The sequence below is a fragment of the Thermobia domestica genome, chromosome 12 (assembly GCF_964235325.1).
Source record: "Thermobia domestica chromosome 12, izTheDome1.hap1.1, whole genome shotgun sequence".
Taxonomy (NCBI): domain Eukaryota; kingdom Metazoa; phylum Arthropoda; class Insecta; order Zygentoma; family Lepismatidae; genus Thermobia; species Thermobia domestica.
Window position 1 is genome coordinate 202,791,644 of NC_137465.1, and position 60,948 is coordinate 202,852,591.

General features: G+C 37.3%; 2 protein-coding genes across 2 annotated transcripts in view; both read right to left on the reverse strand.

Moving 5' to 3' along the window:
* The window catches only part of LOC145666242 (retinol dehydrogenase 13-like), a 22,432-nt gene extending 18,188 nt beyond the window's left edge, over window positions 1-4,244 (reverse strand). The window contains exon 1 of the mRNA XM_081733307.1: window positions 4,145-4,244. Coding sequence (XP_081589433.1) covers window positions 4,145-4,217 — 73 coding nt within the window. The 5' untranslated portion in view covers window positions 4,218-4,244. The remainder of the gene's footprint in view (window positions 1-4,144) is intronic.
* A 29,934-nt stretch (window positions 4,245-34,178) lies between these two features.
* Window positions 34,179-56,929, reverse strand: LOC145665858 (uncharacterized). Its single transcript, XM_081732972.1, has 6 exons — window positions 56,784-56,929; window positions 47,270-47,431; window positions 44,082-44,187; window positions 42,727-42,822; window positions 38,031-38,154; window positions 34,179-34,597 (listed from the first exon to the last, which is right to left on the reverse strand). Exons 1-6 carry the CDS (start codon window positions 56,801-56,803, stop codon window positions 34,320-34,322), a joined length of 786 nt encoding a protein of 261 aa, XP_081589098.1. The 5' UTR covers window positions 56,804-56,929; the 3' UTR covers window positions 34,179-34,319.
* Window positions 56,930-60,948: the final 4,019 nt, after the last annotated feature.

Consider the following 60,948-nt stretch of genomic DNA (forward strand, 5'->3'; position numbering starts at 1 on the left):
ATGGGTATGTTGTCAGTAAAATATTTAGAATGATCAAGCCTCTGGTGTGTAACCACAGTATTTCATATCATGCCCCCATTAGAAATCTTGGCTAAACGAACCAATATATGTTGCCAATAAAATAGTTTAGAATGATTGAGCCCCTGGTAAATAACCACAGTATTTCGTGACAGACCCCCCCCCCCCTTCCTATTACCATATTCTAGCTACGTGCCTGACTCAGCTAATTCTCTACATTCTTTACCAAGCACACATTTTCTAAAGCGGAAAATGCTCTCTAAATACCTAAGCTCATTATTTTCAGCAGATGCACAAACTGGGTAACATTCTATCTACATGAATGTTATATATGTCGATTACTGGAAACCGCTTCTCGCTATCTATTACCATATTTACTATATAATGATTAACGTTAAAACCGGAAATGGTTGATTTGTACCGCTTCCGGTTTGAATATTACATTCATCAGGGAACTCGATTCTTAACTATTGACTCTGTACATCATGGCCAAAATTGATTGGTAATCCATCAGATAGTTCTTGAGACTGTTTGTTTCACTGACGGACAGAATGAATATATGGCTATAGAGTTTTGATAAACTAAATTCGTTAATGAGTGATGATGGAACAAATATAAGAAAGGGAACCAAGAGTACCACCGGGAAAATTTTCGAACACAAAATTAGCCATCGAAAACCCACATGTCCTGGGTTAGAATACCATAGATGAAAACTCTACCACTGAGTCATCAATCACCCGCTTATTAGTTTTGTTAATTATTACATTAATATAAATTAATGAAAGCCTGCTTATGTTAATTATTGAACAATTACATTGTATACTTCGTAAAGTCAAAAATTATAAATTTGTATTTACTGTACATACAGTGAGTGCAGAAAGTGTTCGTACACCTATCCTATTGAAACGAGAATGCCTGCGAAAAAGAAACAGAAAATTTAAGAAGTGTAATAACACACACAATATGAATAATGAAAACTAAGCTTTATGCATATATCAATAAAGAACCACAAAGACAAGTTTAATGGTCAGAAAGTAAATAAATTCCGTAGAAAATGTATAGAGTAGACGCAAAAAGTGATCGTACACCTGACGTACGAATACGAAACAAAGATACCACAACTGGGGTTCACTAGTATTCACCTGAGTATACACCTCTGTATAGCATGACGAGTAACAGAATGAGATTAATTGTGAATAGGAGTGAAAAAACTGCACGGTGGGCTGTCGAAATGGGAAGCAACCGAACAGAAACAAATGAGGAGACAAGAAAAGTAATTATTAAAGTGCATAAGAAGGATAAGTCTTTGAGAAAGATAGCAAACCTCAGGGGCAGATCCAGAGGGGGGCGATCGGGGCCATCGTCCCCCCCCCCACAAGAGGAAACTTTCTTATTTTATATATAAATAAACCCATCCATAAAAGTTTGGAGCTCTTAAAAGTAGCAGTATTACTGCCGACCGCCCCTTCCCCAGAAGTCCGTCCTGGATCCGCCCCTGTATAGAGTAGCTACAATCGAGTATTTTCCGCTGTATGTTTGGAGTCGTTGTCTTGCTGAACAATAAATTGTTTTCAAGAACCATCTTCTGCGCACTAGTATGGAGATATTCCTTTAATATGTTAATATACACTTTGTGGATCATCACTCCATCGATAAGGTGGAGACGACCCACTCCTGAGGCACTCATACATCCCCAGACGAGCACGGACCCTCCTCCGTGTCTTACTTTAGGGACGAGATTTTGAGGATTCATCTCTGTATTCACCTTGCGCTATACCATACGCCTCCCATTGGACTCGATAAAATTAAATTTACTTTCGTCCGAAAATATGACCCTATTCCAGAAAGAAGCCTGATCCCTTATCTTTATACTCTTTTTCAAACTTTAGTCTCTTTATACGATTTGTCTTGTTCACCCAGAACATTTTCCTGGCTATCCGACCATGATACCCTGCAAATATTCCGCACTGTACTGGCTGATACTTTAACACCGCGTGTTTCCAGATCCGTTGCCAATTGCACAGCACTACTTTTTGGAACCTTTTTTCTTTCCCTAATAATGTAACGTTTAACTTGTTCACTCAACACTCTTGGTCTTCCAGTTCTTTTTTATTATTATTATTTTTTTATTGTTTTTTTTATGGTTTCGCACAGTGATAGAAACATTATACATCGCAATTATTGTGTGTACTGTTGAACGAGGCCTGTCTGCAAGGTTTGCCAGGGGCGGATCCAGGACGGACTTCTGGGGGGCGCGGTCGGCGGTAATACTGCTACTTTTAAGAGCTCCAAACTTGTTATGGATGGGTTTATTTATATATAAAATAAGAGTTTCCTCTGGATCCGCCCCTGACTCTATAATACCTTGAAACAGCTTCGCACACCTCCCCAATCCCCAGACATGAACCCTATAGAACATCTATGATCTGTTCTGGAGACAAGAATCAGAAGGCACAGCTTGTCTACTAAAGAAGGCCTAAGAAAAGCTATTCAAGAAGAATGGGACATAATCAGTCCCGAAGCTACAGAACTACGAACTACTACAGGTGAAATCAATGCCACGAAGACTACAGACAATAATTAACGCACAGGGTAAACCCACAAAATATTAAATAACGTAATATACTTTATAAGCATTAATTCAAGCATAAGTGTACGGTGACTTTTTGCGTTTACAAGAAAGGAATTCTCTCTTTTCTTCTGAACAAAACAGTGATTGTGTTTGTTTGGCCTTTCTCTTGTATATAGAAATAAAATGTATGAATGTGTAGTCTTAATTCTGGTTATATATATATTTTCCACCTCCCGTTCTCATGCTAGCTGTTTTCAATATAAAGTATGCACGGTGTACGAACACTTTCTGCGCTCACTGTAGGTATGTTGACAATAAGCGAATGTTATTAGAATATTTGTTGAGATTTATTTTCCTTCACTGCCTTTCGCCTGGTTAAAAAGTAGTTTACAGTGCTTTGGAGCAGGTGCAGGTGGGAACGCGATAATGTTTGAGACATACCGGCGACTTTTTTGTGTGTGAAAATAAGACCTTTCTCATAAAGTAGTAAATAACTGCAGTAGCAATTGTCTACGTAAATGATAAAGACATATCCAACTACAAGAAATTAATACAGTATATATAGCCTATTCATTATTGTGTTTCTCTTTTAACAGCTACTAGCTAAGGATGGCCAATTCCAGAATTTTTACTTTCCGGAATCCGGAAAGTAAAATCGGAAAAATTCCGATTTTTTCTAAATTCCGGATTTTTTCCGAATGTCGGATTTTTTCCCAATTCCGGATTTTTTCTGAATTCCGGAATTTTTCCGAAATCCGGATTTTTTCTGAATTCCGGAATTTTTCCGAAATCCGGAATTTTTCTGAATTCCGGAATTTTTCCGAATTCCGGAATTTTTCCGAAATCCGGAATTTTTCTGAATTCCGGAATTTTTCCGAAATCCGGAATTTTTCTGAATTCCGGAATTTTTCCGAATTCCGGAATTTTTCTGAATTCCGGAATTTTTCCGAAATCCGGAATTTTTCTGAATTCCGGAATTTTTCCGAATTCCGGAATTTTTCTGAATTCCGGAATTTTTCCGAAATCCGGAATTTTTCCGAATTCCGGAAAGTAAATTTTCCGATTCCGGAAAACAAAATTTCCGGAATCCGGATTCCGGAAAATTTTGGCCATCCCTAATATATATATATATATATATATATATATATATATATATATATATATATGAACTTGAATATATTTATGTAACATTAAACAACATGGTGACACATATTTTAATCAAGTATATGAAACTGACATCCTGAAGAATTTCTACTGAATTTAATAAAATCAATAGGCCTATTAAAATCTAGAGATGTCATAAAATAGATGATCTGCCTATATGTATCTTAATCCTATTAAATAGTGGCAAGTCTGATTGGCTACTCTCGTTTTCGCCATCTGATTGGCTACTTTCGTCTCCGCCATGATTGTTGGCTCAAAACATTGAGATCTTATTGGTCGGAGTGGGCAGAGTAGGGGTGGAGAAACTGTGACGTATGGCTTCAAGATTTTGTTGTAAGGGCAGATCTTCTATTTTATAAGATCCTTGATTAAACTAGTAAGATTTCTTACCGGTATTAGAACCTGTGATAATGACAGTTTTTCCATTCATTCTTCTCTTACTCCTGCAAACACCACAGTCCATTTTTATGTAAACTTTTATTCCAAGAAGTAATAGGAAGATGATAATTAAAAGGTAGAATAACACATTACAGATTACACCAACCATGGCTGCAGATCATCTATTGAAGAGAGAAAAAAATCTGCCATTAGAGCCATTGCAGAAGCGTTTAAGATGGTCCTTTTTAATAACATCTAGTCTCAAACTGATAAAAGAAAATGACATAGAACAAATATTGTAGAGGAAACAACCTGATGAGCTGTAGTATACAATGATTTACTGATTGCAATGTTTGAAATAAAGCTCAGAATGACCAAATTTTGTACAGGACGAATGGCTCAGGGGCTGAGCCAACAGTTCAAACCTCTATCGCTCCGCTTCTTATTAACCTAGAGAGATCATTTAGGTGTCTGTCTCAAAGGGTGCCCATGTTGTGGTTTCCAGGGGGGGCAAGTATAGGCGACGTTTCAAATATAGGTTCAAATTTTGCTGTAAGTAATGTAAAAACTCTGTTGGGTTTTCGATATTCTGAAGTATAATTTCCTCTCGGGGGCGACCGCCCCACCTTGCTCCCCCTGATGGGCGCCCTTGTCTGTCTCTCCAGGAAGAATGAAACTTTCCAACGGTGTGCATTTCGTCCACATTGGGGTTTCATCAGCGGAAGTGTAGGGAGAAAAATTTGGATGTTTTTAGTTCCCCTTCCCCCTCAGTATTTGGGGAAGGGAAACTCTCCCCCCAAAGGACCAACAAGCTTAAAAAGTGGTATCAATAAAGATAAATAAACATCGTAACTAATGATACCCTGTGTATGCACATTCTTGCGCACGATAACTAACAGTGTTAACAACTTCGAGAAAATATATTGTTTCTTCAATTTTTTGAATTTCTTCTTCTTCTTCTTTTGCGGGGTGGACACGGGTGCCACAAAAGTCACCTCTTTGGAATCTGTCCCATAAGTTTTCCAAAGAGGTATGGCTTATATCACTGTGACGATTAGGGGCATCAGGGTAGACCAAAAAATTTCGAAAAATATGTACACGGTGATTCTCTTACGAAACACGTTTGGAATTTTTCTCACTTAGTATTAAACTTTCGCCCTTCATTTTCTTACATGATTGTATCCAATGTCTGGCGTACATGTGAATATATTTTTACAAATAACAGTTTTCCTATAGTCCCACAAACTGAAAAATGTATCTTTTTCATTATTTGAATTTCTTCTTCTTTTACGGGTTTGGCACGGGGGAGCTACAACGTTACCTCGTTTTAATCTGTACCTAATAAGCTTTCCATCGAATTATGGCTTATATTTCTGTCCCAATTAGGGGCGCCAGGGTAGACCAAAATATTTCGATTCTCGTAGGAAACACGTTCGGAATTTTTTTCTTACTTTGTATTGAATTTTAGAGCTTTACTTTATTACATGATTGTATCCAATGTTTGGCGTACACCGTACACGTGAAAATATTTTCTCCTGTGTATGATAAGTAACAATGTTGCCAGCTCCTCACAACTTTCCAAACACAAAAAAAATCTCATTTTTTACAAATAATGGATGGGATATAAAAGTTAGCTCGTTGGAATCTGTGTTCCATAACATTTACAACGATGTATCGTGCATGTCCCTGTAACAATTAGAAGGAATACTAGGGGCCCGTCCTGTAAAGGTTATAAATGTTGCGAGAAGAATGAAAATTCTACAGCGGGAATGATATGAAATATTATCCAATAAAGGCGAAAAGCAAATATAGAGCTCAAATAGAGTAAAGCATGATATTTTTTTCAGGATGGCATTTAGTATCTTCCCCAACTCGATTCATGGTTCCAGAACCGAGTATCTTGTTTTTGTCTAAATTGTGATAAAGGTAGAAGTACAAGGGCCCTGGGGGCTTCTAACTCCCTTCGCTAGCTGTTCCTAGCTCAGTTATATTTTGTAAAGTAAGTAACACACTGTAAATCTTATATGTGCAAAATTGGGTGAGATACCTGTCCTAAATATCAGCCTTTTTTTCTTATACACAGTCGCTTTACCCCTGTTCCTTTGCAATGCTTTTAGCTTATACTACATGGTGATTTTTGGATCTAGAATTTCATTTGGATCTAGAATTTCTAACTGAAGTCCGATTTTCATGCGGTTTGTTTCAAATGATCAAGGAAGGGTGGGAGATTTATGAAACAATGTTTACTGGTTTAAAGTCGCCCGGAGTAATATCGGCCACGCCTCAAGAAAAACAGCAAATATTCGCCAGTGTACCTTACAATTGGAACGCGGTGCGGTGCGGTGAGAAGATTTGAGGTTTCTTCGTAAGATGGCAACCTCGCCAAAGTCAATAAGAAATAGGAAATTGGATCGTTGTATTGGGAATTATGCCGTACAGTTCTGTACGACTGTGTGAGTATGATCAGTGTACTCACAGTGAGAATAGTGTACTCTTTGAAACAACATGAGTTTGTCGTTGAAAGTTTTTGGAATCTGTTGTTGCTACGCAAAGGGGACTTAGAAACAAATTTGCCTCACGTTCTTCCCCAGACAGGAACATATGGTCTCTAGTGAATAAATTGGAAGTAACACGATCGCTTGTGAGTGAGACAGGGAAGCATCGAATCCCGTAGGAGGGTGTTGTGGAAGATGTTACTTGTCGACTCCTTTGGTCGCCCAAGAAATCTCTTCGTCGTTTGTCACAAGAAACCTTCTATAGCTATTCAACATGTGATTTATGGGTGTTACCACTAACACGTAATTTGTATTCTCACTAATACTTAATTTATATTCTGCAATTTCGCTTCAAAAATCGAAAACCTCATTCCAGTTGTAAGGTACACTGGCGAATATTTGCTGTTTGTCTTGAGGCGTGGTCATTAGCCCGGATGAATTTAAACCAATAAACAGAGTCCCATAAATCTCCCATCCTTCTTTTATCATTTGTCACAAACTGCATCAAAATCATTCTTCACTTCGAAATTCTAGTCCCAAATGAAATCCTGAGTTTAAAAAAGAATCCTGTAGTTCTTGCATTCAAACGCGTCCCGTTGTACACTAAAATCGTGCTTAATTTAGGGTGACCAGTATTACAGTTTTTGAGTTTTACGTCCCACGGTTATGCCGATTAGGCTAAAAGAGACGGTGATGATGATTAATGAATGAAATGGTGGAGTGAAGAAAGTGGGAGGAAACGTGACAACTCCGAGGAAACCCTCGCACACGGTGTTTGTATTACAGTTTTGTTCTTTAGCAGTTTTCAGATATTTTCCCCTTTTGTTAGAAGAAACAATGGTGTAGTCGCTGCGTACGATGTCAGCATATGTAGAACAGTGTCTAATATAAAATTCGTAGCTTTTATTATATTATTTGTTATATAAATTAATGTTTACGTTCTTACTTTCATTTATATTTCCATGTGTTATAATATGCTCCATCCACTGTTGCAACTTGAACCATAGTTTAACAAGTGTTTGGAAATTTTAAATTTCACGAAAGGTATATCACTGTAAAAGTTCTCAAATTTTCTGTCCAAGTGGAATAGCCTATATCCCGCCCTGTACCTACAAAGTTTGTGAACGTATGTTGAAAACAGAATTTTTTGAAGTTGAAAATTTTAAGTTGGAACTAGCTCGCGCCTCCGCCCTATATATACAACTATATGAAATAAAATGGTACTTGCCACACGAAGCCTCAAATAAATGAACCTACAGCATTTCCATTCACATCACTTCGAAATATGCGAACGCATTCGTGTCTGCAGGAAACCTATTAGCTTCAACAATGAATAAGGTTCGACATAAAAAGTACTACCTTTTTTTTTTAAAAAAAAACGTATTTTTAAAAATGATCAGAAACTACTGAGTGGTGTATCTGTTAAAATCTAGAGGAAATTATGGAATAGTAAAAAATACCTCACTACTTACCTCTTTTCACATTGAGGTGGAGAACATCCTGTTCGTTGGTCCATTTTCCCCCGCATTATCGTTTGATCAACGCCTCTATCACCTACTTCCTCTAGCACAATAACTTTCAGTCCTTAAGAGTGTTCAGTACATACGCCATTTTTGTTTATAGCCCATTGAGTTATATGCAATTTTTTTTCTGTTTCCTATGAAATAAGCTGAAACTTTAACTGATGATGCTATGCATTGTTCAAGCGACTGATATTCTGTCTTTCTTTTCAATAATTTCAACCTCAAGTTATAAGGGTAAGTTGATAATCTCCAACAAATACAAGTTATGTTCTATAAAAATCTGAGTTTTTCATAAATATTCACTGAAGATAATTAATTTTAAAAATTCCCCTTTATTATTGAACCATTTCAACTTTAAAGCAGCTGAGATGGTTAGAAATGCTCAGAAAATATTACACCGTGTTCGACCAAAACAGGAGCGTCAGTTTAAACTTCGCTTGAGGAGGCAAGAACATCAGCGACGTAAGACTATCACGTTTTAACTAGTATATTAGTAGACAATCGATTAAAGCATATGTATTCCTCAAACTCTTGGGGGGTAATTGCCCCCTCCTAACGCTTCTACATGACGCCCCTGCACCAAAATAGATTTACTTTCTAAAGTTACTACAAAATATATATTTTTAAAAAATCATGTCTGGGACGACTAGGTAAATCTTAATATTTGGTTGACTTCAATTCCATGCAGTTTGGATTATATGAAACATTTAACAAACATATAACGGTATATATATATTCTCTTCTCAAATTTATTCTCTTCTTAATGATAAATAGGTTTATTGGCCTAAGATGAAAATCATATCATACCCAGAAAGACTTTGTGTATATACCTCTTTTCCTGTCTATACCGGGCCCACCACTTCTCCTTCTGTAGAACGTCTTTCACCAAAGATCACTAAAACGTCGGACAGAGGTTCTAACTAGGGCTGTTCTGATAATCGAGTAATCGATAACAATTCGATAAAATTTCAAAACCGTTTCATCGATAAAGAATTTTAATTTTATCGAATTATCAAACTTTCGAGACTCCCGAAATGTTTGAGACTCTCGAAGTGTTCGAGAGTCTTGAAATGATCGAGACTTCCGAAATGTTCGAGACTCTCGAAATGATCAAGACTCCCGAAATGTTCGAGACTCCCGAAATGTTCGGGACTCTCGAAGTGTTCGAGACACTCGAAATGTAAGAAACATTAGACAACTTCGAGACACTTGAACTGTTCGAGAGTCTCGAATTGTTTGAAAGCAGCAAATACAGAAATATATCAATATGATCGCATTTGTTGAGTCGCTTGAATATTTTGAAAAGTTTGGGATTATCGGAGTGTTTGGAAGAAACAATGTATTCGAGGCTATCATAGTTGTATATAATATCTATTACATATATGCAGAGTGTTCATTTTAAAACTTCTTTCCTTAGCAATGAAGTGAAGGAAAAGTTTTTTTTCCCACAGATCTGTACAAGGTTTAAGCAGTCTGTCAGAAGAGAGAAAGAGGAAGAGAAAACATGCATCACCCGAATGGAATTGGAACCCAAGACACCATTATGCTACTAATAGTCATTTTGCCGATTACGCCAATAACGAGGCAGGCAGAAAAATAATTTTACATATGATTTCAACAAATACAACTTTCCAATATCTTATCAGATGAAAAAAGTTGTTTGACTAGTTTGGCTGCAAGAAGGAATCATTGGAGAGGTGAATGAACCGAACCGTCCATCACTACTTTTGATAATACCCGAAACTTCGATAATACTCGAAATGTCGATAATACCCGAAACTTCGATAATACTTGAAATGTCGATAATACCCGAAACTTCGATAATACTCGAACTTTCGATAATACTCGAAATGTCGATAATACCCGAAACTTTGATAATACTCGAAATTTCGATAATACCCGAAATTTCGATAATTTCAAATACTCGAACGATTTCGAGTAACCGATGACAACTCGATATATTTTCACTCTCGAAGTTTGATAGGTCCTCAGCCTTATCGAGCACCCCTAGTTCTAACAAGAAAAATCTTCAGCCTTACTGTAATCTGGATTTTATTCAGAAGTCACTTTCTAGGTTCAATTCAGCAGTTTTCTATCATTGAACCCGGCAGTACATTAAAAAGAATGCGGAATCCAGACAGGGTGGTATGATCAGGACAGAGCAATGTATTCATAGAAAATACAGTAAAACTTCAATAGATCGTTCTCTCCAAGTATGATACAAACATTCTCCCGGTGGCCATCGAATACCAACCGTATTCGAATTTCATATATAACAAGAAAAAAATTAAATTAATACAGAATAAGAAATATCACTACAAAGTTCAATGTTGAAGAAAAGTAAATGAATTACGTCCATGGTCTGAACTCACAGTTTGCAGACATACAGTAAATGCTATATAGTCTATGCAGATGTAGTAAATATTAAGTCGAAATGTTAATATACACTGTCTTGCTGAAGCATGGCATCACAGAATTAATTAATAATAATAATAATAATAATCACAAAGTAGTAATAATAATCATCACCATCACCAAATATCACATAACACTGTCTTATGAATGTAGCAGTCACAGAAAGCATGTGTAACGTTGTCTCTTTCCAGTGTTGAAAACCACAAGGAAGAGTTTAATTCTAAAAACTTCATTAGGTTGTTGGTACTCAAATTTCACAAATAAGTATGTGTACCATAATTGATGGATACCAGTCTGTGCTTTTACAAAATGTCTTATTCATGAGCACTCCGCTCGTTATTAGCGCAGTCTATGGTGAGTGAGCACAATATGTTACGTATGCAGTGATAATAATTCTTAAACATGAGAATCACATATAAAGCCAACAAAGATGTCTACTCATGTCCAAAATGATTGTCGCATATCTATAATTATCTTCTTGTCAGAATATAATTTGATAATGATTTTGTAGGATACTTTTAATACTGATACTATGTGTATAATCGGGAAAGGTATATTTGTGGCCAATTTCATAGGAAAAGAATTATAAACACGAAAATTAGAATGAATAACACAAAATGTTGCTAAATGGACAATAAAGTTTTATTTTCGTTTTATTCTTCTTATTTACTGCTCTTTTGACATGAAATTTGCCACGTACATGTCTTTGTCGATTATACACATACTAACATTATAAGAAATACCGGGCGAATTCGTTATCAAATTATATTCCTACAAAAACATAATTATAGACATGCGACAATAATTTTGGACATGAGTGTACATAGTTTCAGAACTATCTTTTGGACCAAAAGGGCATTAGAATATGTACCACAAATAGCTCTCAAAATCGAAAAGTAGAGAGAAGCAGAAATGCGAAAGAAAGAATTGTAGTACTGACCAAGAAATTGTAGAGGCCAAATGAGCTGGTTTGTCTAAAAGAAATGCATTAGCCTTTGATATTACACAAAACCGCAGAAAACATGTTGGAGTGAACTGTCAACCCGTCTAATTTCCGGAATCTTTACCGTAATATTGTAGAATAGTGGTACACTGTAGGAATATGAAATAATGCCTAGCAGTGGTTTCATATAGATGCCAGAAATAACTTGCATGTGCTGAGTAGCGGTTAGAGATGATAAGCTTACGATCATCAAAATAAGACGGAAAGATCGCAAGATCAATCCGGTTTCCTGTGCACGCGTAAGCAAACAAAAAGAAAGCGAAAATCAACTCCCATGCATTCAGTTAAATATATATATATATATATATATATATATATATATACAGTGGCGGATCTAAGGGGGGGCTATAGGGGCTATAGCCCCCCTTGACGGTGAGGTATACACTGGATAAAACGGCAAAATATGGTTTAGCCCCTCCCTTGATCATATCCTGGATCCGCCCCTGTATATATATATACAGTATATATATATATATATATATATATATATATATATATATATATATATATATATATATGTATACAATAGAATTACAAAACATGCACGAATAGATGCCATCAATGAAGACGAATAATAGATACGAATTATACGTAAACGTACTACTGGAAGTACTCCCAATATATCCTTTATCTAAATAAAACTAGCAATGCAATTGAAACAAAACAATAGTAAACAACGTCAATGGTATCAAAACAAAAGGACAAACTAATGTTTCGATTATACTGCATTAAAATAATATCATTACTGCCCTACATACATACACTCCTTTTTCCTGTCTTACATCTTATATTACAGCTAACCTGTAATGGAACAATAAAATCAAAATAAGTAAGACTTCAACGATTATACAAAACAAAAAAAAAAAAAACTCCGATTATCATCACACTCTAATTTAGTTTAATCAAGCTACAAAAAAGAAAAAGGAAAAAGATCGGAAGCAAATGAGAATGTTGTACTTTGATTAAAGCATAAATATACAAATGTTCAATGATAAAGCGACAAACAAGAACAAAACAATAAAAGAAAACTCAGCAAACGTAAAGATATCAGGAGTATGACCTATTGGCCAAGTTCTGCTAAGAAAACGCTGAAACAACATATTTAAATGATATATAATCTCTAATTGTAAAAAATAATAGTCTCTAAATCGCGAAAAATATTAGGTTTAAACGTAGATTCTCCCCTCCTATTTCTAATCAAAGAATAGAAAAGATGATTCTAAATAGTTCAAAAGAAGGAATAACACTCTCCATTAGAGTATAGAAGAATGAAAGGACGATTTGTGGAAACACAAATCTTAACTTGGCCATCGGGGTAAGATATTGACAAACTGGAACACACAGGCGCTCACCACTCGCTCATGCTGCTGTAATGAACAGCGTTATTGGAGACCACAACCTATGTTATATATATATATATATATATATATATATATATATATATATATATATATATATATATATATATATATAACACAAGTGTCTTCATTACCATACGTTTCTGCCGGAGTCTCTCTGATCTTCGAAGTTTAGGAGGGCCATCATTGGCTTGATGTTTCTCATGGTTTATAATTTCATCATGTTTCGTAACTTGAGATGTCTCCTCATCCTCTGATTGTATTTCTTGTTGCCCCAAATCCTCTTTGTTTGTTTATCTTCCTGTTTTCAGATTCTTGTCCTTCCTTTTCTTGCACTTCTGCTTTGTTGTTATCTCTCTCCTCCTCTTCTTCTTCCTTTTCTTCTGGAAAGAATTTCTTCAATCTGGACACAGTAATGGAATCTTCCACAAGTTTTCCACGCGGGGAGTAATACTGCACGACATAACTATTCTCATCATTCTTTTTAGTTATTATAGCAGTGCCTCTGTATATTTGACTGAAAAATTTCGATTTTCCTGGTTTTGGGTTTATATCCAGAATTAAGACTGTCTCCCTAACTGAAAATTGTGGGTGCGACGTTCTCGCGTCGGATACTTTCTTCTGACATTCAAATTTCTTGCAAAGATTCATATACGCTTCACCTCTTTAATCTTCTTCAGTCGATCTTCATTAGATTGAAACTGAGCAAGTACAGACATGGTTTTATCCACTGGCAATGATGGATTAAAGCCCATTAAAAGATAAGCGGGGGGAACTTCATTCCAAAATGGACGGCAGTATTATAAGAAAATGTGATGAATTGAACATAGTCAGACCACTTTTCTTGCTTATCATACACACACGCTTTGAGAAGCATAGAAATTGTTTGTATAGCCTTCTCAACAACACCAATTCTAAAGTGGGCTATAGTATCTGCAAATTTCAAAGTAACCCCCAGCCGTTGAGTCAGCTCCTTAAACAATGCCGACTTGAAACTTGAAGTTCTGTCCAATCTGAGAAATTTAGGTGTGCCGTACCTTAGAAAACCATGATTTACTAAAGCATCCGCGGGGCGCCACTGATTCTACATCTACTTTCTCCAATGTTGTGGTCGCCAAAAATCTAGTTGTATCATCAATTATAAAATAATAATAATAATAATAATAATAATAATAATAATAATAATAATAATAATAATAATAATAATAATAATAATAATAATAACGATGTTTATTTTGATCGAAGTAAATGGTACAGGACTGTTCTCACACATTTGTAATGTGTGGGGCTTTTTCCCGATATACTGGACGCACAAGTTGTGTAAGTACATACATTGCAAAATTAACTTAAAATTAATAATGAACTCAGTAATATTTTTATAATTTTATTTAAAAATATTGATATGAAAATAGGTGATATGTCACCTCCGTGCGCTGTAACCACTTACAGTTTTACTTGAATGATTCGAAATTACTAAAGTACTATCTTTTATTCGCCAAGTATTAAACGACTTTTTTAACGTATGAATATCAATGAATAGATGGAAACAAATTTATAAACTAAAGCTTTTTTTATGCTATTAAAAATAGCATTCTTTCCTGTATCCAGTTTTTTTTTTCACTTCCGTGCTAATGCATTTTAAAAAACGCATATGTCCGCCATACTTCTCAACTTCATTTTTGTCGTAGTCTCAGGACTTGTTACACAAGAAATCTTGTTTTTATCTCCAAAAACAAAAGAGCTATTTATAATCAAAGCTTAAGTGTTCGTGAATACCCCGGTCTCCCCTAAAATAATAGAGGTCCTAAATTCGATCCCGATGTACACCAGTCTACGACATATTCCTCACTTAAAATATTCTTATATGTTTGCGTTGGCAAAGATAGGACCCATGCCATGAGTTGTTGAAGATTTTGTGAAAAATTGAATGTCACAAGTTTGCTGAGAAGTATCTCATGATTAATTATGTCGAAAGCCTTGGAGAAATCTGTATAAATTACATTTACTTGTTCCTTTTTATCAATTTGATTAGCTATAAAATGTGTGAGTTCTGAGAGGTTAGTTACAGTTGATCTCTGGCATGAAACTATGTTGAAAAGGAAATATTATTGACCGTACATGTGAGTAAATTTTTTGGTATATAATAATTTCAAACGCCTTAGAAGGGTCAGATAGTAGGGTTAGCGGTCGATAATTTTTTATTTGGTCAGTAGGATAGCCCGTTTTGGGAATGGGATAGACGTCACGAATTTTCCATTTTGTAGGAAATGTAGAAGAAGCTATTGACTTGTTAAAAAATAACTTGTACGGGATGTTTCAGTTTTTCTGAGCAGTCTTTATGATATATGTTGGTAATTTGACCGATCCACAAGATACCTGTGGTTTAAGATTTTAAATAGCATTCTCAACATCTTCGATTTCTATAAAGTTAATGTTTAATTTATCCATGATTTCCGAATTATTGTGTTTCTCCATAGGAATGAGATTGTAGCTCGATTTATTATGTGTCACTTGAAAATTTCCCAATAACACATTTGCAATAGCAGTATCGTCAATCAAAGTTTGACCATCATAATGAAAGATATTACTTCCCGAATTACTCTTTTTATTCTTAACGTACGCCCAGAAAGTGTTAGGATTATATTGGCCTCATAGTTGTTTAAATATATAGGGTGTCTCAAAACAACACCGGCAACGTTTGGGAGGTGATTCCTGACACCAAGATAAGACAAAAAGTATAGACCAACCCGGGTCCACAAATGCTTCATTTCGGAGTTATAGGCTGCCAAAAACATGAAAAAATGAACTTTGAAGGTCCATAGCTCCAAAACTAGGGACCTACCGTAGTCGGGTCAAGCCTTCAGTTAGGAACTAATATGTGCATTATCCAAAAATACATATTTCAGAATTCTAAGATACTCACGAAGCAATTGTTATAGAGGAAGTTTCGCTATGGGCATATAATTTGAAGTACTCACCAACTACCTCTATAAAAATTGTTACGGAAGCACCGTAGGATTCTGAAACTTGGATATTTGTGTAGGGCACATATTAGTTCTTAAAGTCTTGACCCGACTACGGTAGATCCCATACTATTGGAGCTATGGACCTTTAAAGTTCATTTCTTCCATGTTTTCGGCAGTCTATAACTCCGAAAGAAAGCGTTTGTGCACCCAGGTTGGTCTATACTTTTGGTCTTATCTTGGTGTCAGGAATCACCTCCCAAACGTTGTCGGTGTTGTTTAGAAACACCCTGTATATTGTAAATTTCAGTTTTAGAAAGAGCTCTAAATTCTTTAAATTGATTGTAGTGATAAAGTGCGTCCCGAGAACCCTGCTTCCACATCTTATGGTGATATGATTTGCTCTTAATTAATCTATGTCACTTGAAAACCAAATAGAATAATTAACTCTATCCATCACGACTCTGAACACTTCTGACCAGAGTATATATACTTATTTATTAAAAACTAAATTACAGTGTAACTGTTTCAACAACCTAATGTTGTCTTCATCAGACACTAGCTCTATCCTTGTAAATTCCACGCTCAACAACTATCACGGTTCACCGCACTTAGTTGCAAGAGAAAAACACGTCCACTCACCACCACTTTGAAGCTTGATATTAAAAGGATAATATGGCATGTAAAGCCAGCAATTTCATTTAATTTTTGCTTCCCCTCGCTCACTGCGGTCCCCACACTTCTCGATCAGGGATGAATTCAGGGGGTAGCCCGGGGGGAATCTCCCCCCCCCCCCGAAGAAAATTCATTCCCCTCCGGAGAAACTCCCAAAATTTCAGTCACAAAATGTAGAAATTACTTCACCCAATTATTTGTTTTTATTTCCGTGCACGTGCAAACGAAATCCGATCTCTCAATATACATATAAATGACGCAGACCCATTCTACAGTGAGAAAAAAAAAGTATTCGTCTCAAAGCGCGCACAATATAAATCGTCTCATATATTAAAGCAAAGAAGACTCTATCGCACAATAATATGCTTATAGGTTTGTCTATATTTCCCAGCATAAAATAAAGGAAGAAACAAATGAAACTTTGTCTTTCGTTTTTTACAGGTTACAATAAAGAAGAGAGACGTCACATTTATTGCCAAAAAGGTATTCGTCTTGTATCTATAGAAGAAGCAACACACTTTTCGTAATGCGTGTCTTTGGGTACTATAGCTGCAGACGCTTGTATCAATTGGTGAACTGTAGTCAAAGAGTGTGTGTGTGCTGCAGTGGCGTAGCACACTTTTGCGCCCCCCCCCCCGCAAAGTATAGAGAAGGGGCCCCACTTGTAAAGCCGACACAAGTAAGGTGGAAGTTCTACTTCTTTAAAACTTTATTCATCGCAAGACTTCGGGGCCCCTATACATCGGGGCCCCCCCGCACTGCGGGGGTTGCGGGGGCAGCTGCTACGCCACTGGTGTGCTGCTATTGAAGTCAACAACGAACAGAAAGCAACCAGGGGAAGATAAAATGGGCCGAAAATCAAAAGAAACAAGTGAAGAAGAAAGACGAATGATAATACAATTGTTTATTAAGAGTAAATCCTTTAATGAGATAAGTGATATACCCCTATGATTGGTTGACCTATTACCACCCTTAAAAGCTTCATATATAAGTTTAAAAAGACAAAAACATACAAGTTTCTATCGAGATCTGGGTGTCCACCACAACTTACGTAGCAAGATAGACGTCTCATCGTACGTAAAGTTAAGAGGAATTCAAAGTGAGTGCACCACTCATAGCTACGGAGCTCGAACAAGAGTCTCTAAAGAAAGTGTCAGTCCAAACCGTGAGAAACGTCCTCCATGAAGCTGGATATGGAGCCCAAATAGCCCACAGAAATCCATATACCAGAAAAATCAACAGAAAGAAGAGCCAGGAGTATGCAACATCACACAGAAACGAGATATTCGACTTCTGGAAAAGGTTTTTTTCACTGATGAAGGCACATTTCATTTGTTTCAATCAGATGGACGAGTTCTGGTACAAAGGAAGAAGAATTATGAACTTGAGAAAAATAATCCTACAGCTACAGTAAGGTATAGGGGCGGCTCAGTATTTGTGTGGGGGTGCATGAGTGCGTACAGGGTTGAAAAATTGTATCCTTGTGGGAATAATGGATCACACAGCATATATGAACATCCTGAAGACATCTCACGGGTGTTGAGCAAGTGGGCCTAGCAGGGGATTACATATTCATCCCAGATAACGACCCGAAACACACTGCTCTGAATACGAAGCTGTGGCTCTTTACTTCGAAGTGGATGGAAACCCTTCCACAATCACCGGACATAAATCTAATTGAGCATCTATGGAACTATCTGGAAACAAACATACGGAAACACCATATTTCAAATAAGACTGATCTTTAAAACGCATTGCTGACGAAATGGAGGAAAATTATCAGGGTAACAACAGAAAATCTAGTTAGATGGATGCCAAGGAGGTTACAGGACGTCATACGACGAAAAAGAGAACCCACAAAGTATTAAAAGTTGGGGCACAACAACTCAAGCTATTGCAGATGAATAGTATTTCTTAATAGATGAATACTTGTTGGGCGTGAAATATGATTAGTTCATTTTGTTTGTACGTTTTCGTATGCTTTGAATATGAAATAACTTCATTTCTATGTTTGGTATATATAAATGTAGCGTAATGAAATATCTGTGTTTCGTTCTTCCTTTTACTATTGAGTTGAATGCAAATTACATGCGTAAAAACATTTCAGTTCTGGCCGGATGAATACTTATTTTGCTCACTGTATATAAATATTAAACATGTAACATCTAAGACAGAATACCAAAATAGTCAATAAAACCTGTATTTCTTAACGCTATGACCGAGTTTGGCAGAACATGAAATTGTCAACTGTTGAAGAAAGGTTTGTATTTTAGTAGGTACTATACTAAAGATAGGAAAGATAGGAAAGATCTTTCGATCATTCCACATGATCTCTGATGTCAGCAGACTTCAGTTCTTGAAAATGTACAGTTCTTGCGTTATTTGAAATAGAGCGCCTACATCCCATTTCTCGCATCGGAAGTAACAGACGTAAATGTGTTTTCCGATTGTTAAAATAAACACACATTTCTTTAACTAAAAATAAGTCAGTCAAAGGGTGAGATTCAGAGGGCGTCATTTAGAGGTTTCAAGGAGGAACAGTATTCCCTCCTGGGTTAGAGATTTACATAGAATTTATCAATATAATAATAGTATATAAGTGAAAGACTGCTATTGAAGGTGACGAAGGAGGGGCAAGAGGGGTGACGGCCCGGGGCACCGAAGTAAGGGGCACACGATTCGGGAGGGAAAAATAAAAGAGAATAAAGAAAGAAAAAAAGAGAGGAATGAAACACATGTGCACAGGAAACACATGCGAAAAGTGCTCAAAATCAAGGAAAAGCAGGGTTTACTTTTTAAAATTTTCTCACCTTTCGCAGCTGGTCTGTCGACCTCACTCATACGTACGTCGTCGTCGTGTACTCTCGCCCCAAGCGCTGATTTTCCACGACACGGCACTAATCCTACTGAAGATTTCGTAAACTAAACTATTGATGTGTATGCAGTGAAGAAACCAATGCTTGATTTAGAATCACAGGTGTGAGAATGATTACTTTTTGTTAAGATATTCCTATGTATGTTTTAGGACAAAAAATATTTGAGTTAATTTAAATCTTTTTAAAAACTTCTACGTTAGTAACAAACAGTATCTACTGAATATAGGAAAAAAACTAAAATAGCTACTGTAAATAGCAGTTAAAGTTTAGTCTAAAATACATTTGCCAGTCTTTATTTAATGTTTTAGTAAACGATTTTTTTATTATTATGATCTCATATTGAATATTTATCAGCAATTAGTCTCAATATTAGCTAAGATGTGCATGTGAATGGAATTGTTAAATATGCTGCTTTCTTGCAAAAATACACAAAAACAACCCTCCCCCTCGAGGAGTTTACATTCTCCCCCCCCCGGGTGAAAATGTCTGAATTCAACACTGTTCTCGATGGTGACAACATTAGTTTCTGTCATCGCTGTGAAAAGACAATTGGAGAAAAATTGTTTCCTTGTAAAAATTCGTCACCTTTACTTGTTTACTCAGTAGTAGAAAGTTCTCCTCTAATATGAAGGGTCCTGAGATCGATGCTTAGTCATGTGAGTTTTTGTGGTGGTGGTGGACAATATCGTATCCGTGAGTTTCCCCGGGGTTTTCTCATTTTGTTACATTCTTGGCTCAAAGGAAAAGTTTGCTAAAACAGAACAAAAAAATCGCATTTTTGTTTGTTGCGCTAAATCTATTTGTTAAAGCTGAAGCTATAAACGATGTTAAGGAAAATAAGAATAGAATTAATTGATGAACTAAGAAAGGTAGTTTTTAAATGCAAATGGAACAGGAAGCGACCACAAATCCACTAGACTAATCGATTATGCCTAAGTATAAACAGATTACTCCCAGCTACAAAATGCACATTTCGTTGAGAAAGTACGTATTGTCCAGTGATCGATCTACACACCTCGAATTTTCCGTAAACACTGCTTCCCAAACGCTGGCGGATAAGCCCACCCGTAGGCACACCGCCAATAATAAATTAATGAGGTCAAGTGCTGGAATCATAATGTACTTAATTTCCATGCTCTATTTGGTACGACAACTTTCCGACAGAATTAATAATCATTTACCATTATATTTCTTTCTGAAAGCCAAGGGCCCTTGAAATGTATTTTAGTACTCAGCAAACTTGAAGTGGTTTATGAATGTTGTAATTTCAGGATGTACGAAAAGAAAAAAGTAATTGAGGAAAATGTGCTTCAGTAGGTAACGTTTATGTGCCACACAAAAATATCTCAAACCTAAATAATCACATCTAAAACTGATCGATACTGCGCTTTGCATCAAAGGCGTAATCACAGGAGGTAGGTGGGATATGTCCCTCCCTCCCTCCGAAATTCCTTTAATGATAAAAAGGAAGGATAGAGAGAAAAGGGGAAGAACATAGGAAGGAGAAAAGAAACGAGAACGTAGGAAATTAGGGAATAATGATTATGTCAAATGTTAATATTCTTCAATACTTTAGAATCCTACTATTGAACTCAGAAGGCAATTTCAAACGACTGTCGGTGCTCATCTTGTCTAAGGACTGCAAGATCGAAAACCAGTCCTCTGCCTGAAGAGTCATCATCATCATCATCGCTTAAAAATCAACTGAATAAATCAAACATTTATAGGACATTAAATAACCATTTTCGTAGTAGTTCAGGTGCAACTTTAAAACTACAATTTTTACCCGGGCAGGACATTTTGGCTTTCATGAGAAAAATACTAGGCCTCCGACTGTTGCTTTCACAGCATTTGCATACTAGAGAATTTTCCACTACAGTTATCTGAAACATTGGAGCCGTATTGGAACTTTGTTCAATCCAAAAACTGTATGGCAGAATGCTGAGGAAAAATTTGATGCAAAAAAACACTTGCAGCAAATATTTTAGTACTGCCTTCCCTGCCCTCATAACAATTGAAATGTTTACATTCATAGTGCAGTTTTGTAAAACAATGCAAACGTTGCAAAAACTGATAAAAAGTAGATTAAACAGTACTTTGTCCCAAGAACACTTAAAAACATTTATGCTTAGGGCAATCACTGTTGCCACACTTGGTACAATGGTACCAAAGTCAGCCCTTTTTGTCATTCGTCGGCCCGTTGGTACCACGCTGGCATTTTCAGCCCCTTTTGTGAAAAAGTTGGTACAATTCTATCCAATTCAGCACTATTTAACAAATACATGACACATTTTCAAAAGTTTCAGTAAGACTTTCTCTACATTTCCTTCTTTTGATGTCTTCCATGGAAGGTTCTAGGACCCTGGATCAGTTTTACATTTTTTTTTTTTTTTTTTTTTTTTTACAATTTACAGTTTACTTACCTTATATTCTTCTTACAGTCTATTATCCTTCTTTGGTCATGAAATAAGCGTAAATAAAGTGCAATAATTTATATTTTAATATTTTATTATAACATACTGTTTACACACGTACTCGGAGATGATTGATTTGTCCTAGTTTTATATTTTTTTCATATATGGCCATAATACGTTTTTGGTTTATTGGCCACTTTGAAATAGAGGAGCGTTTGGTTTCATTACAATACGTAGCGAAGATGATAACTCTCCCTTTTAATTTGCGGCCTCTGTTATACTTCCTACGTGCGAGAAAAGTTCCATCTACTTCCAAGGTTGTTCGGGTTCCTCCTATTTGGATGTTTTTAGAAAGTAATTTTTAAAAAGAGCACTTTCTTGATTTGCTCTCTTGGAAGAGGGGGGTGGGAGTGTTCTAGAACTTCGCCTCTTTTAGTTTCGTGTTATAGGACCATGTATTACACTGGTATAAAATAATGAATTCAGCCCTTTTTGTTTCAATTTGGTACTATTTTTCAGCCCACTCCAAAGATAGGACTGTGGCAACAGTGAGGGCAATTGAAAGGGACATTTTAGTAAACCTTGAAAATGATAACGTTATAGATCATTTTGCAACAAAAAGCAAAATTTTCCAAAAGTTGTTACTTTTGTACGAAAATCTCAGTTATAATGTTACGTTTGTATTCTACATTGTTTCCAGTCAAATAATTAATATTTTTTTCTGACCAGAGTATGTACTTCTTTATTAAATTAAAATAAGTCTTAACAGTTTCAATAACCTACCGTCATATAAATAAAAACAGTTATAAAATTTTAAAAAATAACCAGTAAATTATTACACCTTATTGTTACATATGAAAAACAATAATTAAAATTGTATGTCAATATCTTTATATTATCATGTTTGTATTACCTATGAACATATATATGGCAGTTAACGTCTGATGAAGATACTGTTACGTTATTGAAACTGTTAGGACTTATTTTAATTTAATAAATAATAAAGAAAATACATACTCTGGTCAGAAATATATTAATTATTTAAGTAATAATTTCAGTCAAGATGGATGGAGTTACACGTTTTCAGTCATTTACTTTGTCTTCGAAGTTATGCATTGTTTTCAAATTGAAAAATTGTAATAAGGAAACATTGGAAGCTGAAATGTGTGTTTCTCAAACATGAACCCTAGTTTCAGCTTGGAAGCCTTTCATACCTAATAAAGTATTAATATTCTTATGAATGAGTTGTGGGGAATCGGAGGCCTCCTGTACTACAGTGCTCTCAGACCCCGGTTGTAATAGCTATCCACCCTTGTTCCAAACATTAAAATAACCATTCGTGATGTGGGGATCATTTCATCCTTGCAAATTTCCATTCCGTTAGGCAATCCCTATTACGTAATCATTGATGGAACTTCTGTGATATGCTTTTGAACTATTGGATGTGTACAAAGAAAACAATTTAATATACTATTGTAAAAATAAGTTTAAGTAATGCTTCCTGGAGAACAGGCAATTTTCACTACTTTCCACGAAGCAAAGACTAGAAAGATTATTGAAAGTCAACAAAAACAAATTCAAGAATAAATACAACAGGGAAAAGGCCAAACAATATATATCCCTTTCCGCACGGGAGTAGAAATTCTTAGATTATTTTCATGAAACTGGTTTTTCCATACTACATGAAACGTGTATAGAATATTTTTATTAAAACAATGCATGGGTTCAAGGGCACCGATTTCTCTGTAAATTTGGGAGGGGGGCATTCAGATGCAGAAGGTATATATATATATGAGGATTTTTAAGACAAATTGCATTCAAATTATGCCAAATATTGTATACGGTATTCATAAATAGAATAGGGGGCCCACATGAGCTTTGGGGGGCCCGGGCTCCCCCGGCCCCCTCAGGATCGGCGCCAATGCATGGATCCATTGTACGTTCTGAGAAAGTGGACCCGCACAATTATGCGTGTTTTGAAGCTGTAGTGAGCGTAAAAAAGGAAAAATACTCGCATGTATAATACAGGAAAGCTACTGTAGAGTGCGGGTATGTGAGAATGAATATGAAGAGCAAGGGTGGAGATAATAATGACTAATTAATATTAATGAGATGGCTGAAGGCCCAAATGTATATATTTCTCACATTCAAATGATTCGGTAGAGCAAAAATTAAAAGTAAACAAAAAGGATAAAGTGATTAGTCAAACAAAAATAAGTTAAATTTTGGTGAACATGAGATTCTAGCTTTCAGGGCTTCCTGCAGTTTTAACTCCAGGTGAATTTCCAAACAGATTACCCACACAACATGAAAGTTGCTGGTTTTCATGCCTTATGGGCTTCGCATACTCCCAGCAGCTGAAAGAGAAACAGGATACATTTAGCACTCTTTTGCACATACCTTACGTTCTCCTGATGAAGAAGTCCAAGAAAGACGACAGGGTTCCTTAGCGAAATCATTTAATTTCAGCACCACACGAAAATAGACACTGTACAATTGATGCACTGACACTAACAGAATTATGACGATAAGATATATCAATTTTGAACCTTTTTGAATTTAACCTTTTTTTTAAGGCCTTTTTACGTTTTTTTTATAAAAGATTGTTCAAGTTTGTGCACATATTTTTTTTATAGCTCCGTGCAGTCCGCCATCACCATCCTTGGGCGTTCCTGACGAGTAGCATCCCACGTAGACATACCTCTTCCCTTACGGTATGCTGGGTTGATTGAAGAAGTCCTCTAATTGATACTCCAATCCCTCACTGGATCTGCAGCTTCGTGTTTGAGATGGTGTCTGCGAGTCTCGAAGACTTAGAAGCCTTCGTTGTTGCCGAGTCTGGATGTCTCTAGGTTACAGTCATAAACGGCCTGGCTGTTGACCGGCTCTTGCACTGCTTTACAACACTAATACTAATTGCACCATGATTTTGTGCGTTGATGAGTCCGCTGTTGCGCTTGGTTGGACGAAAGGTTTATGCACTGCGTCTCTCACACATATTACAAATCACTTAAAAGATATAACACTTCAAATTAAACGTAGATATGAATATATACAAGTATTTATACGATGGAGCGAACGACTGTGCCCATGGTCGATCTAACGAAGACAATTTGGTTGTCTGATCGAACGCAGAAAATACTACTTCTCAGACACATCTAAGATTTCAAAAATTTAATTTTTTTTTTCTCGTAGGCAAGTACTCGCAGACAGAGCCTAATAATTTTGAATGTTTCAAATAATAAAAAAAAAAACTATGTGAGAGTCATAACGTTGCCTTGAATCTTAACAGTCACAACTAAGACACTTCATGGTTATCAAAGTAACCAACACTCGAAGTTAGCACAGTAAAACAAACTGATCCGAGCAAGAGCACTACCTTCTTGCTTCGCGTCCCAATGTCAACTTTTCTTTCACTCCTCCTTGGAATTGTTTTTATCCTTTGCCATTTCTAGCCCAAACTATAGGCTCGCGCTACATATAGCATGTTTTCTTATGGCGGGGAAGAGTGCAGTGTGGGGGGATCGGTCCGGTGTGTTACCTACCCCTGTGACCTATTTACTATAGCAAAATTACATTTTTGCTCCTTTTTACTTTAATTATAGTTCACTGCAATGTCTGACTAATGACCTGCTGCCATCACTAAACAGTATGAAAATGCAGCTTTCCAATGCTATGTTACACTTTGTATTTGCTGTAAGATTTTAATATAAAACATTGTGTAAACATTAAACATTTTTAAAAAAATTCTCTCACCCTGTCTTGTGTCCATCCCAGGGAGACACCTGGTGAGTGAATTCGAAAAGTTTCCACCTGTATGAGAGGGGTGAGGGAGGTTCTCCTAGCTATGTTTTTTTTTCTTGTTGAAGAAGTTTTGCAGCATAATACTTCTTAAAATCCAATACAAAATACATCTATATGTTACAATATACCTATGTTTTAAACACCTTGTGCTGTCATGTGATATTTAATATATTATATATGAAAGTTCCCCCTATCAGTCATCCTGGTCCCCAACAGGAAAGCTTCTGCTATTAAAATGGCGGCATGGCTCTTCCTTGTATCCAATTTCCCATTCAAGTACTGTGAGAGTTGCCACCCTTTTCGATATAAGCCTTGATTTCATTGCTACTAATGCTAAACCTAGCTACGACCTAGATTAGTAAACAAAAATCATATCGAATACATCAAGAGAACTTTAAACATATTAATAAAGAATTATGTGTGGAACATCTCTACTCAAAAGGGGGTGAAGGCTGTTCACAGGAATAGCACCGAATCATAGTTTCTCAAGTATAGTTTGAAATTGGCGGATCACTGCGCCAGCCAGAGACGTCCGTTGGTATACAGACGCTTGCATACTAATATGTGTGACTTGTAGGCGTGGTTTGCAAAAGTCACACGTCTTTGTATTCGCCGTTTCGACATGTACATGCTAGGTTCCAGCTCCTTCATGTAACAATAGATTTTTCGGGCACTCCGGCACCGAGCGGAAATGTTACTTCCTCACGTATAAACGACTAAATATAAGAATCCATATCTTGACATATACTCCATGTGTCTAGGTACGTCTATAAAAAGGAAAGTTAGATGGATACTATTCTTCACTGTTCTCTTACAGACAACCTAGCTTCTGCGTCTACACAAAGACTCTGCTTTGAAGCTATTGTTTTTTTTTTTTTTTAACTCTACGTTCTTCCAGAATGAGATACTGAAGCTTGGATTCTCTTCAAAATACATGATACCTACGATTAATATCTAAAGAACACTGAATATACATAATTATATGCTTCACCTCCCGATAAATAACATAATAATATATATAAACAAATTTAAATCTGATTAATGATTCCACACCTAATCCTTTATTTTAAAAATTAAATGTAAATATAACACAAAAATTTAAATATCCCATATGCAAATATAGCAAAAAGTTGATATGTAAAATAGGTATATGTATGCACTGTACATACTATCCCCCTTCAGAGAAGATGCAAGGTTATTTATATAAACGTTGTAGATTCTTAAAGGAGTGACTAATTCAACATGATATTAAGGAAATAGAAACATAGACACTAGATATAAACAAACACTGAAAATCTAAATATACGAAAAGAAAAGCAAAAATATAGCACTACCTAACAATATAGATATATATGTACACAAAGATAATGATCTTGCTCTCGGTCACCTTTTCTGAGGTGCTCGCTCGAGAGGAAGAAGGAAGTTCCTTCAGGTAAACAGCTGACTGCTTCCTTTTTTTTTCTTTCTTACTCAGGCTGGCCTGTAGCACCCTGCTGTGCTGTACTTCCACGTACTACATACTTTTTAAGGTGGAAGGCGTTTCTCTTCATGATATACTCTTTAGTGGCCGGATCTCCCAGCGAGTATACATTCTTATCTGTCTTCGATAAGACAGAATAGGGTCCCGAGTATAAAAATAAGAGTTTCTTGGTTACACCAGAGAAAGCATCTGACTTTGGAAAGCAGCGCACCAACACTAAATCGTCAACTTCGAAATGCACAGTTTGGTGACGTTTATCAAAGTGTTTCTTTCTCTCTTGTGCAGATTTCTTTAAGTTCCGGGCCGCTATCTCTGAATAGTATTGTAGGCTCTTGTGTTTCTCTAACTCCGGAACTTCAAATAGTTTAGCGATTTCTTTTGATGGTGACTGTCCGAAATGCTCTTCATATGGACTTAGGCCAGTCGACAGATGTACAGAAGCGTTTAAGCATTTCTCTATTTTCTCTAGATGTTTTGGCCATTCACGCTGCTTGTCATGGCACAGTTTACGTAACATTCTCACTGTCGATCGTACCCCTACTTCCGCCATATTCCCTTGCGGATAATATGGTGTACTATAGATGGGTTTTAGGCCTAACTCCATGAGTTCTTTCTTCCACCTGGCACTGGTGAACTGCGTCCCATTATCCGTCAGAACTACCTCCACTGACGGGCACAGTTTAAGGAATTCCTTCAATTTTCTGATTGCAGAATTTGTGGTGGCTTTTCTGCAAGGAAACAGACCAATCAGCTTCGAGAAAGCATCCACACAGACGAGAACGTAGCTGACATTACCTACCCCGACCGGAAGTGGCCCTAGCCAATCCAGACAGGTCATGTAGCTGTGTCTGTTGACTAACACAGGATTCAGTGGTCCCGGCTGATAAACATGTGGGGGGGATGCTTTCTGACATGTGCCACATGAAGCTGTAAACTTCCTGATTGCATTTCGCATCTTTGGCCATACAAAATACTCAGATAGCATTGGCACCAGTTTGCTGGCGGACAGATGTCCACGTTCGTCGTGATAATATTCCAATAATGGCTGCACAAGCACTTCCGGTATGCAAATACGTAAGCCATCACGGTCACGCTTGCACAACCGTCCATTGGAGATCAAATACTGATGGTTGCTGCTTTCTATTTTCCCTGACTTGTCTTGTTCTAGTAATTTCTTCTTTATTTCCCCAAACACTGGGTCCGATGATTGCATTTCCGGTAAGATGGCTACCAGTTCCCTAAGTTTTCCGGGGATCTGAGTTAGTATGGTCAGTAAGGACTCGTTTATTACTAACTTCTTGTTTTCATCAAATTTCTTCCCAGTGTTGGGCGGGTATCTCGACATGTAATCACTCAGATTTTCTTTCGATGGGACGTACTCAAATTCGAAAGAAAGTACGCTGAGTGCGAGTACCCATCTTACAAGCCTCTGTGAGGTGAGTCTGCACAGCGACAAGAAACGAAGTGATTGATGATCTGAACGGATTTTAAAGAAATTACCCACCAAATAATGCTTGAATTTGTTCACCCCATCAATCACCGCTGCGCACTCACGCTCAGTGATTCCGTAATGACGTTCCGCGGAGTTGAAGACTCGTGACGTCATACCAATCACTCGAATGTCTCCATCTTCATCGAGTTGATATAAATGCGACGATTAGCTCACATCAGATGCATCGCATTCCAATATTAGCTGTTTATTTGGGAGTGGTTTCTTCAAAACTACTTTCTGCTGAAAAACTTCCCTGATACGGATGAATGATTCCTCATGGCACGGAAGCCATTGAAACTTCACTCCCTTCTTTAGTAGTTGGAAAAGCGGAAAGAGTATTTCTGAGTATTGCGTGCTAAATATCCTATAAAATTGGCAATAGCCAATGAAACTACGTAATTCACGTACGTTACGTGGTCTTCTGAATGACATTACTTTTTCCATTTTCTCAGGCGACTTTTCTATGCCCTCAGGCGAAATTTCATAACCTAACACACTAATTCTCTGTCTAGCGAATTGACACTTTTTCAGCCGCAGAGTTACCCCACCTGTGCGTAAATTTCCTAGCACCTTATCTAGGTGGCGCATGTGTTCCTCGTACGAAAAGCTGGCAACTATTACGTCATCGACGTAGTGGCCGCTGAACTCCTTACATTCATCTCCGAGGATCGAATCGATCGCACGAACACATGAAGCTAGACTTTGCTTCGTTCCGAAAGGAAGTTTAACAAACACATATGTAATGCCTTCATGAAGAAAACCTAAGTACTTTTGGCTATCTTTATGTACTGGTACTTGCGTAAAACTTTCGACTGCGACTATCGATGAGATATAATGTCTATCACAAAGGTCTTGAAGCGTACAAAGTGCTGGTATAGGCTGGTCGTATTGACTACGCGTGATCTCTCCCAATTTTCTTCCATCAATACATATGCGTAATTTGCCGTCCTTCTTTGGCACTACTACCAACGGGTTAGTATATGAAGTAGGAAATTTCTTCACTATATTCCACGCCACCCACCGATTTATGGTGTTGGTCACCTGGGTCTTATGCTTCAGTGCATATGGATACATCCTAGCTTTTAGGGGCCTGTCATCTGTGACCTCGATGGTGTGTTCGTAGTTCTTAATGCATCCGGGCTTTTCGTCAAATATCTCCCTATGCTTGTAGAGCACTTCGTATAATTGTCTTTTCTCATCCCCAGTCAATTCGGTATACTTTTCGACATGCTCACGAATCTCTGATGGTGTAGCCTGGGTTCGAACTTTCTTCCACTCTTGGGGCGAGTATACTACATTCGCCAGTTCAGCGGTGGTTGGGAATCTTCCATCATCCAACCTCGTGCGCAGTGTTGTCGACTCCATCTGGCGACATTCTCCTGCATTAAGCAGTTCCAGCTGAACGTTAGTATGCGGTCCTCGACTCGACACGCACATACTACTTAGACCGGGATTATACAAATCTACCGTCTCGTCATCGAACTCCCAGGTTAATTTTCTTATTATCAATTCATCTTCTTCAATTTGAATATCTCGAAAAGAAACCTCTGTTCTGTGGGGATGGTTAAGCTGCAACATATTCTCTTCATAATTTAAAATCGCTCTACTTTCTGAAAAGAATTGTGAGCCCAAAATTAGATCTCTGTTTAGCCCTTTCACGATTATTCCAGTTGTATAATAATCTCTACCATCTCCAACATCGCTTGTCCCAAAATCGAGGCTACTGATTTACCAAAAGCTGAAGTAACCCTAATATTGGTGGACTTAATGAAAGCTGGTGGGGGCTTGCGCTCCTTCACGCGTTCCCACAGAGACTGCGACAAAGCGCTGCAGGTCGCTCCAGTGTCTAACAATGCCATTATCTTCTCCCCAAACAAAACAATTTCTACTTCCGGCAAAATAATTACATTGTTTGAGGGTAAATTCCCAGTACTAGAGTCAAGGAGATCACGAAATATCGCGTTCGTCTCATCAAATTTTTTTCTATCCAAACTAATTCTTTTCCCATGTTTTAACAATAAACAAATTTCAGTTTGGCGAACGTCGGTATTTTCTTCATGGGCAAAGTGTTTTTTACTAATTATTTCATCACATTTCTTACAATTATCAATCTCTACAATTTCTACATTATTTTCAACTTCCTTAACTGTTGTTTCACAGTTTTCGCTATGTGTGTCATGTAATATATTTCTATTACGCACTTCTTCAAAATTTACATTCGCAAGCTCAGAAGGAATATTCAGACAATACTCTTCCCTAACGCTTTTCTGAAGAGGTGCGAGGAAACCTCAGTTTCTCGCATTGTTCGGGCTGTTAGATCTCGAATGGCCACGAGACGGCTGAGATCTCGACTGCTGACCAGCCCTTTGCTCTTGTACATGCAGTTCATTGATCTCCTGCGCATAGTCACTTCTATTTCCTGTGTTGTTGTTGTAGTTCCGACCTACATTCCGGCCACGCCTCTGACCTCTACGACCACCGTTAGCTCCCCTAGACGCCCTGCTGTCTCGACGCTGCATACCGCTACCGCGCTGTTGCCAACTTTCTCCTTCTCTCTCATTATTGTCAGCATTACGCGGTGTGCCTCTGCTACCCCTCTGTTGATAAGGCCCATTATTCCTATGTTGCCTTCTGTTTACTCGTGAGGGATTACTCGGCCTATTGTTTCTCGGAGGAGGGGGTGACTGCCTTCTCTCCCCTTCTTCAACTGTCAACATGTTAATTCCCCTCCTGCTGTTACTACTCGGGGGCTGATACGTACTCTGGAGTTCACCAACGATTCCCAGTAACTCCTCAATAGTACGCGGCTTCGAGGATACAATGCAGCGGTAAATGGAAAATGGGAGCTGTCTTGGAAGGACTTTAAGTAAGACCTGTTGTGGTAAGGGTGGGTCCAATATGCTGTTCGTATGGAGCAGCTCGAGCAAATACTCGGTCGGTTTTTTGTTTCCCCGTGTCTCGAAACGAGATGTCAATATTGAAGCACGAAGGTTAGCTAGTTTCTCCTCGCTAAGGTAGGTCTCGCGAAATTGAGTAACTAGTTCTTGGTAAGTTTTGCACTTCACTGACGTCACCTGATACCATCTACGCGAGATGCCCTTGAAACATCTCGTGGTGAACGCTAAACGTCGCTCTTCTGGTACGCCAGTGAGCTCAAAATAACTGTCTAATTCTAACAGGAAGTTATGCGTCTGGACCTCGGTCTCAGTACCATCAAACGTTGGAAGAGACAAATCTCGGTGGAGAAACCCTAAAGCTGACGCAATCTGGCACGGCTGTGGTCCTGGGTTCGTTGGGAAGGCAGTGTGTTCACTCGAACTCTCCTGTCTCGAAATTTCCGACGTCTGTCTCGCGTTACTTGGACCGGCTACAGGAGACTCGGCTCTCGTATTCGAGACAGAGGCTGAGACATTCTCGTCACTACTTCTCTCCCTGACAGAATCACGCAACAGTTCTAACTGTTCTTCCCAGCGTAACTCGGCCTGTCTCAGCTTGGACTGCAGCTGGCCTACAGAGCTCTCCACACCATCTAATCTGCCTGTCAAATTTCCAACATGTTCTTTTACGCCCTGCACTTGATTGTTTACTTCAGTGACGTTTTCACCTACTTTCTCTACCTCACTATTCAAATAGTTTACTTCGCGATCTACCTTTGCGAGGTCTGAACTAAGAGCTTCTGTCACTTCTTCAATTCTATTACCCGCATTTATCTCTAACTGACGAACTCGTTCATCCGTCTCCTGAATCGAGTCCTTCAGCTCTTGACAGGACGCAGTGATTCTCGTGTCCAGGTTGCCCGCAGTAGAAGTAATCTTAGCCTCGAGTTCCTGGACATTTTGCATTAACTCTTGCCTTATACTAACTGTTATTTCCTTCTCTACGGTATCTAATCTTTCTAATAGTTTCTGGCTAGCCTGCTCCTGTTTCTTTTCCTGATTTTCTAGCTTCTCTGAAATTCCCTTCAACATTGTCATTAGTGATATGAGACACGGGTCGGTCGTGATACCTGTGACTTGCGCGGAGGTACTCGGAACAGGTTCCCTTACATGCTCCGGTTCAGTGATCCTAACATCGTTCTCAGTGTGTACAACAACTGCTTCTACTTCCTGCCCTGGAGAAGTCTGGGCAGTGCTAGCGCGATCTTCAGAACGTGATTCTAAATTTTCGCCAAACTCTCCTAACTGGTTAAAGTTTTCTCCCGCGAACTCTTCCATTTTTCTAGTTTGACTTCGCGTCAATACCATTAAAACACAAAAGAAGATTTCGAAACTCTAAGTGTCCTAACTACTCTAAATAATTGAATTGGATCCCCCTTCAAAATTGTAAACAAATCATATAACTTTCTTAATTACACACAAAAACAATAAATGCAAGAAAAACACACAACAAAATAAATACATTAAATTCTCTTGATGTCTCTGCGCGTCAAAACTGTAAATAAAATCTGATTAATGATTCCACACCTAATCCTTTATTTTAAAAATTAAATGTAAATATAACACAAAAATTTAAATATCCCATATGCAAATATAGCAAAAAGTTGATATGTAAAATAGGTATATGTATGCACTGTACACTACCCGCACGATTGTGCGGGTTCGGGCGGAAAGGGATATATAAACGGGTAGCAAGATAAACAAGGGAAGAAAAACGGATTAAAGCTTGTTGAGATTGGTATTATTCAAGAATCTTATACAACAGAGGATCTGCCCTTACAACAAAATCTTGAAGCCATACGTCACAGTTTCGCCACCCTTACTCTGCCCACTCCGCCCAATAGGATCGCAATGTTTTGAGCCAACAATCATGGAGGAAACGAAAGTAGCCAATCAGGCGATGGTAGAAACGAGAGTAGCCAATCAGATGTGCCGATGCTCGGTTGCTTTTTGGCTTCACCGATTTAATAGGATGAATATACATATGGGCAGATCCTCTATTTATAACATCCTTAGTATTATTTCTCAGAAGGACTCATAATCATATAACTATTCAACAACGATGATGGAAAAGGCTGTTTTATCTTCTTAATTTATTCCGTAAATTAAAACCTTTAATTTTGTTATAGAAAAGGAAACAATTAGACGAGGAGTTCATATGTCAGGAGGTCTCCCACCGTGCACATTATTTATTCATAATCAATATGTAAATATTTACCAGTGTTTCTCGTATGTTTCTGTAAAGTAAATAGAAAAGATACATCTCATTTTTTCTTTTATTACCACCAAAAGATACAAGCTATTTAAGTTAATGACAGTTATCCTTCTTCACCACTTTAATATCTTGGTGTTAATTTGTTTCTAAAATTGACAAATTTAAATTCACAAAACATAACATACACTCTAATTTTAAAGTTACGGAACACTTCTAATTGGTCGAAAACATTCGTCGTGTTTTCTGGACGTTAGACCAGCCTAATGCCTTATAATTATTGGCACTATTATTATTATTATTATTATTATTATTATTATTATTATTATTATTATTATTATTATTATTATTATTATTATTATTATTATTATTATTATTATTATAGGTAATTTTATGTAAATTTCATTGAAACAATTGATTTATTTGTACTTAAAAGCACACTACAATTTATATTATAGTTTGTCCTGCTTGTACTATACACAACACATAGTGTACGAAAGACAAAGAAAAAAAAACAATCAAATTTCGTTTAATCACCACTTTAGATCTCACGAGCTGGTCTCCTGGGCCTCGCCAACTGAGCTATTCTTGGGCTGAGCTTTTCTGGTTTCAAGTTGACGGCGTTCCTCTTAGGCCAGAAGGGATTAACAAGCAGGGACTTGTCTTCCTCGTGTTTCCTCGGCTGAGCCAGCTCCTTTGTTCTTTTGGTACATTTCGCAGTCAAAGCCTTTCGTTTTACTTGGAAAGCGTCCCCCTTCCCAGCGTTCTCCTGGGTGGACACAACCCTTGGAGTAGCGATCTCCTCGATTCGCTTTGTGACTGAAAAACACGTAAATATCAAATTACTTCAACTGCTTTACTACTCTAATATCAACAAACAATAGAACAAACGATAGTGCTTGTTTGAATATCTAGTAGCGAAAAGTTTGGGTAAAATGGATAGACCTCTCAAGTAAGTTTTTGATTCTTCTGTTTATCTTATGAATGCTGCGATCTCATGGTAATACGTGATTGTAAGCTACCAACAAAACAGTTGGAGGTGAACCATAAGCTCTAGCATACATCAATTTTTGGTCGAGGAATTTCAATCAAGTTTGATTATAAACCTTCTCTTGATGAGTTCAATCTTCTTTACGAGTTCTATGAGCTCCTCCGTGGCTAAGTGGTTAGCATACGCGCCTATGGCGTGGGAAACCCGGGTTCGATTCCCGGCGGGAGCTCATGTGGTTCGGATTCCACGTTAAGCAGTAGGTCCACGTCTCATATAGCCTCGCTGCTGAAAGGGACGCTAAACTAAAATCAACTCAATTTACGAGTTCTACCTTTCTTTTTAGGTAAACTCAAAATGCAGGTTTTGAGACAGATTAGCAGGGAAGTAGGGACCAAATCTTTCTCTCTCAACGAAGATGTAGCCAGTACAATAGAAAGAGTGTGAAACTCAGAAGGTTGTGTCTGTAGAATAGTGGATAGGGTGTAAATTTATAATAAACATGGAAATGATTATGAACAACCAAATTTAGAGAGTGAGCAAAAGATAGGTGACAAGACAAACATGGGTTGTGTGAGGGGAAAGGATTACAAGGATTGTCTGTTACTTGCCGGGTTACTTGCCGGGAGCTCCATCTGCTCCAGAAATCAGTACGATGACGTCACGAATTATCTCTTAATCCACAATGTAGAGATCAAGGCGCAGGTGTTGCAAAGACATGTCTCGATCTCGAGACATCAGGATTGCATCCTCCTGCAAAATGGGCTGCTTGCTCAGCTCCACCTTCCTAATCGTCGTGCTCTCAATTAACAATGGTAATTCAGAGTCTTCCTCTAATCTACTGGCGGCTGGCTTTACGTTGGACTCTCTATCACAGAAGTCGAGTGCTCCTCATCCAGACCCACAACTAGAACGACAGGCAAATCACCAACAGTGTCAGACCATCGACCAGAGACGAATACCAACAGCTGCAAGGTAAGTAACCACTTGAGGAAAGATATTTTGACCTTTGTGACACGTGTATTTAAGAGACAATTCCGTGACGTAGATAACTTCCCTTCCAGAGGATAATGATAATGAAATATCAGGCCATGCCAGCAGTGGGGAAAATTTGGATTCGGACTAAGAAAGTGATTACTTATTAAAAGAAAATCGTTATTGTTATTTTGACGGCACGTGGACAGGAAAAAAATCTCAATTAAATGATATAGGCCTATGTATTGTGAATTCCCCAACTACATAGAATTATTTATGTAAGATGAGACACTGCAGGTTTGTCCTTCGCTGTCTGGGGCTATGCCCTGCCGGACCATTGGTTCGATAACCGATGGTAATCGGTTCTTTTACACTTTATAAGCAATATTGGTAAGTTCTGTAGTGCATTTTTGATCATTTCCACATTATTTTAATGTAGGGCTGTGACTTTACGTCGTCCTCAATATGTTTGTTCAAGCATAATGTGTTTCCGGCTTATTTGTTTCTGTTGCATTCCAGAGCAATATACCACATACGGAACTTAAATGATTATATTTATGCATGATCTGTAAACTTCGTAATTAAAAAGATAATTGTATTCCTCTTGTAGATAATTGTATCTACATTTCCAAAACAAGAAACTTTAAGGAGTAAATTGATGAAATGGTAAGGAAAGGAACTGTACGGAAACAAATATGAGTCCTGTCCCGACTTGCGCATTCCTTACTTAGCAGCCCTACTGTTTGAAACCAGCTTTAGGAACCTTTAGTGACGTAACTAGTTGAAGCGTAAAAGGAGCTTGTGCCCCGGGCACTAGATTGGGATGGCGCAAAATTGGGCAAATATTTGGAGAAGCGTTTTGCTTTGGTTGGTAAGGAGTGCGTCAGGCGAGTTTTGGCCCCGCGCTACAACTAGCGTTGTTGCGTCGCTGGGAACCTTCCACTTTTATTGTCACCGGGGCATGAACATCCATTGACCTTCTACGGGAAACAAGGAACCTATCAATATCTTAGAGTGAGAAGTAAGACAAGTTGATAAAGGGCAGTCCCTGAAGTGCTCTTGCATCATCCTCACGAAAAGAGAATTGGTTCATTTATCTGAAGTTCACCGTTCTTTTCAGCACCATGGATATATGAGACGTGGACCTATAGCTTGCGTGGGAACGAAACCACATGAGTTCACACTAGAAATACAATCGGCTCTATCACACCGAAGGAAAAGAGAAGAAGTGTCATCTTCACATCGTCTCTCTCTACAACTTAAACGATTATTTACCACAATAAGTGACAAACTAATTATTATATTTTTACTATATCATTATACCCCCCCCAAAAAACTTTCTTCCAGTTGCGCGATTTTCAGTAAAGTGTCCCTAACTGTGAACTGTGTCTCATTAGTACTGACTATTAGATGTAGGGATGCGCACGAGACGAGTCGAGACAGGATTTTCCTGACAAAATTCGAGTCGAGACACGGCTCTTCCAATAGAGAAATATACATTTTTCGAGTCGAGACATCACTTTTACAGCACCTTTTCGAGACGAGGCAGCCAGAAATCTTGTCTCGTGCGCATCTCTAATTAGATGCTTGCTAGATTGAGGAGATTGAGAAAAGTTTATTGTCCAAAGGTATTGACAATCAGAGATTGATTTTCCTAAGACCTACCAAATGTTTTATTTTAAACTGTTTTAAAATGTTTTATTTTAAATGTTTTAGTTTATCTTCTCACTAGGGTTGCCTATCAGACAACAATTGAGGCTGTCTTCTCAAGAAAACATGTGTCGTCTCAGAAAGTGTATTTCTCTCTTTCTATTGGAACAGGTCCGTCTAATAAGATTCCTTCTCTAAACAACTGAGAACTACTGCTTTAAATAAAGATATTCTCCCAAACAGTTTTGCGTTGGCGTGAAATAGGGAGGTCGTGGAAGATTCATATTTGTGAGACTTAATCTGTACTATGAATAACAATACAGGTCTTTACAAAGGGAAAAGTAGGTGAGTAGATTTACTTGGACATGACTATACCTTGATCCTTCAAGTGCATGTAAAATACAGTTCTCGTCACAGATATCAGATAAGATTATTAGATAAGTTTCTCTCCATTGGGTTAACCTTATCTTACGTTCTATGATGATTATTATCATTATTATTTGTTCTCCATGAGATATATGGATTTAAATATTATTAACTCGCGTTACCTACGGTAATTGTTTCCCAGTTAGCTACCTCTTGGTCGCTACAATGTGAAAACGGATAATCAGCCACAAATCATGAGTTAGTAATGATTACCTTCGTATTTGAGTGCAGCCTTGGAGACCGTCGTGGGGTTTGGTGTGATGACGACTCTGGTTTTAGGCTTCGATAATTCAATCATTCTCTCCGAACACTCGTAGCTCATCATTGCTTCTGTTAACTGTAACCAAGAACAGATAAAGTTAAAACTAACAACGAAATACAAGTAAACTACAAAATCTGAGCTGAAAACTCTTATTTACACTAGAGCTTTAAGTCATTCCCATATTATCAGCATCCCAAGAAATCATTGGACACCCGATGAATGACAGATAGTGATGACACTAGAGGAGGCAGGCGCTCTCACTGGCATCGTCTACCAATCGACTGACTCCTCAGACCAGATCGGCAGCCAGGATTATCTCACTGGGGGCACACTTTTGTTGGCAATCCACTAAAAATATTTTCATAATATAATTATTATATTATCACGAGCAACAGTGCATTCACACTTCCAATTTTTCACATCCTGCAACGTTAGACAACCAACAATTCAGTTCAGGTGGTTAGTTGAGAACTAAATAAGGCATTCTACAAGTGCTCTAGTTTGTTCGAAAGATGCCAGTGTAGCAAATGGCAATAAAATTGAAAAATATCCATGACTCTGCAACGAATAAAAGTCAGCTAGAAGACACAGTTTAGTATCTACAGAGCGATTGATAGTATGAGAAAGTTACAAAGAGAACTTATTTAACCTTAGACATAACAAGTACAAATCAATGTTGGTCGAACATTTATTTTATTTCCCAGGTTACAGTATTTTGTAAAATCTCTGAATGTTTTATATTATTCGTTTCAACGTTACCTTCACCTTTGTTAGTTTTCAGTTTTAATATATCTACTGAAATTTTAAGAAAAAAAAACTATCATGTCGTGTGGGATGATTTGACTTTCATTTTTGTTTTGTAAGAATTGCTTTTATCCGCAAAACCATCAAAGTTTTATTTTTTTAAATGTATTCTTACTATCTGACATTTATATTAAAGTTAACAAGAATATTTTTCGGTTTTATATTATTGGTTCCCATTGAGTTTAGAAAATGCAATCGAAGAAAATACAATCTAAGAAAGTAAAAAATAAGATATGCAGTATGTGAAATTTAATTTGCGAAAACTATTGCATCAATCGATAATATGTCATGTTTCAAATGTGATAAATAGAAAAAAATATGTGTTTTTGATATTCTTTGCTGTACTCTAAGTATTCGAGAACTGTAATTTCATAAAGAAAAATAAACAACAATGAACAAAAACATAAATAAACATAGATATGGATGAATGTTCCTGATAATATTTCAATAAGATCCATCTCCACTCTATCTTTCTCTAAATTAATATGTGTATGATTTTCGGATCTCATCTCTAGATAGAGAACTTTGAGCAAAGAGAATTGAACATTCACTTCCTAAGAACAAATTAAAGTTGAAAGTATTATTTTGAATTAGAGTGGATTTGAACTGAAGACCTTAAGGTTACTATACCGGTGCCTTTAATACCTCTACTATTCATCCACTACTCATGAACTATCCTAACTTGATAGTTGTCTTTATGAAATGAAAGACAGAAAGAGAAAGAACGGGGGGAAATGTGAATTAAAGCAATAGAAATAAACACAGAAACTATTGGCTTGCCGAAAAAAGGCTAAAGTAGCCAAGTCTCAGTTAGGACAACCCTTTTGAAGAAATCTTGTAGGATACTAGTAACTGACCCGTAGTCAGTTAAATCATACTATGCTCTTTTAACCTATTTTTGGGAAGTTTGTTACCTAGAAAATTGGCAAAAATGTTTTCACCAACACAGTTGGTTACTTTAGTCAAAAGAATTAGGCGTTAATTTATTTTTAAATGCTCAGTTAATAGGTGTAAAGAAATGTTAGTTTATTCGAAATTAGGAACTCTCTACATTGATTCACTAGCAATTGAGAGTAATATCTCTTGATTAAAAATGATTCCTTAAGTTTTACAACACAAGTACATTTGAATCCAAACTTACAATTATTATTGCCATTTAACATTCCACAATGAAACTATTTAACAAGAACTACTTATAATATAATGTTAATCATATTCCTTTTATGCAGGTTGAAATGTGAAGTATCGATTTAAAATGAAAGAAAAATTTGTCACTAGTCGAAACATGAATTAAAGTTTTTAGAGCAGTTGTAGAACGCCTATTTTGTTTATTAGTATGATCACTCTCACTAAGAAAAGGTTTTACATTTTCAGTTTAGCTTAGTGAGGTTCGAAAGGACATCTGAACAAAATATACAATGATATAATTCAAATTATACACTGTTCTGATATAATACACTACATAATTTATTCTGAAAGTAAAACCAAGCCTAGTGTAAATACAAGTGAATAATGTTGATATCAGGTTAAAAGTCTTTGTTATTTAGGTTTTGGTCCGTTGGTGCCTCCACTCCTTTTTTACTTATATCTTTTCCCTATTTGAGCCCTGAAATAACGAAAACTAGTGCCGATCGATGAATGATATTTATTAGTCTACTAAACTAATAAACCTGATATAAAACATACCAAGCAATTTATCCCTTCCCTTGGGGATCTTTCCCTTGAGAAGCACGACTAAATTCTGAGGGAGCGGTCCTCGTGTTCTTCTCTGTAGCTATGGTCTGCCCCAGACATGTACGAGTATTGTAAGATATTAAAAAAATATATATTATTTTCGGTATACAAAAAATAGCTTCTTCCCAAAATTGTCTCTGACCCTCTGCTTGCACCCCAAGAATTAAATCTCCCGTTGTCACTGATGACAGAGCGAAAATATTTACGAATTATCTACTAAATTGTGAGTGCTCTATTTACCTGGATCACAGCGAGCATTGTACTCTTTCAACCAGTTCCTGCTTTCTAAAACGCTATGATTGTCCAATCCGCGCTTAAAGCGACACGTCGTGTTGACGACAAATTGGGACGATAACGACAGAACTTCACCGCTTTCCAATTCATCCTAGAGATGTTCGATGAGGTTGATATCGGAACTAAGAGCATTCCAATCCAGTTCGAATTATCGATACACTGTCTATGGCAGGAAGTATTGTGATTTTGATGGGCACATTGGTGCATTTCTTACAATCGACTGTGTAGGAAGCAATTAATTATTCAAAATGTTGAATTACTGTATTGTGTTTTTGATACCAGGGACAACAACGAGTCGAACCAGCCCATATCAGCTAAAAGCACCACATAGTATAATCACAACCACCGAATATTACTGCTAGTACAACATATCCAAATTCTCGCGGCCACGTGTACTGAATGTCCAAGTTTGAACTCTTAAATGAACATGATCGCAACTGTGTGCTCTGCACACTCAACTTAGACACGACTCTCTTAAACGACATACAGCGTCCTTATTCACTGTGTACTGATAGCCTATTTTGTGAACACGTATGGAGTTTGAAAGGTTTCACGCATAATTCTGGTCCATGCATTGGTTGTGTTTTAGAGGGTAGTATTCCACAAGACATAACTTTGGTGATTTAAATCGGATCAACCAAACGAATAGCGAGAATTTTTTACATTAACGTAGTGTCCCAAAAATGGATTCAATGTCTGCTCTCATCTGTATATTGTAATTGCAAGTAGCACAAATCTATTTTCTGCTTTCACTATTGTTCACTATAGAGGAAGAACAGCACCACATGGCTTGAGCAGTAAGATACAGATGTTACAGCGTGTAACATGCGACTGTTTCGTGCCCACAAAGGGTGGCTATGACGCAAACTGCGTCATTGAAATATTTGGGGGGTTAAAAATCTATATAAATATGTTTGAGGGGGTTTAAAAATTAATTGAAAAGATGCTTTTCATGGGAGAACACCTCGGATAGACAATTGGGAGGGTGCGTCATGAACATAAGAGGGGCACCACTGTCTTAAAAAATCACTTTTTAAAAATGCTAGTCGTTGTTCATAACTGTAAGAGGGAAAATCGTATAAGCTCATCCTACTTTTTTACAATTTTTGTTGCTAACTTAAAGACAATGAAGAATAGCAAAAAAAAATATAGAATATAAGCCAGGTATTATCTACAAATGCTATAAAATGAACTCGTAACTGATTTCAATACTTTACATCTATTGAAGAAATTTGGGTGCCCGTTTATTATGATGTCCTAAATTGTACACCCAAATTTCTAGTCTGTAATAAAAGGTTTACAAAGTGTTATTACTTACTATAATAAATCTTTGTAGTAGAACTTGACTTATTTTCTGCACTTATGTTACGCTGCACCGTCTTTAACTATATCCTAAATTTAAAAAAAAAAAGTTACGGCGAGCTTAGGAAAGAACCTTAAATGACAAGTAGCTATTTGGCAAACCTTTTTTGAATTCTGTATTATTGTTGAGAATAAACTTTACGTATAGAGTTCATATTGGCTATGGAAACCCTAATTAGGGCCTTATTAAAACCTTATACAGTGAAATGTCTCAGTTTGTTAGTATTATTAAAGTTCTTGTATCGAAAATATCGTGGTGTCTTATGTTATTGTCTTTACATGTTCATCAAATAATAACTTCATATCAAACTAATATTACTAGTAAACTTCTTCTTCTTCTTTTTCTACTACAACTAATAATAATAATAATAATAATAATAATAATAATAATAATAATAATAATAATAATAATAATAATAATAATAATAATAATAATAATAATGAATACTTTACCCTCCATGGCTCCTTGAGGTTAGGATCTTTTTCAGCTTGAACTGGGGTTGCCAAACGGTTGAGGCGTGGCATTAACATCGGTAAAGGAACCTTCTCCTGTTACAAGAAGAAAAATAACCAAAGAATGACATTAGATTTTTAAGCAACGATTTACAATCATTCCTGTTTAACTCTTACCCAACGAATTTAACATACATTAAGAACAACCCTTTCACTAATCAATGTCTTTTGCACTATTATTCAAAATGACGAGGTTTTTTCTTCTGAGAGACAGTAGCAGGAAAGAAAGTATGGTAATAGCGAAAAAAAAAATGATTTCGATATTTCAACAGATGTACATATTTTATATCGTCCGAAAAAGTGGTTCTTAATAGATGTTTTCGTCTGTTCATGAAATTTCTACTTTCATGTTGTAGGTTGTATTCTTTAGGCGAGCTCCCTCATGGCTAAGCGGTGGAGTATGTGCCTTTGGTGTGGGAAACCTGAGTTTGATTCCTGGTGGGAGCTCATGTAGTTTGGATCACATGTTAAGCTGTAGACACACGTCTCACATAGCCTTTGTGCTGAAAGGATCGTTCAACTGGCAATCAAATCAAATCAAATATCCTTTAAATTAATCTTAGAACGTACAACGTCCTTCCGGCAGGACGTAACGTCCTAAAAGTCCTATCATGTTTATCTATTAATTAGAGTACTTTGTGTACTTCCAGGAAAGAGCAGGAACTCTAGTTTTAGTGCAAAAAAGAATCATATTGGTATGACTGTTAGTTCAATACAAACACCGTGCTCGTGGATTTTCTCGGGGTTCTCCCGTTTCCTCCTACTTTCTTTATTCCACCATTTCATTCATTTCTCATCAACACCGTCTCCTTTAGCCTAACCGACATAACTGAGGGACATTTTATTTCATGTCATTTCTCAATTCAGTCTGTCAGTTGCTCTGATACAGTTGCTCGGACCAGAGCACTCGTCATTTTAAACATGCTCCTTACCAGTATTAAACCTCTTACGACCTTCAAGAATGCAGCAATGACAAAGGAAAATGTTCCAAGTTTTCCCTAAACAACCACAAAACTTGTTTCATGGTCACGAGGTATGATAAATTGATAACTCTAGTCTACCATAGTTATGCACCACATTAGGGACTGTCCAGGCTGGGAGATTATTCATTCACATGTTCTCAAAATCACGTTCAAGATTCTTCATTATGCAAGGCTTTCATTCAAAACTAACTTCACACAGAAAAAAGACGGTCTTTTTCTAAATGGAAGCACTGTGTACATCATACACGAAGTAGCTGTTACAGTAGGAACCAAAATAAGTGTTGTAACTAATTCGGTGCGCATTGTGCTTACCCTTTTCGGTACAAGAGAGTTGGGGTCAATCCTCCTCTGAGGCTGCGCCAATCTGTTCCACGTTTCCTCAGATAATCTTAGCCTCGGTTCCTCCTTTCTCTTCTTCCTGAAAACAAACGCCAAGCGCTTTATCCCGTCCTTAAGAGTTTATTTAGACTGACAAGTGTCTTATGATTATTCTACTATGCAACATTCTTACCAGCAGACGAGCTCATTTATATTTTAATTAAGACACTTCTTTCTATATATACAATTTATACTGACATCATTAATAATCATGAGCAAAATCAGGAAAAAATTGAGGATGGTTAGCCATCCGATTCCACCCCGAGATTTTCAAATTGATAAACAAAAATGTAATCTGTTTGTGAAAGTCTTCCAACCACGACCCGTTGGCGACTATGGAGTGGAGAGATACTGACCAAATCCTATATCCTACTGCTGCCTGCTCACGATTCAGGCATATGCTGGCAGTCATTTGGTCACACTGTTCCAGATTATCCGAGCCGACTATTTGCTCTGCTCTGTGACGTTTATTGAACATAGAGAATGTGTGTGGCAGAAAAATATCCCTGTTTGATGGCCTCTTAATTTTTTTTTCTGAGACCGCTATATTGAAATGCTTCAAGATACTTAAGAAATGGTCGGAATAAAAGTTTTTGCGCTTCTTATGAGAATTAAGAAACATTTTTCCATGACCAGAGTTAAGGAGGTTATGCATTTTTAAAATGTAGATCTGTTATGGATTTGTACCTTTCTTACGTAAACAATTTCCCTTCTGTGCAAAGAATGTAGCGTTGTGCACAGGTGCACCAACTTCTCCAAAAATCGTGGGATTAGGGAGAAAGGAGGACGAAAAATTAGATTAAGCACGCTTCTGGATGTTAATTGGGTGGACCCATACCAAAAACGAAGTATCTACATTTTTGACAAAACCGAAATTGGGTGACATTTGTGTTGAGAACTGGAAAGTTTGTCATCCCAGAACGTTCTCGTTTGGAATGGGACTTTCTAGTTAAATACTGTATCTACAAATAAAAGATATTAATTGATAATTGTAAACAAACCTATTATCATATTTCAAGTTCAAACCTAGTTTGTTGTGCACAAACTATGTTTAAATTATTGCAAATAGTGACAATTATATAACTGAACGGAAGGTTTTTCTTTGCACTCGTTGACTTTGACGCTGGAGGGTACTCCAATTCCTTACCTACAGTTGGCGCCTGTGAAGCAAAATTATGAAGAGATCCACAGGTGTCGAATGGAAAACTCTTATGAAACGGAACGCATCATATTTATTTTTTTCTACAATTGCTATAGAGTGGTGGAATCAGCGAGAATACTATTAAATACTTGGGAATTAATGAGCTGTAATACCAAATAATGAAATGATATCTTATTATTAAATGAAGTTTTTTTTTTTTTTTTTTGCATCTACATGCATACACTCAACGTTGTGTAAGTGTCCCGATGTATCAGTCTAACCCTATTATATGTAAGTCATATATGTTTTTTACATTATTTATTTATTGAACTTTTAAGTGAAAATATGTAATCACTTGCTGAAAGCGTAAGAAATAATTATTTTCAAGTTAAAAGTACACATTACGTTTGTTGCTAAAACAAACACACACACAGAAAGGCATAAATACACAATATAGGTCCGCATTGAGAACACCAACATATATAGATAGATAGATAGATAGATAGATAGATAGATAGATAGATAGATAGATAGATAGATAGAGAGAGAGAGAGAGAGAGAGAGAGAGAGAGAAATATACAATATAAAGATGCAGTGCGCACATACTCATATTGAAAACCTATTCAGTCGGAAACATGATTACCACAATAAAGGATGTGATAAAAACCTGAATCCTGAATCTTTCTTGAATATCCTAGAAGAATAAAGTATGTACCGAACATTTCACAATTATGTAACATATATTGTGGCCTCAGAAGTACAAAAGTATCGCTTATATTCAAACAAAATTTTCTAAGTATGCTTCGAAGTTAGAAATGTTACCAACAGAAGGTAATACTACTACTAGTTTAACTGCTTTCCAGCAAGATTCTGCCTCAGCGGAACCTGAATTCATTGAGGGCGTCCAGTTAAAGCAAAGTATTTTGCTATGCTAGAACCAGTAACAGATAAATTTTTGCAATGGACATATTTGAACATGTTAGACGGTGTAGAGCATTTAAAAAAATGTCACAGTAGTGAAAGGACATCGTGAAGGAGCAGATGCTGAATGCTAGGACATTCTGTCCTCAGTCAATATTGTAGCGCACAACATTAGGAACTTCAAACATCAATAATTATTACAATATAAAAACATCGCCCCATTCATCTCAAGAGTTTTGGAAAAATTACAAATAATTCCTTATTTGGATTCGTTGATATTACCATTGGAGTAAAGATTTTGCAACAACTTGCGTTTCCTATACTGTTAGTTCACCTTGCTGTTATTTGGGAGATGATAGTAGAAGAGTTTAGCTAACAATCATAGTATTTCTGTGACATATATATCTTTTTTAAAATTTAGTAGTGAGTTAGAACTATGGTACAGTTTTAGGAAGGAATGGAAGAACTGGTGAAAGAAGCAATTACATCCAAAATAAAACATTCTCTTCTTATTTCTCTGTCTCAACCATGTACTACGAGTACCATTGAGCTCTCATTTAGTATTTTGCACAGAGTGAAAGCTTGGTGCGTCTAATAATGTCAGAGGATACTGTAGCTTGAAAAGGCTGTGCATGTTGAGTTACATTGAAACCCGGTCAGGAAAGAAGATAAGAAATAAAAAAGGACATTCTGCTGAAGTGTAGCGCAGACAAGAAAAATGATTTTCATATAAACTCGAGAACAAATTGAAACACTTTTCTATTGACTTATTTTCACACCCCATACTCTACCGTGGCTACTTCCATGGAATATTAGTCATGTAGCCATCTTTTCAAAGGAATTCCTGATTTTTAATTGAGGTTCTGGACTGAAGCTCCCTATACTCTTCCGTAATTCCGAGTATGTTCGAAAAAATCTAAGAAAATGACAGGAACGATTTTGTTGATCGGGCAGTTTCTGATTAAAACTGAGATGTAAAATGTAACAGTTCCTTTCCGTCATTGCTGAAATGCAGGATACATTATCCTTGTTTTCCCTGCATGGATTGAGTTTTAAATACCTGAAACTTTCATCGCTGCTGATCGTGGATGCTGATGTGGATGGAAGCGAGGTGTAGCTGTGGATGCTGGGAATTCCTTTAGTAGGCTTGACATCCTGTAACATGGGGTTTGGGTTCTTGTACGTGTAACTGCTTTTCTTGTTTTTCACTCCTTCCATACCCCTGCAAAAGAACAAAGAAATTAACAAACAATACATAATAGCCTGAAAAAGGTTAAAAGTATATAGGTATAATTATCTCTATTCAATATGTAGAACGAACATATCTTGTTAGTATTTTCCAAGCATAATATCGGAAGAAGGAAGTTAGAAATGAAGTCTTGGTGAGTTTAACAATGTATAAAACAGTAAGGAGTATTTTAAATGAAATTATTAACCACAATTTTGAAAGTTATTCAAAGAATCCCCTATGTTCAAAGAAATCTCAGATGACGGTACTTCCTTCATTACGTTTTTAAAATTTGATCTTATCTTTGTATTGCATCTCTTGCGTTAATTGGTTATTCATCTCGGAACCACCTTCCTAACATAATCTCAGCTGCAAACCTTCTCATAATGTCCAAACATCCAACATGGAAGTTCGGCTTATATCTTCAATGAAAATTTGGGAAGCTCAGAAAATCTAGAAATTCTACAATATTTTTTTAGCGTTTAACAGAAAACAAAATTGTCCGAAGATGATCCATACCGATTATTAGATCTTATTTAACTTAACAAAGTGCATTTGAATCCTTATGCGTAGTTTACTAGAAAACCAGGGTCTTTTTGTAATTTTAAAATTAATGCTGCACGGTTATCCCGCCATCTATTAAGATCAAATTGATGCTGAAGTGCATCCTAATGAAGCTTCTATAAGGGCTTTTCGGAAAGTAACCTCCGATTGGTTAAAAAAGAAACACCAAAGTAAATAAGAAGAATTTATTATATACATCTGAAAACTACTACTTTGTTCTATTTTTCAACTTAGTTTCCATAAACATTCAAGCACTTATCATATCTCTGTACTAGTATTAAAAAATTGAATCAGCACAAAAATCTCTCGCCTGTGCCTTGAGTCAGCCTATAACCACATATTTCCGCTCCTCCTCATCACCAACGCGCTGAGATCATATAACACAGTGCTGGAAATATATGGAAATTCATCAAAAAGCTCCGAGATTGTGAAACATCGATTTTCACGAACTTTTCCATCAATTTTCTGAACGAGTTCATCAGTGACCACCGATAGCCTGCCACTCCTCTCTTCGTCATGAATGTTTGTTTGTCCACTTTTAAATGAACGAACCCATTCACGAACAATTCCTTCACTCATCACACTTGTTCTACACAAAGCACAGAGTTCCCGATGAATAGTTGCGTATAACAACTATCTGCCCTAAGAAAAGGTATAACAACTCACACCTCGCACTTGGCGGGGTTTTCTATTTCAGTACACATTTTGAGACTGGAAGTAGAACTAGTGATCAGACAACCTTCATTTTACCACAGCTGGATGCAGACTGATCTAGCGCGCACGTCTGTGCATAGATGGTAGGGATGCCCCCACTACTTCACGCATAGTGACCAATCGGAGGTTACTTTCCGAACGCGCCTCGTATTATGACACGAGGAAGGTAACAGTTTACAGTATGGTTAATGATTAGCTATTCTTATATATTCAACTCTAGAATTGTACATAAATAATGGATATATATACTACAGCGCAGTGTCGGATCCAGTGGGGGCGATCGCCGCCCCCTCAGAAGAGGAAAGTTTTTTTTTTTTAATTTTATATAAATAAAACCCATCCCAGAGTTTGCAGCTCTTAAAAGTAGCTCTAAGTAGCAATATTACAACTAGGGATGGCCAGAACCGGTTTCTGGTGGAACCGGTTTTCGGGTCTGAACGGATCCGGTTCTAGAAGATCCGGTTCCGGAACCGGTTTTTCGGATCCAGCTCTGGAACCGGTTCTTCGGATCCAGCTCTGGAACCGGTTTTCGGATCCAGGTCTGGGACCGGTTCTTCGGATCCAGATCTGGAACCGGATCCCAAAATCCGGTTCTAGAACCGGGTTTTCGGATCCAGGTCTGGAACCGGTTCCTAAGATCCGGTTCTGAACCAGGTTTTCGGATCCAGGTCAGGAACCGGTTCCTAAGATCCGGTTCCAAAACCGGATTTTCGGATCCAGGTCCGGAATCGGTTCCAGAACCGGTTCTGAAAACCGGATCTCCGAGAACCGGTTCCTTTCGAAACGGTTCCACCGGAACCGGAACTTCGTGGCCATCCGTAATTACAACCCACCGCCCCCCACAGAAGTCCGTCCTGGATCCGCCCCTGCTACAGCGAGTTACATTAAATGACGTTCTTGAAGACATCTAATGATTAGTTTCAGTGAAAAAGGTATTCTATGGCATTAGCAAAGTACGTTGTTATTTGCCAACCTAATACAATAGATTGTTTTTATTCGTCTTCAACGATTGTTAATTTATTTACAAAATATAATAGAACACTTTATTATCATTAGTTTTGGAAGCAATAGACAATGTCCAAGAAATTTATATCACTTGAAATAATAATCTGTCATAATATGCATGTAATAGTTCATACAGGATGCAACCCGAACTTTCGAGCATCAGAACGTTTCAGACTGATAAAAAACGTTTGTCTGTATAGATATTTTCTGGATACAGGGCCGCAACTAGGGGGGGGCAGAGGGGGCACGTGCCCCGGGCGCGTGGTTGGAGGGGGCGCCGGAAAGAAGATATATCAATTGTTTTAAAAATCGCACCCTTTCCCTTGAGGAACTTATTCTAGAGGTTAAAAGAAATCAAAAGTTTTATATATATATATATATATATATATATATATATATATATATATATATATATATATATATATATATATATATATATATATATATATATATATAGAGAGAGAGAGAGAGAGAGAGAGAGAGAGGGGGGGGGGGTCTCATCTAAATAGGTGTAATGTCATACATTAAAAACCTAATATTGCATGCATTTGTTCCCTTTGGCGACCACAGAGAATCCGCCCCCTTTCCTTTTCCTACCACAAGGAGCTGTTTGTTTGTATAATTCCATTGAGAACAGCTCTGAAGTTTAAAACGCTGTTATCAATAGGGGCGGAGGCGAAAAGTTCCCGATTTTTGTTGCTTGCTGGTGGTTGAAGAGTTTAGCTCAGACGCGCCCCCTGTAATGTTACGCAATTGCTGTAATGTTTTTAAACTAGAGGGCAGTTTTGTGGCGGAAAAGATAATTTACACGCCTCGGTGTATTTAATTGTTTCTTGTACGCCTACCAAGAGATTTTGCGAGTGAAGGCTGTATGAAGCTTTATCTATTAGTTTTGCTTGAGAGCTCTTCGAGGCATTTTGAATTGTTGTCTATCAGTCCAACTTATGCTTTATTATGCTTTATTGTTAATTTCAATCATTTTTTTTACATTAATCGTTTATAATGTATAATATTTACTATACATTAAATAATCTAAATATCTTGATCTATTTATTAATATTTTATGAAGCAATTTCTTTCATATTTAATGACCTTTCTAGTTAATGCACTGTAAAGAGAGATGCTTTGCTCGAATCAATTTTTTCTATCACTTGTTTGCACCTTAGAGGTGCATATATACAGAAAGAGAAAGTATACAGAAAGGTGCCCAAAAGGTAGAGAAAGTGCTCAAGTTCGAGAGGTACACATAACAATATAGTGTGGAGTTCTTGTGTGCTTCATTGTTGATGGAAAGTTTTCTTCTTTTCTCCACATCAAAGGATTACACCGAAAAATTTACAGAAATAAAAATAAGCTTTTCATTGTTGTATTGTTATGTTCTCAATGATTTTGGATCGTAAATTTCTCATCAGAATTGGCATTTTGCAAACTCATTGACCATCTGATCAACACTCAAACTATAATGAAAAAACTTTGACGCTTTGGAACACCCGTGACATCAATAGTCTCGCGGGCTACAGATGTAGCTCATGAAACTTTCAAGCAGAATAACAATGAGATCCTTTCGATTTTACGTTTGACCACACCCTAAACACGCAGAATGATAGTTGATAGAAAGGTACACAGAACCCTTTGAGTAATCATCTCGAATTACTTTGCGGCAAGGAGAATATAAACGCTGGGATACAATGGTAGCCCGCGCGCGTATTGGAGGGTTAAAGTACTTAAAAATCGATATAACTGGTTTCATTAAGAATGTTATTTACAGTTGCAATCCATAAGTGATACTTTTCGACTAAACCTTGGGGGGGGGGGCGAATTGTGTGTTTGCCCCGGGTGACAGAAACCCTAGTTGCGGGCCTGTCTGGATATAAACCATGGAGAGGATAGTAGGCATAGTAGAGCAAACTGATGAACAACCAAAAATGTTCTAGCAAATCTTTTTCTAAAATGACTATCAGGTGACAGAATTTTCAAGAAATAGAGAACTCCAATGATCGTATGTTGCATAAGAGAAAACACAAATTATAGCTAGGGACACATAGACCTATAACTTTCTTCCTGAGATTTACGAATTTTGTTTTTCTTTTCGAAAATTATTGATACTCCTAGTAAATAAATTTAACACCCATTCTACCAAGAATCGGTGCATTTAGAAATGTTACAGCATAATAGATCATATTGAAGTTATGAGGAAACATATAGAATAGTCAAACAAGTATGTATTGTCCTTAGGCTATATGAGTGTTCATTAACTATGAAAAAGCTTTTCATTCCGTGAAGACCTCAAGAATTATTCCCACTGTTAAGGCAAATTATGACAAAAGAAGCTTATATAGGTAACCACCACAAACAAGCTACTACAAGTATCCAACAGTTTGACTGTAGAAAATCTAAGAGGAGACAAAGGAAGGTACACCACAGTGATATAAAGGTAACCAAGAAAGTTGTGTCGCTTTTTCACCCACCAAATTCGACATGTCACCTAAGACGTACCAGAAAATTCAATAATAGTCCCCATCAGCATCGATGACCTTCTGCCAACATTCCGGAAAGCCACGAATTCCATCGCGGTAGACCTTGATGGGTGGTGAAGTGAAGAAGGTATAAAGTGCATTTGTTCACCTGTACTAACGGTTTAACTGGCGTCCTCTAAGGTAATTGTCCAAGGAGTGAAATAGGTGATAATCGGACGATGCAATGTCCGAGGAGCATAGCGGATGCAATAGTGGTTTCCATCCAAGGCGTAGAATCGTGTTCCGGGTCATCCTAGCCATGTGGGGCTTAGCGTTGTCCTGTAACAGGAGAACCCTTTTGCGATTCAGTTATGGCTCTAGAGTTTTGAATTTTTTTGGAACAATTCAACTGCTGACAGTACACAGTTGCATTGAGTTTAGACCAGCTGGTAGCAGTTTCCGGTGCACTATGCTGCGAGCAGTCCACCAAACAAACAGGAGGACTGGAACCTGTTTATGGGGTGATAACCAATGATGACGGTGCCGTGGAGCTTCCATGGGATCTACTTTTCATCACACGTCCAGAAATCGCTCCTTCCTCAGACGAGGCAGCAAAGAAACATAGATGTCTGCTCGTGTTGCCTTCTGGCTCGGAGTCAAATCATGCGAAACCCATCGACGCAACTTGTAGTGCTTTCCAAGTTGATGGAGGTGCTGCTGAATAATTTCTCCACTCACACTGAATTGTAGTCCCAGTTCCTCACATGTCTGGCCACTGTTCGCCTGAATTGCTGCCTGAATATCTTCATTTTGCGCATGTGTTGGTCTTCCGGCACGTGGTGCGTCTTGGAGGTTTCGTCACCGTCCCTAAACTTGTTAAACCACTGCTGCACTGTCCGCGTACTTACGACACCCGCACCAAAGGCCTGACATATCTTACACCCCGTTGCGGTGGCGTTTGACCCCTGTTTAAACTCGTACAGCATACACACCCTTATGACGCTCTGCGGAGATCTCATGTTCACTCTGTCCTTACGCAAGTTCGTGGTGTAACTGATCTGCCACAACCAGCTAGTATGTTTGATATACCCACACCAACAACTGACCTTCGCCTTATCTCCATTCACATTCAACTCAAGGTGTGAGGGCCAATTGAACACAGACCTCCACAAAAATCGAAAAAAACTTTTTTGGTTACCTTTATACTTTTCTTGTAGTTTTTTTTTTTTTTTTTTTTTTTCGTAAAGAAACTTTAGTGTGCTTACGATCTCTGAAGTAGGAGTATGAAGAATTGAATAGAAAGAAAAACATATGACCCTCTTTCGTATCTCTGATGACATCGTCTTCTGTGTAAACAACGGCCGATATCTGGAAGATATGATGATTTGAAGAGCAAGGTTGAAAATGGATACGGATAAGTGGAAAGTAATCTTCAACAAAACAACTTCAATTACTGTGTGCGCAAGGAAAGGTGGCTTCTGACAGTTGGGTAGCGCACGTGGAGTATTAGAGGCGCTGTTGCCAGAGGTTCCGCAACAGAAATGGGAGCTCAGGCGACAAACTTAAGAGTCTTCATCCCGGCGAAATTAAAATACCGCTAATTTTACAGTAATTATGTGATATCTTCCAATAGATAAAGGATAATTGAAATATGGAACAAGAGCGCCCTAGACAATATTATTTTGCGTGAGGTACCGTTATCACAAGTCACCAAGTGGCTTTCCGTTTTCATCTGTTTAGAAACGCGAAAATAAATGCCGATATTCAAAATGGCTCGAAATCGAAAGCAGATAAATGAGTCGTGATAACGGTTTCTCATGTAAAATAATATTGTCTAGGGCACTCTTGTTCCACATTTCGATTATCTTTTATCTATTAAGTATTTGAAGATATCGCATAATTACTGTAAAATTAGCGGTATTTTAATTTCGCCGGGATGAAGACTCTTAAGGCATTTAACAAGTCATCTCACCTACCGGCAACAGCGCGGTCAGTGATCTTCATAGCCTAGCAACAGCGTGAAAGAATACTGCTGTGATTGGTGAACAATACTCGCTCTCGTTTTGTTTACAGCATGTGCAGCTATCTGTCAGAGGCCACCATTCAGTAGCTCGATAATAAGGATTGAAGCTGAAAATACGGAATTAGAAGTTAATACCTAAATCTATCTGAGACAGATGTTTGTGTACGGTAATATTAAAGACGAAATTAACAGACGTATGCTGAAGCACATTCAGGAAGGAACAACTTTATATTGAAAATCAAACAACAGTGGATTTAAAGCGTAAAATTCTCAACAAAAGTGTGTTGACTGGTTTGGCATATTGATTATAGGAGTAAACACTCACAAAATTAGGCATTCTCCTTCTCCAGTCTACAAAACGAAGAGTGGAAAGATGTATTTTAGAAAATATTCACAAGCACAGGGAAAGAATCGTATAGATCACACAGTAATAAGAGTGACGGATATTATCATGAAAATAAATGCATTGAAGTGGCAATGAACTGGACATATTCCAAGAAGAAATCACCATTGACGGTAAGAAGATGTTTCTTAGTTTCTTGAATGGATACCAAGGGACAGTGGCGTATTTAGGGGGGGCTTCCGGGCTTAAGCCCCCCCGAAATCTTACTTACTATAGTAAAGTATATGAAATGTCTTGCAGAATTTTCACATTTTCAGGCAAAGCCCTCCCCGAAAGTTAGCAAAGCCCCCCCCCCCGAAAGAAAATCGTAAATACGCCACTGCCAAGGGACAAGGAGAAACTAAGAAACATCTTCCTACAAAATAATGTGACGAAACCTAGAAACACTGCAAAGTAACGCGCAAAAGAATTATCCGAGAAAGATGGTTGTAAAACAGAGTTAGCCACTAGAGGTTTGATCTATAGATATTAAATGTGTATAACACACAATTCAATTTTTACAGTGGCAAACATTTAAATGAACTTGAAGAACAAAATTTTAAAATCAGACTTTTAGCATCCCCATTTATTTGAAAGAAAATAGAACAATATTTTTTTTTTCATAAAATTCCGTGGGTTGGAAAGCAAAGGTGGCGTATATTCAAGGACCTTAATATTTTAAAACTCAGGAATGGTGATCGTACAAAGCTGCAGGAACTTATGCCAACTAGGATTGCCAACTGTCCAGTATTTTACCGAACAGTTCGTTTTTTCACCTCCTTGTCTGATATCCGGTACAACCTCAAAACCGGAAGTTAAATGTTTGTTTTTTTTTTTCCTGTTTCCTCCTATTCGCTGTTCTATTCAGATTTCTTTAGAATGTCGAAAGGAATCATTTGTCGATAAACTTGGTTAAAGCAGACCTTATAATTCGCTTTAACACGAGGATCGACCTGTCATGCGCGGAATTATCTGAAGAGTTGAACGCAGAAAAATTTCCTGAGCTTATCAAAATTGCTAAAGGTGAACAAAAGTACAGTCTCAAGAGCACTGCTTCATCCTGAGCTACATCCAATTAAATAATGCATCCAGATTCTGTAAAAGTATGTAGGCATTTGAGACATTACCTGTTCCAGAGAAGCTGGTTAAGACTTATTTTTCAAGTATATTTTGTGCATGCCATAATTATATTGCTAATTATATTTGCTTTTCTGTTTTAAATGCGATGTATTATTGATGGTAGACTACAAAAATTACATGTGCGGACTCAACCAAATTGGAATAAGTAAGCTTAATAAATGCTTCAAAAGTAACTAAAGATATCAAATTCGAACTCCGAATCACTTAATTTTATGTGAAGTAACATCTTTCATGTTGTTCACATTTTTGACGAGCAATGATGTCACAATCTTAAGAGTATACGTAGCCTACTGCAGGAGGGTGTCCGGTATTTCCATTTTCAAAAGTTTGCGCAAATCAATGGGAATTATCCCTTCTGTATACAGCACCAAATATTAATGGGAGAAATCAACTTGTTCCTTTGTGACAGATAAGAGAATGGATGATTTTATGAGAAATATTCCTCTTTAAGAATAGCGTAATAAAGATCGAACCTCACATTTAAGGCTGCGTTTACTTTGGAGGCACGCTTGGCCAAGTAAAATGGAAGCGCACGCTTGCGTAAGCTTGCCCATACAAACAAAATTTTTATAAGGGCATTTGGAACTGGTGGTGATTTGACAGAACCGGTTACACTGCTCACCACTCGCAAGGGCGCGCTTGCACAAGCTTGCCCCGTCGCCATCGGGAAACAAAACAATTTGTTTTTACAGGCAAGCGTGCTTCTTCAAAGTTGGGCTCTTTCAAGTGACTGTGACTTTCAAGCAATATTTCGTCTTCACTGTCCGATGAAATGGGAGCGCGATCAGTTCCTGTTGCTTGCCTGTACTATAAACACACCCCCATCGGAGCAAGCTTGCGCAAGCGTGCGCTTCCATTTTACTTGGCCAAGCGTGCCTCCAAAGTAAACGCAGCCTAAGACGACCTTTCCTACATAAAACAATTAAGAATGTAACTGTTGTAACGGTAAACAATGTTTCTTGGCAATTGGTAAATCAAAATCCATCTTACTGTTCGCTTGTGTTGATGTTCAATTAATAAACTAGATAACTAATTATTCAAAACATTAATTTAGAGAATTACCTTGACCTTGAGTAATACATGTTGGACAAATTTACACTGAAACAGGTCTCCACAAACACTAAAAAAAATAAATAAAAACAAAAAGCCACCCAAATTTAGAACACTAATTGTAACGATGAGGTGAGAATTTTAAATTGAAATGTCTCCATGGGGATACGCAACAATGGTAATTGTTGTAACGTATAAAAAGACGTTACTTCAAAGAAAGGTTGGTTGGAATCACTGTACGTTATTTGCTATACACAGGCAGGCGAAAAGTAATGCCTGATGATTTCTTTAAACAACTTTCCTAAGAATTAATGTATATTCGAGAAACAACTACAGTACAACCTGTTACTTGATAACCTCTTTAAGTGACCATCTGCATAAAATGGAAACATTGTTGTGAAACTTCCCTTTTCCCTGAAGATATGCATTTTTTATTATTTTGTAAATTTCTACCAGTGTTCTTGGAACTTGGTCGCACTGAAACAACAGTTTTTATGCTGTTAATGTTTAATTTTGTTGTCCCTCAGTATCAGTGGTGCCCCCCCTCATATCCATGACGCACCCCCCCTCAATTGTCTATCCGTAGGTGTTCTTCAATGAAAAAAATCTTTTCGATTAATTTTACACCCCCCCAAACACGTTTATATAGATTTTAACCCCCCAAATATTTCAATGGTGCAATTTGCGTCATAGCCCTCCTTTGTGGGCACCCCTGCTCAGTATGTTGGACAAGCCAAACATCTGACAGTATGCGTGGCCATCTTCATTTCTTATAAACCCTTGCAAATATCTTTTGTTATTGTTTTGAAAGGTCAGTGAAGTCAAGGTAGAAAAGCTGTCGGTAAAAGCGAGTTTTCCACCAAAAAAAAATATGCAAAGACTCCATTCATATTTCATATTAATTTAGTCCCCACGAATTTCAAGTTGTTTTTTGTTTAAGTCGTATGTTTAAAGCCTTTTCCTTCTGGAAACTTTTAAGAAATTTACTACAGACGATGATCGAATTCATGTTGTTGTTGTGTGTACCCAAGGGCAGATCCATGGGGGGGGGGGTAAAGGGGCTATAGCCCCCTTGACGCTCAGGTTTACACTGGATAAAATGGGCTTCAATTCTGCTTTACACTGGATACAACGACAAATTATGGTTTAGCCCCCCCCCCCCTTGATCATATCCTGGATCCGCCACTGTGTGTACCTATACAAAGAAACAAAATAATCACAACTCGTTTTCATTCATGTGTGGCCAAAACCTTATTGCAGGATGAATCTGTTTGTGAATCCAGACCTAATTGAAGGAAGTGTTGAGATGGTATACAAGGTATGATAATAATAATAATAAAAAAAGTACGGTGAATGTAGTTGTACAGTGCCATCTATCCATGTTGTATTCATTTCAACTAGTAAGCCCGGTAGACTACGAGTTTGAACATGTTAATTGGGTTCCAGAGGCAGAAGAGTAAAGACATGTTCAGAGTGTATGTCGCGCGTCAACATTAAGTTTTGTTCTAAGCGCAAAAAAGTGTCAAAGAAGCTCCCGAAATATCAAATCTCGATGAAGCGGTGCCATTGAAGACTGTCTACAAATGGTATGAGTGATTCAAAACCGGCAAGGAGTCGGTTGAAAAGGAGCAACGATCGATATGTCAGTCGACGTCAAAAACAGATGAAAACGTGCAAAAAGTGGCACAAATGATTGTTCAAACAGGCGAATGACTATTCGAGAGCTTTCCGAAGAACTAAACATTTCGTATGGGTGCGTGGAAAGCATTTTAACCGCTTATTAAATCGGCAAATGGCTTCCTTCTTCATCACGAAAATGCGCCGTGCTACCTTGCTTTTCATTGGCGAGTTTTTAGCCGAAAAAATATTTCTGTCCGTCCACATTGGCTGTGCTTTCCAGATATAGCACAATATACTTCTGCCTTAAAGGAAAACGTTTTTGCACCATTTCTGACATGCAGAGAGCCACGATAGAGCAGTTGAACGCCCTTCCAGAAATGCTTCTAGTCATGGATTCAACGTTGGAATAAGTGCATTGCTAGCCAAGGACAGTACTTTGAAGGAGATTAAATCAAATTCCATATAAGCTTATTACATTGTTTCTAATGAAATTATTCATCCTATTTTTTGATCACACAAACTCTCTTCATATATTGACCAGAGATAGCACAGCCAAGTCGAGGCAGACGGAGGCAGGGGATGATGTGGTGAGAGGGGCATGTCTACATTGGCCTGTGTTTCGATCACAACGTTGGAAGCCTTTGTCTAAAATGAAATGCAATCTTTTAAGTTTAACGTCCACGATTATGCTGGCTAGGCTAAAGGAGACGGTGATGATGAAAAATGAATAAAATGGTGGAGTGAAGAAAGTGTGAGGAAACGGAGAAACCCCGAAGAAACCCACGCACAAGGTGTTTGTCCACCACAAAGTTCACTTGGCGCGAACTGGGATCGAACCAAGGACCCCATGCACAACAGCTGAACGCTCTACTACTGAGCCACCGCGGCCCTCTAAACCTTTGTCTAAGCACGCGCTCGAGTGAACATGCAGTGCGAAGATTTGTTGCATTGTTCACAGCACTGTACTTTGGCTCGGCTACCTCTTATTTAGCGACTTTTTGTGTCAACATTTTGGTAACACTACTAAGAAGGAATATCAGTAGTTTGCAAGGAGCAGATTCATATGGAGTAAGCTCCCTAGATCTGAAAATTTCCTCAGACAATAGATGCTTCCATAATGTTTTGAGACGTATAATATGAAATATTAAAAATAATTTTAAAAAATAAATTTAGAAAGAAAGCAGATGAAACGACAATAAGGAAATTTCCAACTATGCTTTAATTTAAAATCAATCTCATTGGACACTTCGATGCTCAATTATTCAAAGGTTGAAACTTCATTTAGTAAATTTAAAGAATTTAAAAGTAGTCTGTAGTTTAAGAAGGATTATTGGACAGAAATTTATAAACGGAGATTTGATGATTGGCCATCAAAATCATGAGGAAATTTCAATCAAATAGATCCTTACAATTTTAAAGATAGACACTAATATGAAGATAAATATTCACTGGCGCTATAAAAACTGAAATCAATCCATTATACATCATTGTCTCATTTTTGGGATGGTCAAAAAATCATTGTAGCTTGACACTAAAAATTAAATTGTGTTTTGCTTTAAGGAAACAACTTTTTAATTTTTAATTGGACCAAAAGATCCAATATATTTCAATCAAAAATTTTCTTGTAGGCATCATATGTGGAGAACTACACATGGTGTAGCCAAACAAAAACTATCACTTAAATCAGTATGATGTGTTTACTCCGTAGAAAATACGAAAACTCGATTTAGGAGCCGTTCAAAAATTTTGTGGCCCCTGATTGAAGATCCAATATATTTCATTCAATCAAAAGTTTTCTTGTACGTCTTATATCTGGAGAATTACATATAGTGTAGATAAATCCAAACTATCACTTGACTCAGTACGATGTTTTTTTTTTCGTAAAATAAAAACGAAACTCTATTTAGGAGCCATCCAAAAGTTTTTGGTCCCTGATCCAAAAACTAATTATTGGCCAAGGTCGCAATATTTTGATGCATTTTTTGTTATTATAAGTATTTACTATTAAAATAGATGTAGTATAAAAGATAACATTTTTATATCAAGCTACAGTGATTTTTTGAGCGTCTCAAAAATGGGACAATGGCGGGTAATGGGTTATGTCATAAGTAATGTTCTAATATAATCCAGAAATAGACTTGATGGTTGTTTCCAGAGATCATACAATATTTTAAAGAAAGAATCATGAAATTTTGTAAATGTACTGTATATGTGATAAATAAATATAAATATTTTATAGAGTACTTTATTCCATCTGTACGAAGATGTTTCAATTGAACTGACTAAATCTTTGGTCTGTAAAACTGGAAGGTGTCATATTTCATTCATAAAACATCTCCTCTGTCCTTAGCCAACTACATCCGGTTTTTCTTTCTATTCCTATTTGTGCAAGATTACTCTTTATATTGTCCTGTTATCTGCGCCTGGTCACATTTCTGTTATTATTATTATTATTATTATTATTATTATTATTATTATTATTATTATTATTAGGTCTATTATTAATAATTACGTTCTTGACATTAAGTGGAAGATGGAATTCCTGATGGCAACATAT

Bases quoted from the DNA above. Each gene is read 5' to 3' on its own strand.
- LOC145665858 (XM_081732972.1), bottom strand. From the start codon at position 56,803: ATGTATTACTCAAGGTCAAG. The intron at 44,188-47,269 runs GTATTTAAAACT...GTTTGTTTTCAG, and splicing joins AGCAGCGATGAAAGTTTCAG to GAAGAAGAGAAAGGAGGAAC. The intron at 34,598-38,030 runs GTAATCATTACT...CGTGTTTTTCAG, and splicing joins GGCTGCACTCAAATACGAAG to TCACAAAGCGAATCGAGGAG.